The sequence below is a fragment of the Zeugodacus cucurbitae genome, chromosome X (genome assembly GCF_028554725.1).
Source record: "Zeugodacus cucurbitae isolate PBARC_wt_2022May chromosome X, idZeuCucr1.2, whole genome shotgun sequence".
Classification (NCBI taxonomy): domain Eukaryota; kingdom Metazoa; phylum Arthropoda; class Insecta; order Diptera; family Tephritidae; genus Zeugodacus; species Zeugodacus cucurbitae.
In genome coordinates, this window is record NC_071672.1 from 29,002,659 (window position 1) to 29,063,606 (window position 60,948).

At 36.7% G+C, this 60,948-nt stretch overlaps 1 protein-coding gene across 1 annotated transcript; it reads right to left on the reverse strand.

Moving 5' to 3' along the window:
- Positions 1 to 18,840: 18,840 nt before the first annotated feature.
- LOC105220512 (glutamate receptor ionotropic, kainate 2-like) lies at positions 18,841 to 60,411 on the reverse strand. Its single transcript, XM_054235377.1, has 15 exons — positions 60,216 to 60,411; positions 50,654 to 50,718; positions 50,456 to 50,578; positions 50,277 to 50,395; positions 47,588 to 48,001; positions 47,352 to 47,527; positions 47,243 to 47,296; positions 46,556 to 46,720; positions 45,872 to 46,024; positions 45,395 to 45,802; positions 45,164 to 45,268; positions 26,726 to 26,983; positions 21,285 to 21,482; positions 19,308 to 19,698; positions 18,841 to 19,242 (listed from the first exon to the last, which is right to left on the reverse strand). Exons 3-15 carry the CDS (start codon positions 50,557 to 50,559, stop codon positions 18,956 to 18,958), a joined length of 2,832 nt encoding a protein of 943 aa, XP_054091352.1. The 5' UTR covers positions 50,560 to 50,578; positions 50,654 to 50,718; positions 60,216 to 60,411; the 3' UTR covers positions 18,841 to 18,955.
- Positions 60,412 to 60,948: the final 537 nt, after the last annotated feature.

The following is a 60,948-nucleotide window of genomic DNA, read 5'->3' on the forward strand; positions in this document are numbered from 1 at the left end:
TATAGCGGGATATAGACTTCATGTTACAAATCATCCAGATGGAAAGGCGTACGGTGGAACAGCAGTATTGGTTAGAAATCGGCTAAACCACCATGCTTTAAAACCACATGCTACAGCGCAGCTACAAGCTACAACAATATCCTTAAAAAATCGGAATTGTGATTTAAATCTAACGGCTATATACTGCCCACCTCGTTTTAAAATTACAGATAGCGAATTTAAAGACTTTTTTGGAACGCTAGGTCAAAGATTTCTAGCAGGTGGAGATTATAATGCAAAACACATGTACTGGGGTTCACGTCTTATTAATCCGAAAGGACGCCAGCTGTACCAAACCATTATGAACCACAATAACATTGATATAATATCTCCTGGCAAGCCCACATACTGGCCCAGTTATCGCAACAAACTACCAGATTTAATTGATTTCGCTGTAATCAAAAATATAGATAGATCGCTTGTGACAGTTGATACATGTACAGACTTATCTTCTGACCATTCACCTGTACTAATAAAGTTGTGTGAACAACCCATATTCGTTGAGCCAAAAGTGGGTCTAACATCTCACAAAACGAACTGGTTAAAATATAAAAAATATGTGAGTAGCCACATTAATATTGATTTAAAAATAGATACAGAAAGAGATATTGATGAAAGCATAAGAAAATTTAATGATGTAATATCAAATGCAGCTGTCATAGCAACACCAAACAGAAATAAGAAACCAATTAGCCGAAGAAAAAACACTAATAATGAAATAGAAAAGCTTGTAAATGAAAAAAGGCGCGCTAGACGTGAATGGCAGTTAAATCGCTCCCCTTCTACTCAGCTTCAACCAAAATATGCTGTACGAAAACTAAAAACAGCGCTTAAACGTGAGGAAGAATACCACACTCACAATTATATAAAGAAACTGTGTCCAAACTCAAACAAACGAAATTCTCTTTGGAAAGCCCAAAAGTCAATGAAGCCTCCAGTCGACTCCAACTTGCCTATAAGAGGCTTGGGTGGAAAATGAGCACGAAGCGACGAGGATAAGGCAAATTGTTTTGCAAATCACCTAGAAAAGGTATTTCAACCTAATTGCCCAAAGAACAGCTTTAAGCTGCCAATCATCTCCAATAGCGCTCACGAGTCGCTTGGGTCTATTCAAACGTCATCTTCTGAAATTATTAAAATCATAAAAGAGCTGAATCCAAAAAAGTCGGCAGGACACGATAAAATTACTCCAAAAATGCTAATTGAGTTACAAAATATTGCTTTAACAGTGCTCTCCTTGCTCTTTAACGCTATTTTCAGTTTCGGGTACTACCCAATTTCATGGAAAAAGTCGCAGATCATCATGATAGACAAACCAGGTAAAGACTTGAGACAGCCGTCTTCATACAGACCAACCAGTCTTCTACCCTGTCTTTCTAAAATATTTGAAAAAGTGTTACTATCAAAGATGTCTCCTTTCCTCCATGAAAATAATGTAACCAACGCACCAATTCGGTTTTCGTGCAAAACATGGCACTGTAGAACAAGTACATAGAATTACTAACGAAATCAGAAGGGCGTTCGAGTATAGAGAGTACTGTTCTGCTATATTTCTAGATGTGGCTCTGGCGTTCGATAAAGTGTGGCATGACGGGCTTTTATATAAGATTAAAAAAAGCTTACCTATCGAAATGCATAAACCTTGGAGTCTTATTTAAAAAATAGAAAGTTTACTGTCAAAGTAGGAGACTTCATATCTGAAGAACGACCAATAAGAGCTGGTGTACCTCAGGGCAGTGTTTTAGGGCCAACTCTATACATAATATATACAGCTGACCTTCCAACAGCTAGTAATGTTTTGACATCAACTTTTGCGGATGACACAGCTTTAGTGAGCCGAAACAAATGCCCAATTATAGCATCAAGAGTATTAGAAGATCATTTGATTTTTGTCGAAGAATGGCTAACCAACTGGCGTATAAATGTAAATGAACAAAAGTGCAAGCATGTTACATTTTCCCTAAGACCAAAAAACGTGCCCGTCAGTTAAAATGAACAATATTTTAGTGCCCCAAGCGACTGAAGTAACATATCTTGGTATTCACTTAGATAGAAGGTTCACATGGAGAAAACACATATCGAGCAAAATAACCAGCATGAAGATAAGAGCTGCAAATTTAAATTGGCTTCTAAACAAAAAATCAAAACTTAGCCTAGACAACAAAGTTCTGTTATATAACGCGATTATAAAACCGATTTGGATGTACGGCATTCAACTGTGGGGTACGACCTATGCAACCAATATCGATATAATTCAGAGATTTCAATCAAAAATGCTTAGAACAATCACATGCTCACCATGGTACATGCGTAATGAAAATATCCATAAAGATCTTGGTATTCTCATGGTAAAGAAAGAAGTAGAGAACAGCAGGCACAAATATTTATCCAAACTCCGAGATCATCCACACCCATTGGCTAACGCTTTAGTACATTCTTGCAATCAATCACGTCTAAAAAGAAGAGCACACTGATGAGCAACGTTTCACCAAAACAACTCAATCACTTGGTTGAACTTGTCTAGTTTTAATTAGAATTAAGATTTAATAACTTATTGTTAGGCTCCAAAGAGCAGATTCAATAAATAAACAAATATTGAAAAAAAAAAGTTCGGGTGTGACCGAACATTTTATACCATAGAAATTTATTTGTTTAATGTTATTAAGCGCGTTTTCTTTTCTTTTTTCGAATGCTGCTTCTTTATATTTCAACATTATACACATGCTGCATTACCTCTTTGAATGTGTTAAATTTTTTACTTGATAAAAGAACAAAAAAATGTCACCCCATTATGCTGGTCAACTCTCACTCATAATTTGAAAACCAGAGTACATGGCAGAATAAATGCAAAAATTCTTTGAGAAAATAAAACGCTTTAAAATTACATGTAATTCGACCCATATATTCAGCGCAACGTCCACTAGAAAACAAAAATCATTATATATAGTATATGAAACACGGGTTAATTCCTGAAGTTTAAGTTTTACTTAAGTTATCGTATGTACGGACAAACGGACAGACGGATTTTAACTCGGCTCGCCATCCTGATCATTTGGATATATATAACCCTATATCTAACTCGTTCAGTTTTATGACTTACAAACAACCGTTATGTGAACAAAACTATAATACTCTCTATAGCAACTTTGTTATCCGTTGCACGGACGGACGGAAAGACAGATATTCGGATTTTCGCTCGTCTCGTCACCGTTTTCGGTAAATATCAAATTTCGAAATGTTTTTTTTTTTGTCTTATTACAGATATTTTTTTGTCCTGTTAAAAATATTATCAAAAACAAGTAAGGAAGGGCTAAGTTCGGGTGTAACCGAACATTTTATACTCTCGCAATTTATTTATTTAACTTTATTTATATTATATAATACACAATTTGACCCACATATTCGTCATAACATATATTGTATAAAGTCCATTGAAAGTTGGAAACCATAATATTAGGTTAGAAGCACCGAGGTCCTCGTGTTCGATATATGGGGCCTTAGAAACCATTGGTCCGATTTCGGCGATTTTTAGAATGGGGCTGCCACACTATTAACATAGTATTTGTGCAAAATTCTGCATCGATATCTTCACTAGTACTTACTTTATATATTGTAAAGTAAACGATTCAGATTGTCTTCAAAGTTCTGGTATATAGGAAGTAGGCATGGTTGTGAAGCGATTTGGCCTATTTTCACAACATATCATTGGGATGAAAGGAAACTATTACAAACCAAGTTTCATTGAAATCGGTTTTGAAATCCATTTTGTAAAAAAATCTGAATGCAGCTTTCATCTGCCATTTCTTATGTGAAATTTAGTGTTTCTGACGTTTTTCGTTAGTGAGTTAAACCACTTTTAGTAATTTTCAACCTAACTTTTGTATGGGAGGTGGGCGTGGTTATGATCCGATTTCTTTCACTTTTGGACTGTATTAGGAAGTGGCTAAAAAAACGACTACAGAAAGTTTGACTTATATAGCTCTATTCTTTTGCGAGATATGCCACGCCCACTTCCCCAAAAAAATTACATCCAAATATGCCCCTTCATACCAAATTTTATTTCCATAGCTTTATTTATGGTTTAGTTATGGCACTTTATGTGTTTTCGGTTTTCGCCATTTTGTGGGCGTGACAGTGGTCCGATTTTCAGATATAGGGTTATATATATCAAAATGATCAGGGTGACGAGACGAGTCAAAATCCGAATGTCTGTCTGTCCGTCCGTCCGTGCAACGGATAACTTGAGTAAAAATTTAGATATCTTGATGAAACTTGGAACACATGTTCCTTGGGATCGTGAGAGGGTTGCTGGCAATTGACAAAATCGGACCACTGCCACGCCCACAAAATGGCGCAAACACTTAAAGTGTCATAACTAAGCCATAAACAAAGTTATAAAGGTAAAATTTGGAAAAAGCATCGCACTATGAAGGGGCATATATCGGTTATTTGTATATATCTCGCAAACCAATAAAGCTATATAAACCAAACTTTCTGAAGTCGGTTCTCTTACGTTCCCCACCACACACCATGAAATTAGTTGAAATCGGATAACAACCACACCCACCTCCCAAACAAAGGTTAGGTTGAAAATTACCAAAAGTGAGTTAACTCAGTAACGAGAAACGCCAGAAACACCAAATTTCACATAAGAAATGGCAGATGGAAGCTGCACTCAGATTTTTTTACAAAATGAAAAATGGGCATCGCCCACTTATGGGTCAAAAACCATATCTCAGGAACTACTCGACCGATTTCAATGAAACTTGGTTTGTAATAGTTTCCTTACATCCCAATGATATGTTGTGAAAATAGGCCAAATCTCTTCACAACCACGCCTACTTCCTAATTACCAGAACATTGAAGACGATCTGAATCGTTTGCTTTACAATATATAAAGTAAGGACTAGTGAAGATATCGATGCAGAACTTTGCACAAATACTACCTTTGTAGCGTGGCAGCCCCATTCTAAAAATCGCCGAAATCGGACCATAGGTTTTCAAGGCCCCATATATCGATCATGAGGACCTTGGTGCTTCTAACCAAATATTAGGGTTTCCAACTTTCGATGGACTTTATACAATATATACGACGCATATGTGGGTTAAATTGTGTTTTATATAATATAAATAAAGTTAAATAAATAAATTGCGAGAGTATAAAATGTTCGGTTACACCCGAACTTAGCGCTTCCTTACTGGTTTTGTTAAAAATTTGTGAAAATAATATTTTCTTGAGGTGTCAACGGCTGAGTTTTCGGAATTTTTAAATACAAATTTCACAAAGTATTTCATAAATATGTTTCTTTGATATGCTGAATTGAACGAAATATATGTTTGTATATATTTAAAAAAATGTAATAATATGGCATATTTTTTTGGTATTTTTGTGCTGAAAGTCGGTGAGCAAATCACATAACTGACGACATATGGTAATTAAATGTCTTTCTTGCCGTCGCATATCCACAATCTATTAATTCGGCGGTGGTTGATCAGCAAGTATCTAATAAATAAATTAAATGTAATGTTGAATATAAACGATTCCAATAGCTAGATCTTAATAGAAATTTACATGACCTATAGCATAAGTTCATACTAAATTAGTTAGTACCTCAATTGCATTCTACAGCAGTTGATGTTAAATAGTCCATCATAATCAATCTTTAAAAACTGGGATTGATATCTTTTCCTGAACCTTATATACAACCCGGCCATACCAAGAAAGTATTTTATTTGTTTGTTGCTTGTTGTTAATTTAAGTTTTTTATTACTGATACCATATTTGTGTTTGGCTTTACTACTTGAGCGAACAGTATATGTCCTAAATATTCTTTTTTTAAGTGACATTTGTATTTGTAAGTTTATTTTTGCTCTTCTTGGCGACTGGAATGTACTTTTCAAATTTTTTTTTCTCACATTTTTTGAAAAAGTTAGCATATGTCTGGGAACTCCTTTGTATACAACGAACTTATCCACCTCAGTCCTGAGTCAATGCTACATACATTTATATGAAGTTGAAGAAAAACGTTTGTTCAAGACCATAAAGAATGATGAGGACTCTAAGATAATGCAGTTGCCGCCGGCTGTACACTTAAATAAACACATTATTATAGAAGAACATAAATTATATTTTACTTCAGATTACATTATTGCAACGATCAAGCTTCAAATTACATATTTTTCTTAAGCTGTTGCTGAAAATAACTATTTTCAAAATTTTCCAGTCCCTTATACCAAAAACGATCCTTTGCAATGAAGATTTCTCCAAAGTTACATTTTTATTTCTCCAAAGAACATTAGAATAACGGTTTTTGGCTGTTTAGTCAATGTCGGTTCTGTGTTTTTATATTCAACTAGCAGACCACTCGGGCTTCGCACGGGCTTAATCAAACATTTCAAAAGTTTTACGCACTCTCTTTTACGTACTCTCCGATACATATGTTTGTACTTTGCAGTTTCTTGCGTGGGTTAAAAAAAAATGAGGAAAATTCGAACATCAAATTATATTTTATTTGCAATGAGCTAAAATTTGATTATGACCTCTAGGCTTTGATGACCATTGTCTTTCTCTCTGATTTTGAAGGCGTTGGGAACGCACAGAGTTCGACTACCTATTGTGAGCTTGTATATTTCTAACATTTTTTTCTTCAAGCCCCTACACACGCAAGCAGCTGCGAGCACTCGTTACTCGACTCTCTGGCACGCGATTGCGAAACGAAGAAAATGACTTGCAAGACGATTTTCAGTTTCAGGTTAAGATTCTCCATCACGGAGTCTTTTTGTTGCCCTCACATGGGAACTATTTCCAGAAAGTTGAGATTATAGCAATAAATATAGCCTATGTTACTGGGGGTGAATGTAGCTTTCCAATGGTGAAAGAATTTTTGAAGTCGACACAGGAGTTTTTGAGTTTATTCATTACAAACATAGATACAAATCATTCCGCTTTATTAATCTATACTAATATTATAAAGCTGAAGAGTTTGTTTGTTTGTTTGTTTGAACGCGCTAATCTCCGAAACTACTGGTTCGAATTAAATAATTCTTTTTGTGTTGGATAGTCCATTTATCGAGGAAGGCTATAGGCTATATAGCATCACGCTGCGACCAATAGCGATAGAGCGAAGAAACAGTGGTAAATGTGTAAAAAACGTAGGAAATTATTTATCTTTGAGGTCTTCCGTTCCTTGCGCTACCAAAGCGGTTCAAGATACACAAAAGTTATGTATGAAAGAATTATTTCTTTTTTTATGATCTAAAAAAAGTCCGTGAGTACCGTTTTTGTGATAACTAATATAATGATGATTTTCGTTATTATATTGGACTTTATGCCGAATATATGGGTCAAATTGTGTGATATCTTAATAAAACTATAGCAATAAATTGCGAGAGTATAAAATGTTCTGTTGCACCCAAACTTAGCCTTTCCCTATTTGTTTTAGTATTGAAATATACGTGGAAGTACAAAAGTAAACAAATATTGAAAATTTGCTCGAAAGATAATATTAAAAGAATTATATTTAAGTTGACAACAACGGCGGAACAGATAATATTGATTTTGGCAACAATACGATTTCAAAATGGCATTGCGTTGGCTCTCGCATCTACTGGAATTGCTGCAACGTTACTAGAAGTTGGAAGAACGGCACATTCCGCACTGAAGCTTCCGTTAAACATGCAAATCAATGTAACACCTGTTTGCAAGGCAAGCTATGGCAAAAGTGTTGAAGAATTGTAAACTGATAGTATGAGATAAGTACAATTCTCTAGACAGAACAATGAAAGATCTGTGGAATAATAATCGTCGCTTTGGTTGCACAATGATACCGTTAGCTGGCGATTTTCGACAAATACTTCCTGTTATTCCAAAATCAACAACGGTGGATGAATTGAATGTCTCAAGTGAGATTTGTGTGTTGAATTTCTAAATTTTTTGGATTTGCTTGACATGCCGCCGCATCATTTACATCTTAAAGTTGGATTCGTCATTATTATGTAATTATGTCGAAACTGTGTAATTAAACCCTGATTGTGACGCAGCTATCGAATAATGTGATAGTTGCAAGAATTTTGAAATGGACTTACGAGGGGCAGAATGCTTGATTCCACCAATTCGTCTGAGTTCCAACGATTTGCCATTTCAGTTCAAACGTATTAGTTTCCACTGAAACTTGCATTTGCGATGTCAATCAACAAGTCACACAGACATTCGCTCTGGAAATGTGTGGCATAAATCTGGAAATGCCATGTTTTTCATACGGTCAGCTATATGTGGAGTGTTCACGAGTTGAAAAACCATCTTCTCTGTATATTTACGCTCCCGAACAGAAAACAAAAAATGTTGTTTATCGAGCTGCGTTACATTGGAAAAAAAATGTAGAAAAATCGCAAATAAATGCTTTTCAATACAAACTAAATTCAACTTTCTTTCCTTTTCAAAACAAATAATTTCACGCAGGGCAAAGCCTGACCCCACAGGCTAGTATAAAATATATACAAAATGTATAAAAGAAATATTAAAATATATATATATTAGGGTGTCCCTTATATGACGAAAAAAATTTTTTTTTTTGAAATTCAAAACGCATACCCTATATATTTTTTATCAATGTAAATATATACTCAAATATAAATTTTTATCTTTCTACGACGAGTGCAACTCGTGCCGACCAACCCCCCAAAGTTTTCTTTGCCTTAGTATATAGCCATTATTCTGAGATATAGCCTATCTATTATTTGTGTTACTGTAAAATTGATTAAAACGCTGTTAAATGAAAAAAGTGGTTAGGTTAGACGAATATTTATTAAAAGAACCTTAAAATTAGGCAGGATAACTTCTTTTTAGAGTATTTTTTTTACAATCTGGATATAAGTGCCTATGTTCTTGGACACATCGTAATAAAAATTATTTTTGCTCTTCTTCGGCTGTGATTAGCCCGTTAAAGTCTTGCATTAATTTAACGGCCCTTTCAGCAGTGTCATTTACGACTTTTAACTGGCTTACTTTTCGTAAAGCATCCTGAAAGGCAGCATTACCTTCCCAAGCAGATATATCGACGTGGAAAAAAGCTTGCATCTATTTGAAATCTTGAAAAAAAAAATTATGCTCCGCATAGAAACAAAATCATCCAGAGTTTTATCTGAAACAAAACAAAAATATATTAAATTTTAAATAACAAAAATAATATACATAAGATCTATAAAAATTAGACTTACCAAACAACGTATTAGACATTTATAGCGTCGATGGAATCTAGCGTTTTCCAATATTCGGACTTTCCTCTCTGTTTAAGTTGGCAATAATTGTCCTTTTAGTCTCATTATCAATTTTATTATCAAAAAGTGATAAACTAACAGTTTCTTCACAAAGGTACCATAAATGCTGACTAAACTTGCTTATGGAAGCTTTAGATATAGCTGCATCAACTTTTTCATATGCTTTCAATGCTTTCAAAAAGCACAAATCTTGGTTTGGTGCTTTAGTCGCCACCGAGCATTGAAGCCATGGTTTAACATACAATGTTACAATAAACAAACAAGCATCTTGCAGAGCCTTTTTATCATTAGCGTTCATACGAAGTTGAGACTGCAGTAAACATATTTTCAATGAATATATTGCTCTTGACATCCATCTTGCCTGGTGCATAGCTCCAGGAGGTCTGATTTTTATTTTACGTTCTTTATCTCCTCCCAAAAATACTACACATAGCTCTACCAATTCCCGATAGTCATCTCTTACAAAAGATTTGTCTAGTTCTGCCTTATAATACATCAACAAAGATGTAATATCAGTCTCAGCAGTATAATTCTGTATGAAATCAAGGCAGAGTTCAATATTATTAGAATCGGTGTTTTTCCAATTGTCTCTAAACTTTTTGAAGAAGGGAATGTCAGGACTATTAGTTACTTATTTCAGTTTGATTTCAAAGACAGATTTTAGGACGAGCTCATAAATATGATGGCGACAAGCAAATAGCAGCAACTCTCTCTCTAAAATCTGCTCTAGAAGAACACAAGCTCCACTGAAACGGCCGGTATTAGAAGCAGTTGTATCGCAGCATACCTATCTGTACTTTTTCAATAAGATTCCAATCGGAGAGGGCGATTGAAACGGCATTGGCTTGATCCTTACCAGAAGAACTGTCTAGTTTTGGTACTGCGAGAAGCTATTGTCAAATGAAGCAATAATTGGTAAACGTTCTTCTTTTGAACTTCGCACGTCCAACCCAGGTAAAAGTTTCCCATCCCAATGAACTGTTACTACATCAGGTATATTGTTCTGAAAGTCAGCTTTTATTGCTTCTGCTCTGGATTTTCTAGTCTGAGTACGAATTCGCTGAATTGAGGACTTGTTGATGGTGAAATCATCGCTACTTAGACCAAGTGCCTCTACGACTGCATGAAGAATGTAAACAGAGTCTCTTATGCTGAGTTGACATCGATCCAATGGCTGTTGAAGTTGATGGGACTGCCAATAACTCCCTATGTCTGACATTTCTTTCCTCTTCTCCTATCTGTCTTTGTTTAGCTCTTTCTTCTTTATCCGCTAACTTTCTGTCCACACCACCAAGACGTCCTGGTCGACCTGGCTCCCGTTGTTTCATCAGAAATAGTTTGTCTTCCTCTATTCTTATCATATCAAAAGTCTATTAGTTTCTTTACGCAGTTGGGAAATGCGTTTGTGGGAATTCTTGCCTTTTCCCAATATATGATACACTCCCTAATCACTAAATTTGCACTTTCACTGACAGTCAATTTTACTTCTCGAATATTATAAAACAATACAACGAGAACTTGATTGATGGAAATTTTGCACCACTAATTTGATGGCTAGGCAAACCGATAAGGAAAATATTTTGTTTATCATTTATCCCACATCTTTATGCATTAAACAATTGCACTCTAATGACCTGAAACATAAATACGAAATGGCAATTGCAACAGGTTGCAGCACTCAGTTGCGCGGTTCTTGTATGAACAAGTTTCAATCGCAAGTCGGCACGGGTTATCGTTGATAAAACGAGCTGATATTTTTTTTTAAATAGTATTATGCTAAAACAAAACTTTTAAGAAGGTATGCATAAAAAATTAAACACTTCGAAATTTAAGGGACACCCTAATATATATATATATATAATGTCATCATAAAATATTTATTATAAATGTATATAAAATATCAGCCAGATAAGACCAAATATCTTCCATGTTTACATCATAATCTAACTCAGACTATTACCATCATCAAAATCTAGCCCATATTCACTCTCCCAGAGCACTTGTCATATTTCATCTTTTTTGAAAGTCCTCGCAGAGGGTTCATCTTCTATCCCTGATACAGATTCTGTCCACTTTTCAGGTACTGGGCGGCAGATAACAACAGGAATATAAAATATAAATTCTAGCATTTTTACAATCATACTATACATTATTATTTGATGACCATTATAAAGGGTGATTTTTTAAGAGCTTGATAACTTTTAAAAAAAAAAAAACGCATAAAATTTGCAAAATCTCATCGGTTCTTTATTTGAAACGTTAGATTGGTTCATGACATTTACTTTTTGAAGATAATTTCATTTAAATGTTGACCGCGGCTGCGTCTTAGGTGGTCCATTCGGAAAGTCCAATTTTGGGCAACTTTTTCGAGCATTTCGGCCGGAATAGCCCGAATTTCTTCGGAAATGTTGTCTTCCAAAGCTGGAATAGTTGCTGGCTTATTTCTGTAGACTTTAGACTTGACGTAGCCCCACAAAAAATAGTCTAAAGGCGTTAAATCGCATGATCTTGGTGGCCAACTTACGGGTCCATTTCTTGAGATGAATTGTTCTCCGAAGTTTTCCCTCAAAATGGCCATAGAATCGCGAGCTGTGTGGCATGTAGCGCCATCTTGTTGAAACCACATGTCAACCAAGTTCAGTTCTTCCATTTTTGGCAACAAAAAGTTTGTTAGCATCGAACGATAGCGATCGCCATTCACCGTAACGTTGCGTCCAACAGCATCTTTGAAAAAATACGGTCCAATGATTCCACCAGCGTACAAACCACACCAAACAGTGCATTTTTCGGGATGCATGGGCAGTTCTTGAACGGCTTCTGGTTGCTCTTCACCCCAAATGCGGCAATTTTGCTTATTTACGTAGCCATTCAACCAGAAATGAGCCTCATCGCTGAACAAAATTTGTCGATAAACACATTTCGAACCGAACACTGATTTTGGTAATAAAATTCAATGATTTGCAAGCGTTGCTCGTTAGTAAGTCTATTCATGATGAAATGTCAAAGCATACTGAGCATCTTTCTCTTTGACACCATGTCTGAAATCCCACGTGATCTGTCAAATACTAATGCATGAAAATCCTAACCTCAAAAAAATCACCCGTTATTATGTCTATATAGACAGCCAGCTAATAATTCCAATTATATACAATAATCGTTTCGCATCGTTGAATTAAAAAAATATAAATCCTAAATAATGCGCTTAACAATTTATGGTATCTCATAGCTTCGGGTTGTACGATTGCTTTCTTTTGCTTAAGCCCCTCCCCTATTTTCGGTAAGTCAGCGTGCGCATTCAAACTTCAACGCATTAGCGTAAATATTGTTTCATCCTAATTATGGTATTGTTACCTTATACCAAATTGTGCACAATAATAGACTAATTCTTTTCGACTGTGGTCAAGCGTATAATGACGCGTGCAACACGAACAAGTCAGCCATATGTAGGCGGCAACATACACTGACTGTCACACTAGACTGGCATCTGCCAAGGAATGCGGAAGATATGTGAAATAGTTATAATAGAGTTGTAAGAAATACTGAGGTACAGCTTTTAAAGTACTTCAAGTTTTGTCTGAAGACAGCCAAGTAGCTGGATGAATTGCGTACTAAAGGCGACTACATTTTGGGGTCCGGAAAAATCGATCATTCTCAACACATTTGGAAATATTATGCCAAGGAGGCTGTTGTACTGAAGATGCCCTTAGGACTCAACGGCTGAATCTCTTTCAGTAATCATCATAAAAGTTGAGGACTCTCTCCTCATCACTGGGGTTAAAATCTACGTGTGGTTCAAAAATCATTGTATGGTTCACCTTAAGAGCGCTTCGTGCTTTAAATGAATTTGTACTATTATTAAGCCATTAGAACTTCGGTTGCTGGGATCGTGCTAAAACTCGCAACTATGTTACTCACGTGTCCTTGCGTCTTTTTGCAACTAGGAAGCGAGCAGCTGGTATTGAGCGCATTAGACCTATGTATGTACTTGTTTGAACTTATTCAATTTGTAATAATATGTCACATTTCTTACACGCACTCTCGAGAATTTGCTTTCGACTGAGCGTGGTTTATTTGTTCATGCTGCACGCGCTGGTACGCTTGACCACAGTTGCAATAATTACACTAAATTCTTTACAACTGAATAGAATACAACAATGAACTGTGAATGTAATTCATGGAAATCTGCACAAAATTATAAAAACATCGAAACACGGTAGCAACATAAGCATTAGGGTGAAACAGTCTTTTTTGTCGTACGTTGCCTATTTGAAAATAAGGAAGTGCTGAAAATGAAAAACTTGACTTAACTATGCTGTGAAAATTTACGTTTCAGGCTTAAAACAATTTCAAAACGATAAAATAATTCGATTTTTATTTCAAACACATACCATGTTATAAATAAATGCGCAAAACCACTGCGGTTTGAGTCTGTTAGATTTTTCAAACATTGTCCTGAGAAAATTTTTAAATTTGTTATTCTAAGAATCTATACATAGTTATTAAAGTAACTTTGAAGAGTTTTTTAGTCAGTTTTATATTTAAAACATTAACAGTTTTTGTAGATGCTATAGCAGAACTCCAGGAATGCCTCCCAAAAAAGGCGTTTCGCGGTGACCATTATATCTCTGAAGTGGTTCAACTGAAATGAAAAAAATCTAACGGATTTCGTTAAAGTTATGTATAAAAACTCTTGTAATTAATCGTAGTAATACTAAATCGATTTTTTACCATCATTTTGGCCTTAAATTGTGTATAAAAAAATTATCAATAATATAAAGAACTTCAATTAAGTACTAGAAAATGTAGTTACTTAATACTAATCGGTTCAGCCATTTCCGACAAATCTTTGTCACCGACTTTCAAAACACAGTTTTGAGAAGGACAAGGTGGTGTTAGTTAACTGGTATCGATATAAATCACGTCTTGTGACCTTGAACTGTCATCGTCTAATAAACAATACTTGTAGTTTTTGCCACACTTGGTATTGCAGATGAGAACATGCGGAACACGAACATTATCTAGGTCACAAATTACGCTATAAAACTTGGTTCTGGCAAAGTAACAGAAACGTACATATGTTGCTCTCATCCTACCAAACATAGGTTTAATATCCCACAAACTGGTGAAAAGATATGTATCAACCAACTTAACGAAGGCATTTCCATTTGGAATTTCTTGATCTTTTGTTGTTTACTATGTTTACCTTGGGTTTGGTTTGGTTAATATAGCCAAAGAGTATAAATTATTAGGATGCGGACCACGATCGCTTAAAACAAAATTTAACACGGATGCTTCTTCTCACTGTATTCCCCTGATTTCGCGGAATATATGGATTGGTGAACAAAGCAGTCATACTGTGTGCAATTTTTAACGTTTTGCAAAAGTAATTGATGTACCTTTTTTTCTTAATGGTGAGTTCGTAAACATGACTAATTTTTTTTTGTTTCTTACAAACACGTACATTGAAAAGAATTTACTAGAAAGCTTTATGTTCGTAATTTGTTCGTTTCCGTCCGAACATATTTCGTGCTGCACGCGCTTTTGCGCTTGATTAGAGTTGAAAAGAATTACACAAATTTGTTTACAAGTGAAAAGAGAGCAACAATGACTTGTCAATGTATTTAATGCTAAACTAAGAAAAAAATAGAAGCATGCTAACAACATAAGCATTAGGTTGAAACAGTGTTTATTGTGTTGCCTTTTTGAAAATATTTGAAAACAAGTAAGGAAAGGCTAAGTTCGGGTGCAACCGAACATTTTTTACTCTCGCAATTTATTGATGTAGAATAAAGATAACACAATTCGACCCATATATTCGGCATAAAGTTTAATAGAATAACGAAAATCGTCATATATAGTATATGGGAACTGAGCTAATTCCTAAACCGATTTCACTCGTTTTCACCACCAAGATACAATATATCAAAGACTATACGCCCACTTAATTTTATATTACTTATAATTAGGTATATGGGATCTGGGGGAAGTTATGACCCGATTTTAACCATTTTTGGTACAGAGACGAACTGTTATAAAAAAATTCAGACGGAATGAATTACATTAAAATATCTGAGAGATTTACCTATATTTTCGGTGAAAAATTACTTTTAGGCACTGAGTTCTTTATGTTCTATATCAGAGGCCTTGAAAAGTCATGGTCCGATTTTGACAATTTTTCCACAACTCACAGCTCAAATAAAACATTTGTGTAAAGTTTTTTCCGCTACCTTCATTTGCTCTTAATGTATATATGTATTATAAAGTGAACGAATCAGAAGAATTCCAAATTGAGTTTTATGGGAAGTAAGCGAAGTTGTGAACCGATTTCGCCCATATTCCACCCTACAAAAAACTTAGTAGAGGGTCTAGCCCATACAACTGTACATCCAATTCGTTGAGTTTTAGAAGTTACAAGCAACCGTGTGTATAAAACTATTATACTCTGACGACGCGTAGCTAAGTCAGGATAAACGATTATCTGCTGGTGTTTAGCCACACCCTTGTTATACTCTCGCAACATGTTGCACAGAGTATTATAGTTTTGTTCACATAACGGTTGTTTGTGTCACCAAGAAATAAATGAGTTAGATATGGGGTTATATATATATAAATGATCAGGGTGACGAGTGGAGTTGAAATCCGAATGTCTGTCCGTGCAACGGACAACTTGAGTAAAAATTGAGATATCTTAATGAAACTTGGAACACATATTCCTTAGCACTCTGAGGAGGTTGGTATTGAAAATGGGCGAAATCGAAACTTAACTAACGTGATCCAAGGTGTAAAAAAGTGCCCTGAAACGTCTTTCGTCGCAATACGCTGTGAAAACTATTGATGAAAGAACAAAATTATGTTCTTCAGTATTAAATAGCATATCAATATCTACAAACAAGTAAGGAAGGTTTAAGTTCGGGTGTAACCGAACATTTTATACTCTCGCAATTTATTGATGTAATTTTATAAAGATAACACAATTCGACCCATATATTCGGTATAAAGTTCAAAAGAATAACGAAAATCATCATAAATAGTATATGGGGACTGAGGTAATTCCTAAACCGATTACACTCGTTTTCACCACCAAGATACAATGTATCGAAGCAATACACTCACTTAATTTTATATTACCCATAATTAGGTATATGGGATCTGGGGGAAGTTATGACCCGATTTTTACCATTTCAGGTACAGAGAGAAACTGTTACAAGAAAAAAATTCAGAGGGAATGAATTACATAAAAATATCTGAGGGATTTACCTATATTTTCGGTGAAAAATGTAACTTGGAACACATGTTCCTTGGGACCGTGAGAGGGCTTTCGAAAATGGGCAAATCAGACCACTGCCACGCCCACAAAATGGCGAAAACCGGAAACACATAAAGTGTCATAACTAAGCCATAAATAAAGTTATAAAAATAAAATTTGAAACATAGGATCGTATTAAGGAGGGGCACATTTGGATGTATTTTTTTTGGAAAAGTGGCCGTGACCCCGCCCTCAAATAGGTTTTTTATATATAACTCGCAAACCAATAAAGCTATATAAACCAAACTTTCTGCAGTCGTTTCGTTTAGCCGTTTCCTTATACAGTCCAAAAATGAAAGAAATCGGATAATAACCACGCCCACCTCCCATACAAAGGTTAGGTTGAAATCACTAACGAGAAACGTCAGAAACACAAATTTTACAGAAGAAATGGCAGAAGGAAGCTGCACTGAGATTTTTTTACAAAATGGAAAATGGGCGTGGCATCGCCCACTTATGGGTCAAAAACCATATCTCAAGAACTACTCGACAAATTTCAATGAAATTCGGTACATAACACTTTCTTGACACCCTGATTACACATGTGAAAAATGGATGAAATCGGTTCACAACCACGACTACTTTCCTTATAACTCAAGTTTTAATTACATCTGATTCCTTCACTTTATAATGTATACATAAGGAACCAATGAAGATAGCGGAATAAAACTTTACACAAATAGTGCATATCATCTCTGGCTTGACTTGAGAAAAAATTGTCGAAAACGGACTATAACTTTTCAAGGCCCCTGTTACGAACATGTTGAACTCCGCGTCTAAGGGTAAATTTTAACCGAAAATATGGATAAATCTCTCTGACAATTTAATGTAATTCAGAGGAAATTGTTATTCTATTAAACTTTATGCCGAATTTATAGGTAAATTTGTGTGTTATCTTAACAAAATTTCTTCAATAAATTCAATAAATTTAATGTTCGGTTGCACCCGAACTTAGCCTTTCCTTACTTGTTTAATGGTGAATTTGTAAATTTGACTAAATTTGTTTCGTTCATACATACACATATTCAATAGGGACCAGGGTATTTCATGTTCGTTTCCGTTAGAGTGAGTTTTATTTTGTGCTGCACGCGCTTACACACTTGATTGCAGTTGAAAAGAATTACACTATTTTGTTTATAAGTAAAAAGAGAGCAACAATGACTTGTCATTGTATTTAGTCCTCAACTGAGAAAAAAATAGAAACACTGTAACAAGCATTAGGCAGGGCGCAGTGTTTATTGTGGTATGCTAGCGGATGAATTAGCATGTTGCCATTTTGAAAATAAGGGCGTGGCTAACAATTAGAAGGTAAGCGTTGATTTTCGATCTACATCTACTTAACCCTCCTAGTTACGCTATGAACGAGTTAGTAAGTTGTAGTTGTAATAACTTTTTAAGTAAAGTCAAACTTAACAGAATCCATCAAGTTTAAATCAATTTATTCTGTTTGTCTTGATACAAATAATGCGATAAGAACAAAGTGCTCAAATTTATCGATCAATCCTTCTTTCTTTGGATCTTCTTTGCGTTCGATGCCTAGCAGTCTTTTGGCATCACAATGCATTGGCTTCAGCTGTCATCCAATGGGACAGCTGTCGGAGAGTCAGCCTTTGAAGTTAACCTAACGAAGGAATGGAAGGACCTCATACATAAACGATTTATTTGCACGAATAGAGTCCTCTTCGAAAATTTTTCTTACTTAACGTGTGTTATTGCTGATAAAACATTCGAACGACGGAAATGAGTCGGCATTACTTTTTAGTTAAGATAATTTTTTCAGTGGAATGGATGGAATACCAAAATGTGCCGGTGCCTATGGACTACTGACTCACGCTGCCACTCTGCACTATCCTCAATCAATATTCGATTAGCACCAACAAATACAGTTTCAATTATTACTTTTTAAATCACAACAAGAACTGCGTCTGCTAATGAAACGATTGAAAGCGTTTAGAAAGGTCTATGCCGACAGGTCGTCTACTACTTCGAAGTGTACAGCCTTTCGTTCCTATTCACAGTATGAAAGGTCCACAATAATTCACACCAGATAAAATGAACGGTCGTGCGGTTCGTATGATCTCCAGCAGCCTAATTTTGATTTTTTTACCTGTTTTTGGATCATTTCGCAAAATATTTAAGCCACTTTATATCAAGAACACACCTTTAAAGGCAAAATTTTGCATTCAGTTTTACGAAAAGGCATAAATAAAAGACAAAAGTGTTTTTCAAAATATATTTATAGTTATCATAAAATTATATAAGTTTATAATACAATTTGAATATGTAAACTTACTGACTTACTATGCTTTAAAATAATTATACTTACTTACATAACTAATCAAAATAATTGTAATGCACCCCACCCCTATTTGGTATAACACTCCCTGTATCGGCTGGCACGTAAGTGGAGTCCGGTGGGAATTTCGCAGAGCTACCCTTTAGGGATTGCCGTTGTTTGGACTCATGACAATGTGTCGCATATCTCAACTCTTCTGCCATTTCAGAACACAATATTTGTGTTTCGGTCAACTGTAAAGTCTTTTTGGAGTTCCAACAAAACTCTAAAATGGCAACAACAACTGCTAAAGCTAAGCCACATAGTAAAACTACGAAAACACCGCCTTCATTGAACGAATTATGATTAGTATAAGTATTTATATGTAATTATTATCTATGCCACTTTTACCTATATTTTCTACGCCCAATGCATTTGCTTTCGACTCTTTACTTTTTTCATCCCGATTGCAAACGTCACCAGTATTTTTCCACCATTTATCATACAATATTTGTATGATTCCTTTCTCTTGTAATTCCAAAATCGCCAAAGATATGGGATCACGCCAGGTTGAACCTTTTGGTGTGGCAATTCCGTACCCTTTCGAATCGAGTAGCCCGCCAATTTGTGTTAGGTTACAGTCACGTTGTACGGCGTAATCTAGCATGGTCGACTCCATTAGAAAGGCATAATTCCCCTCAATGACACGTTTAATGCCTTCTTCATAAGTCTTTACAAACACCGACGAACGACGGGCTTCCATATATTGCCACATCTTTTGGTAAGTGTCGATTTTTGAATCCTATAAAAATAACGATATATTAATTACTTAAATTTAATTACGGACCAAGCAAGGTCAGGCATAAGAAGAAATTATTGATTCTTGAATTATCTTCGTTTATGATCCAATATAAGGTTTCTTTTGAAAAACCTAGTGGGGTTGCACTCCGGGAGTGCAGGCAGAAGTGAAAACTTGAACTTATGGCACGTTGGGCACTTTTTTTGGTGAGCATTTTTAGGTGCGCTCGCGACATGAGAAATTGTACATAAAAAATCAAGTTTATCAAGGCAATGTGGGCACTTTCTGAATGGACATGAAGTATATATGTAAATATAGAAACTATATTCGAAGGAAGTGGTTTTATTTAAATGAGTAAATATTAGTAAATAGCAAATACAAAATTTATCAATTCTCATCCATAATTTCAACAACTCTTACATCATCATTATCAGGATTTTCATCAAATTCTAAAACTGAAACAATAGGTCTATGGTAACTAAAGTATGAAATGAACAATTTTGATTTAAATCTATTTATATTGCTTGTGAATACTGCATCAATAGTAGTTTTGTATTTTGTTGTGCTAAGATTGCGATCATTTGACATCGTTAAATCAAAACGTTCATGTAAAAATTCAATTAATGATTGATTTGATTTTTGACATCTGCAAAGTATATATTGAAATCTCCACTTAAAATCATAGGATAATGATCAAATCTTCAATTAATTTTCATCATAAATAGTGCTGAAGCAGCTTTAGAATAAATTTGAATACAAGAACTCTCGTATTGCTTGTAAAGACTGTTTTGGTGAAATATAAACGGCAGCCATTATTATTGTTTGTCCATTATAATGGCATTGGGAAATACATATATCACAATACCATAGCAGCAACACAAGTCAAATGAAATATTTAAATAAATAAATTTTCCGTTTAATATTCATTTATAAAATAAATATAAAAAACTCTCAATCTCGTCTGTCTCGAGGGCACGAACGAATGCCAATGCAAAGAGCACGTATAGTATACATATATTATAAAAATGCACGCGGAGTATATCTGTGTAAAATCTCATCTGCCGCGAGAACGACTGAAAATGCTCACCCACAAAAGTGCCCAACGCGCCATAAGAAGTTTTCACTTAAAAAAAAATAATAACTCAAATTCTGGACTGTGCGCATATCACAAACTATTTTGAAGTAGATCAGAAACTGCCCATATGGTACATTGAATTTCTGCAATAAAAGTATGTGAACTGATCTAGCTGTCCCTGGCTTAATGGAAGCTGGGAGGAGTTCAGATCCAACCTAACATTCTATATTAAAGATATGTAGTTGGCTAAAAGCGAAAGTTTCAGACAATTCATACCCAAAGAAAAAGGGCAGATGATGGAAAAGTTTATTTAAAATGGAATTAGGACAGACAGAGTTAGTGACAAGGCAATATGTGTCTTTCAGTTTTAAAAGAGCGTTCATCATTGCCTCTCATCAGCGTTATCAAGGCCTTCGTGTTCGGTTACCTGAAATCGTTAGATTTTTAGAGTAATACATTATTTACATATACATTTATACAATACATTCTATCTCGCAATGAAATAAATAGCTACCCTAAAAAATGTCATTGTTGATCCTCCTTCCAAGGTTCCATATGAAATATCAGTTTGCTCAGCTAAATCCGAGGCGCCCTCGATTGGAGTTATCATACGTTCTACCGTTAGGAATGCAGCCAAATTAGCCGTATATGATGATATAATAATTAGTGTAAAGAACCACCAAATCCCACCAACAATACGAGTTGATACTGCCTATAAGTAAGATGTACGAAATTGAAGAAAAACACATATATTACATAATATTGTCATGATTTGGCAAAACTTTATATTGAACAATTAAGATTAAGAGCTGTTGTATATAGTATATGAAGGATGACAACTCCTCAACCGATTTCACTATTTTTTCACCACAAAGCTACATTATATCCAAGACTATCCTAAGAGATATACGGTATAAAGCCCATCAGATGTTAGGTATATGGGAGCTTGGTGGAAGTTATGAACTGATTTCGCCTATTATTGACACTGAGACCCATTATTAGAAGAAAAAGATGTTCTCTGAATTTCTATAAAATATCTCAGAGATTTACCTATATTTTCGTTAAATAAATTATTCATCTGAGGTTCTCATGTGATGTTACCTTCACTGTACTATTAGTGCCAAGCTTCATTCTGATATCTCCAGTGGTTCTGACTGCAATTCATTTGGGGCTCATCAGCATATCTGTGGGTTGTATCCCCAGACCAAAGATGTTTCTCTAACGTCAATTGCTTTAAACAGCCCTGAAGAGGAAAAGGTCTAGGACAGATTAAGGAAATTGCATTGCCGGCTGCTCTGAGCAGTCAAATTCGTCAATTTATTATTAATTGTTTCAATGTCCGGTTACACAGATGGTGTTAAGGAAGTTTTCCACTAAGAGTCTATTAATTGCGTTGGCACAATCTGTTACTTCAACAATTTTGACCTGTTATACTGAAAGGAACTCATTAAGTTAATGTACCGTCTGTGTGAAGATTGCCTGGTCCTGAAAATATTGTGTTTATATTTTATACATTTTTTTGATATTTTTTCGGTCGCATTGCCAATCTAGCCCGAGTGTTGTATACGGTGCGAGTATGAAACTCAATAAGTATGAGATATGTTACCATAGTGGTCTGACGACCAGCTTTAACTATAACATATTGTCCTCCTGAGAAGAACCACATTCAGCCGCTATGGTATATATACATGCTCATCTTCTTTCACATTCTGTTGGACCCCTTCGTCACTTTCCACTGATTAGTTGGTGGCCAGAAGTAAAACAACTTTTCGAAGCGAGTCACATCTACTCCTTCACTCCACTGCCTCGCAACTGGTCCTCTTGTAGCCGGGCCTTGAAACTGATGGTTCATTACAGTCCCGCCCAAGCTATCGCTTCCTTAAGGAATGCCGCTTAGCCGTTTTCTTGCTTAAAGCAATCTCTGGAGCTCGGAATCGTTTTCCTGACTCTTGTGTTTTTTTATTTGTAGGGTTAGGATTTTAACATTATGCCAAAGGTGAATAGGCCTTGCATATTGTTCGCTCCATTCTCCTACTATCCCTCCTAGGTTAGGTTAGGTTACCCCTCCTAATTCCCTTCCCACTCAAGTTTTTGAATATTTATACTACATATACAGTGATGAACAAAAGTATTGGCACAGCAAGATACTTTGACTTTAGCACTGTTTTTTACCACTTATATACAGTCGCTCTCAGCTTATTTCGTGTAAGCAACAATTTTGATAATACTGATATGAAATTAATATTTTTTGCTCTGAACTAAATTAACGAATGATGCAATTATATTGATAATTTAGTTTTAAATACAAAACATGTAAACAAATTTACGAAAGTATGAAAATTCAATATTTTATTAAACAAAAACCAAAAACACTCATAATTCATGGGTCACAGCTTATTTCGTGTGTCGATTTTCGTTCATGTGATACATGCAAATAACGGATGCAGAAAACTAACGGTAAATCAAAGAGTGAACTATGAATACTTAAAGTGCCTTGGAGACGATCAAATAATTGCGTCAAACACTTTAAGTGTGTTGGTGTCGTCGGCTCTCGTCGGCTACACGTACGCTACACCGACCTGTTGTCGGCTCTGTTTGATGAAAATCAAAAATTTAAATAAAAAAAAAATAAAATAAATAAATAAAATAAAATTAAATTAAATTAAATTAAATAAAATAAAATAAAAGAAAAAAATAAAATAAAATAAAATTAAATAAAATAAAATAAATAAATAATTTAAAATAAATAAATTAAATTCAATTAAATTAAATTAAATAAATAAAATTAAATTAAATTAAATTAAAAAAATAAAATAAATAAATAAAATAAAATAAAATAAAATAAAATAAAATAAAATAAAATAAATAAATAAATAAATAAAATAAAATAAAATAAAATAAAATAAAATAATAAAATAAATTAAAATAATAAAATAAAATAAAGTAAAATCAAATATAATAAAATAAACTAAATAATATAAAATAATACAAAAATTGAGAAATTTTTTTTCATAAGAATTGCAGCACATGCCAATAATAGATCTTCATCATCCGACGATGACATGATGACCGTTCGTTACGAGCTCAAAACTAAACTGATGTTTGACGTGTTAATTTGAACGATTGCGAGCAACACATGATTGAACATCACTAACACATATGCACTGTTTGACGCAATTATTTGATCGTCTCCAGGGCACTTTAGAAGCAGTTTATGTTCTAAAAACAATGCAGATCAGTTGCAATTACGCGGTATATCAACATGGGTCCACGCACTTCAATTGAAAAACGCGAATTAGTTATTAAACATTTTCAAAGTGGAAAAACGCAAAAACAAATTGCTGAAATGGTTGATTTAAGTTCACCTACAGTTCAATATATAATTCAGCGCTTTGTTCGTGAAAATCGCGTGCATAACAATGGTCGAAAGGCTCCTAATAAAATTTTTAATGAAACGGATGAGAGGTGGATTTTAAAAAAATTAAAAAAGTACCAATGTTAAGTGCTCCAGCGGTGACCAAAGATGTTGAAATGTTTCTCGGCAAAAAATGTCATCCAGAACTGTGCGCAGAATATTAAGGGATTCCAATTTTCATGGGCGAACAGCACGGAATAAGCCTTTTATAAATAAGAAAAATAAGAAAGCCCGTTTACAGTTCGCAAAAGACCATTTAAACAAGGACAATGCTTTTTGGAATACGGTTATTTTCGCGGATGAGAGCAAGTTTAATCTTTTTGCGTCAGATGGTAAAGCATACGTATGGCGGAAACCAAATACTGAGCTCCAAACAAAAAATTTACGCGCAACAGTAAAACATGGTGGCGGTCATGTAATGGTTTGGGGTGTATGTCATCTGCAGGCGTTGGTAGATTGGAGTTTATAGACTCCACTATGAATAAAGAAGTGTACCTAGACTTACTGAAGCAAAATTTCCTTCAAAGTGCAGAAGACCTGGGTTTACGTGACACTTTTCGCTTCTACCAGGACAACGACCCTAAACATAAATCTGGTCTTGTACAAACTTGGCTCATTTGGAATTGTCCACACCTCGTCCAAACACCTGCACAGTCACCAGATTTGAACGTTATTGAAAATGTATGGCACATTCTGGAAATTAATATTAGAAAACGCCACATTTCTAGCGTCCAAACTCTAAAAGCGGCTTTGAAGGAAGAGTGGGGTAAAATATCGCCAAATTATACAAAAAAATTGGTGGAATCAATGCAAAACCGCATGAAAGCTGTAATCGAGCAAAAAGGCTTTTCCACAAAATATTGAAATTTTATTTTTGTTTACTTTTTAGTAAGAATTTTTATATCACACGAAATAATCTGTGACCCATGAATTATGAGTGTTTTTGGTTTTTGTTTAATAAAATATTGAATTTGAATACTTTCGTAAATTTGTTTACATGTTTTGTATTTAAAACTAAATTATCAATATAATTGCATCATTCGTTCATTTAGTTCAGAGCAAAAAATATTAATTTCATATCAGTATTATCAAAATTGTTGCTTACACGAAATAAGCTGTGAGCCACTGTAATAAGTTTTAAATACAAAAAAAAAATCCTTAGTTAGGGCGAGTAATTATCAATTATATTTCCTTTAATTCATTTAATTATCTCTCATATTTACTTAATGGTAGTTATAAAACAAAAAAAAGTACTCATTTTAGCGAAACAAAAGTATTGGCACACTCTATAAAATTATGCTATTTCGTTTAATTTTTATTAATTATGGCAACTCTTTTTTATAGTACCGTTATGTATACACAACCACATGTGTTGTTGTAAGAAATCAAATTTAAAAAATCAGTGTGCTTTTATTTTGTAGTTAAAATTTGATTGACTTTTATTAAAATGGGTTGCAAAAAATGTGAAACCAACGTATCTCAGCGAAAAATAATATTATATTTGCATAATCAGGGTAAATCGTAAGCTGAGATTGGTGAAATGATGGACAGAAGCCGATATACTATACGGAGTATTATTCAACGTTTCAGAGGTGCTGCATCTTTGCAAAGCGAAAAACGAACAGGCCGGCCCAAGGCTTTAAGTGATCGCGAACGTAGCCAAATAGACACGAAGGTAAAAAAGAACCCCAGAATATCATCCACACAAATCGCTGCGGAAGTTAAGGAAGAGATGGGAAAAGATATCCATCCAATAACGGTCCGGAGGACACTGCATGAAGCTGATTACAGTTCTCGCGTAGCTAGACGTAAACCTCTCATTTCGAAAGCGAACCAAACGAAGCGTTTAGCTTATGCGAAGGAGTACATAAGCAAGCCAAGGGACTTTTGGGACAGTGTACTCTTCTCAGATGAGAGTAAATTCAATATATTTCAATCTGATGGTCGACAAACTGTATGGAGAAAGCCTAACACCGAATTGCAAAAAAAGAACATTGCTGCTACTGTTAAACATGGCGGTGGAGGGGTGATTGTGTGGGGTTGCATGTCCTGAATATTGGAGCAGAAACAACACAAAAATTGGTTTCATCAATGCCAAACCGGCTGGAAGCAGTCATTAAGCAAAAGGGCTTGGTCATAAAATATTCATTTTTTATATAATTTACTACTTTGTTCTTGTTTTCTTTATATTTGTATGGAGTGTGCCAATACTTTTGTTTCGCTAAAATGAGTACTTTTTTTTGTTTTATAACTACCATTAAGTAAATATAAGAGATAATTAAATGAATTAAATGAAATATAATTGATAATTACTCGCCCTAACTAAGGATTGTTTTTTGTATTTGAAACTTATTATATAAGTGGTAAAAACCAGTACTAAAGACAAAGTATCTTGCTGTGCCAATACTTTTGTTCATCACTGTAGATTTAGACATACAAATGTTGGTATATTTCAAGTGTACTTACATCATCAGTTACAACATTCAAATGTAAACAATAACAAAATTCGAATTACCTTATTGTGAACTTGAAACACTTACCTTGGGATTTAAACCGGATCCTTGTCGTAGAAACGTACCGGTTATAAACCAAAAACTGTTTGAGACGGAGAATTGATTTTCAACAATATCAGATTCTTTCACGTAAGGATGTGGATTATTCCATTCATATGGCGAAAATCGCGCCATCACAAATAGAGTAAGTGAAACAAGAACATATGCAGCAAGCACGTATAACCATATTTCCATTGCCAATGGATTCATGAATGAAAAGAGTCGTGTTGGCTGGCTGGTTGGAACCTAAAAAATTTTGAATTCTATTATAACAAATATATGTATGTAGCGATATACATATATAGTACTAGCTGACCCCGCAAGCGTTGCCTTGCGTGAAATTATTAGTTTTGAAAAGAAAAGAATGTTTAATTGATATTGAGTTGAAAAGTATTTATTTGCGAAAAAAATTTTATGCAACGAAGACATTTTTGGAATTTTACAATTTTCATAATTTAAATCAAATACAATTATCAAAAAATTATAATATAACTTAAAAAAATGTCTTAACAAAGCAACAATGATAACCTTCAAAATATTTTTAGTATGTTTTTTTTATTTATGTTGTCAACTGAAATAAAATTATGTTATTACAATCTTTCTAGCATTTCTTCCATATTTGTTTACTTTTTAACCTCCCCTGTACTCCCTGGATATTTGAAGACTAAAATTAACCAAATCGGTTCTGCTATTCTCGACTTTCAGCGAGATTAACGAGCAACAAATAATTTATATGTACATACGTACTTACAAATTATTTATTTCCCTAGATATCCATGAACATTTCAAGACTAAAACTAGCCAAATCGGTTCAGTAGTTCTCGACTAACAGCAACTGATTTTTATTTATATACAGTGGAACTTCTCTAACTCGAATCATCATAATGCACAAAAAAAACTTCGAGTTAGAGAGACTTCGAGTTATAGAAATTTTTATTAAAACATACATTTTTCAAAAAGTTGTTAAATATAGTTTTATACACAGTTTTATTTATTTACTTCGCAAAATTTTTATATATGTACATACATTTTTATGTAGCCATGGGGGATGGGGTCATATGTAGAAGTTCACGCAAGTGAGGAAAGTTTCTGATTGCCATTCACTTGGGAGTGGCCAGGAACGATTCTTTTACATATGACTCAAGCAGCTCACGACTTCCGGTTTTAGAACAAGGGGATGCCAACAGACAAGAGAAACCCCCCGTTTGATGACGACCCCTGCAAACGTACTAAGGATCATGATTTGAGGGCATGCACCTGGAATGTCCGGACCCTTAATTGGGAAGGTGCCTCTGCCCAGCTGGTTGATGTCCTCAAACAACTAAAGGCCGACATCACCGCCATCCAAGAATTGCGATGGACGGGACAAGAACGGACGAAGGTGGGTCCTTGTTACATCTACTACAGCGGCCATATAAAGGAGCGCAAATTTGGTTTTGGATTTGTGGTGGGAGAGAGACTCCGTCGCCAAGTCCTGGCATTCACCCCGGTGGATGAACGTCTTGCCACAATCCGCATCAAAGCGAGGTTCTTCAACATATCGCTGATTTGCGCCCACGCCACAACGGAAGAGAAGGACGATATGACCAAAGATGCTTTCCATGAGCGCCTAGAACGTTCCTATGAGCGCTGCCCCCGCCACGATGTCAAAATCGTGCTTGGCGATTTTAACGCCAGGGTGGGTAAAGAAGGTGTCTTTGGCACAACAGTCGGAAAATGCAGCCTCCATGACGAAACATCGCCAAACGGCCTGAGGCTGATCGACTTCGCTGGGGAAATATGGTTGTCTCAGTACCAGATTCCAGCACAAGAAAATTCATCAAGCAACATGGCTGTCCCCTGATCGAAACACGCGCAATCAAATCGATCACGTTGTGATAGACGGAAGACATGTCTCCAGTGTTTTAGACGTGCGTACGCTCCGAGGACCAAACATTGACTCGGACCATTATCTAGTAGCAGCAAAGATACGCACTCGCCTCTGTGCAGCAAAGAATGCCCGTCAACAAACACAAGGAAGGTTCGACGTCGAAAAGCTGCAATCACAACCATCAGCCGAACGATTTTCTACTCGACTTGCACTACTGCTCTCTAAGAGCACTCATCAGCATCTCGATAGAAGGGAGTTGTGGAACGGCATCTCAAACTCATTGTATACCGCTGCAGCCGAAACAATTGGTCTCCGGCATCGCCAAAAAACCAGTTGGTACGATGAAAGTTGTCGTTCCACAGTGGAGAGAAAACAGACTGCCAACCTCGCAACGTTGCGAAAAACCACAACACGTTCGGGGTGGGATAGATATCGAGAACTGAAGAGGGAAGCGAGACGCATTTGCATACGTAAAAAGAAAGAGGCCGAAATGCGTGAGTATGAAAAGCTTGAAAAGCTGGCCGACATGGGTAATGCTCGAAAATTTTATGAAAAGATCAGGCGATTTACAGAAGGTTTCAAGACCGGAGCATTATCATGTGGGGACCGATGAGTTAATCTTGTAACGGATGTCCAGAGCATACTGGGATTATGGAGGGAACACTTCTCCGACCTGCTGAATGGCAGTGAAAGAACAACACCAGGAGATGGCGAACCGGATTCCCCAATCGATGACGATGGAATAGATGTTCCATTACCCGACCATGAAGAAATTCGAATAGCAATTACCCGCTTGAAGAACAACAAAGCGGCGGGGGCCGATGGATTACCGGCCGAGCTATTCAAATACGGCGGCGAAGAGCTGATAAGGTGCATGCATCAGCTTCTTTGTAGAATATGGTCGGAAGAAAGCATGCCCGACGATTGGAATCTCAGTGTGCTCTGCCCAATCCATAAAAAGGCAGACCCCTCAATCTGCGCCTATTATCGTGGTATAAGTCTCCTCAATGTCGCATATACGGTTTTGTCGAGCGTATTGTGTGAAAGTCTAAAGCCCACTGTCAACGAACTGATGGACCTTATCAGTGTGGCTTTAGACCTGGAAAATCGACAATGGACCAGATATTCACCATGCGCCAAATCTTGGAAAAGACCCGAGAGAGAAGAATCGATACTCACAACTTTTCTTCGATTTTAAAGCTGCTTTCGATAGCACGAAAAGGAGCTGCCTTTATGCCGCGATGTCTGAATTTGGTATCCCTGCAAAACTAATACGGCTCCGTCAGGATCGGTAAGGACCTCTCCGAGCCGTTCGATACCAAACGAGGCTTCAGACAGGGTGACTCGCTATCGTGCGACTTCTTCAATCTATTACTGGAAAAAATAATACGAGCTGCAGAGCTAAATAGAGAAGGTACAATCTTCTACAAGAGTGTACAGCTGCTGGCGTATGCCGATGATATTTATATCGCCGTTTGTTCTGCTTTTTCCAGACTAGATAAAGAAGCGAAGCGTATGGGTCTGGTGGTGAATGAGGACAATACGAAATATCTCCTATCATCAAACAGTCAGCGCTCTCGCGTCTTGGCTCCCACGTCACTGTTGTCAGTCATACCTTTGAAGTAGTAGATAGTTTCGTCTACCTGGGAACCAGCGTTAACAACACTAACAATGTCAGCCTTGAAATCCAACGCAGAATCACTCTTGCCAACTTTGTTACTTTGGACTGAGTAGGCAATTGCAAAGTAAAGTACTCTCTCGACGAACAAAAATCAAACTCTACAGGTCGCTCATTATTCCCGTCCTGATGTATGGCGCCGAAGCGTGCATGATGACAACATCCGATGAGACGACTCTTGGGGTTTTCGAGAGAAAGGTTTTGCGTAAGATTTATGGTCCTCTGAACATTGGCAACGGCGAATACCGCAGACGATGGAACAATGAGCTGTACGAGATATATGACGACATTGACATAGTTCAGCGAATAAAAAGACAGCGGCTACGCTGGCTAGGTCATGTTGTACGAATGGATGAAAACACTCCAGCTCTGAATGTGTTCGATGCAGTACCCTCTGGAGGAAGCCGCGGAAGAGGACGACCTCCACTTCGGTGGAAAGACCAAGTGCAAAGTGACCTGGCTTCAATTGGTGTTTCCAGTTGTCGCTAATAAGCAAAAAGGAAGAACGAGTGGCGCGCTCTGGTGGATTCGGCTATAATCGCTTAAGCGGTTTCTAAGCCAAATATATATATATATATACATACGTTAAAATATGTATTCCGTAATTTCGTTTGTTACAGTTTGCTATTGTTTGGCTCTTGACGTCTATATCCCATGCCTTTGTTAGATGATTTATGCAATCCATAAGTGTAATATCATATTTTTTGTTCGCATCCGTACAATATAGAGGGACTCTTTTAAAATTCTGTCTCGCTAGTAAAATTTTAAATTTTGTATTATGCCCTGACCAAAAAGTTCGATTTACGGAAGGAAATTTGTATGAAATTTGACTTCTATTGCCGCTTCAAGAGTTCGAGTTATGGAGAACTTCGAGTTATAGAAATTCGAGTTAGGTAAGGAAATTTGTATACAATTTAGCTTCTAAACGCTATTGCCAATTCAAGAGTTCGAATTATGGAGATCTTCGAGTTATAGAAGTTCGAGCTATGGAAGTTCCACTGTATATAGATAAATGTAAAACCGCTGCACCGATTTCGTGCAAACTTCACATAAACCATCTACTACATAGTCCGAACAAAGCCTAAACATTTTGTTTGGATCGGTAAGCCCGTTCTTAAGTTATAAAATTACAAATGCCTTTGATTTTTATATATTAGAATATATACAGAGAGAGAGAATTATTTACACATCGGACGCTTTTCTACAAGTTTCACACAAAAAGCTTTCGCTTGTTGTTGTTTTTGTCGCAGGGTAACAAAATGCTATGTTGTTGTAAACCTTGATCTATTCCTGAGCGAATGTAGTCGGTTTCGGAAAAATAGCTAGAAATATGGCAGAGAAATAAGCAAATGAACTGAAGACTCGCAGTAGTCAAAAGTATTTACACACATTTTTTTTGCGTCAAAAGTATTTACACACGGCGATTTAGCCTTTATCCTTCTATTTGGTTTAAACAAGAGTAGTAATTGGATTCTATTGCATTCATAACAACCTGACTCAGCCTTAAAATATAAAAATTGGTAAATAAAATGTCGAAAACAAAGGAATTATCGATTATAACTAGATTGGAGACTGTAACTAAGTTTACTCGGGTTTCGGTTTCGGAATTAGTAAAAATTTATAGAATTTAAAGGAATACTGTTTATAATGTTATTAAAAAGAAGGACACGAAATATTACAAGGGCAATTTAAAGATAACTGGGCGGAAACCTGTGATAACTCAAAGAGAATGCAGAAGATTAGTAGGAACTGTCATACAAAATCCCATAATTAGTCCTGTTAATATTGCAGCAGCATCGAATCAGCGTATTGCATGAACAGTCAATGATGCTACACTGTTAAGGACATTTAAAAATAGTAACATACATAAATACCTACGTTGTGCATAAAGTTGACCACTTCCGAAACCATGAAAGCTTTATTTCCGAAACCAAAAAAGCGATATGCCTCTCATTTGCCATTGATTCCATCCTAAAGCCTGTCGTGGGCAGATAGGGCTAATTTTTAGTTACAGGGCTTCTTTAGTAAACGCTGTATGCACTTACCACGTGAAAAGAAGAATAATGCAGTTTAGACGCTAAATAGAGTCGGGAGAGACATTATAATTTTTTGAAATTCTTTTGGAAATTTTGCTTACTTCTGTTTTGAAGATTTGGTACTAATTTAGGGACCCTAAATCATCCGGATATATCAGAATTCACATGACGATGTCATTGTAGTGGTTAGTCGGCCTTTTCCAACTATTGACTACATTTTACAACAGGACAATGCTCCATTTCATAAAGGATCTTTACCTACAAAAGTTTTAAATGAAGCAAATCAAGTTGACCTCCGCACAGCCCTCACCAAAACTTTAGTGAAAATGTTTGGTCTTTCGTTAAATATCAGAGGACAATTGATAAAATAACCGAGAACGCCGAAATTACTGACATTTGGTCTAAATTAACTGTTAACTTAGCGCACAATTGTTGTTGCGGCGGCAAATCACGAATATATTAAAAACAGCAAAGTTAGGCAATAAGACACGATGCGATGCGTTGCGTTGCGTCGCGTTAAGTAATGAGCAATGAGTTTTAATATCTGTCAATAAATTTACAATACCAAAAAAATATATGGCTTAAAAATATATATACTTATTCGTGGTCTCTCCTCGGCAGCCTTTAAGAAAGTGAGGCCGGAAGAAACCATTCAGAGTTGCCTCACGAATGTGATTATTTTACATCATAAGGCTCAATACATTTAATAACATCGTTTAAGGCTAAGTACTATGTTTGTCAGCAACAAACATCGTTTTAAGGCTAAGTACTATGTTTATCAGCAACATCCCGCCCCCCGTGAACCGAAGGAGCATCAGCGAGTTGAGGGTCACCAGAAACATCAAGAACTGCTAACTTTGAGGCGGGTCTTTATAGGTTGCCCGTTGATGTCTTGATAAGCGCTGACCTAACTTGTCCGTCTGATGCCGGAAATGTTTCCAATACGATTCCACGTCTCCAATCCCTCAAATTTTCATTGATATCGCAGATCATAACGACATCTCCGACTTGAATCGGATTAACTCTTTTGTGCCACTTAGTACGACGCGTAAGAGTTGGTAGGTATTCTAATAGCCATCTGCGCCAAAATGTTTGTTTTAGCTGTTGTAAAATTCGCCATTGGTTTTGCAAACTCACTCCGTCAGATTCAGTAGGAGTTTGTACGTAGTTTGGGCATCCCAACAAAAAATGATTAGGAGTTAACGGGTCATCATCTTAACTTTCAATTGATAAATGTGTAAGTGGACGAGAATTTATTAAATTTTCAGCTTCGATAAGTAAGCTTTGCAAAGTCTCAATTTGAGGAGCTTTTTCCTTCAATGTAAATGCCAACACACGTTTAACGCTTTGAACCATGCGCTCCCATGCCCCACCTGCTGATGGATTCCTGGGTTGATTAAACACCCACCCAATACCACGTCGAGTACATTCACGTTCTACATCATTAGAAACTTGCAACCATTCGACCTTGCTTGCTCCGATGAAATTTGTCCCTCTGTCGCTTCTTATACGGACGGGTATACCTCTGCGGTTGACAAAATTGCGCAGACATAAAATTACAGAATCAATTGACAAATCTCTAGCCACCTCTAAATTTATCGCTCGAATCGTCAAACAGGTGCATAAGGCTACCCACCTCTTTTCTCGTCTTCTTCCAATGGACACTATTATTGGCCCAAAATAGTCAAGACCGGTATTCTAGAAAGCTCTAACGTATGGTGATAAACGATCAACTGGTAATTGGCCCATGAGAGGAGGCCTTGGCGTAACTGCTGAATTTTTGCAGAATTGACATTCACTTTTCACAGATTTAAGAAGGCTCCGAACGTTTGGGATCCAATATTTAGCTCGGATTGCGCAGTTTTGATGATAAAATGTTTCATGAAAATGACGAACTACGAGTTGTGACAGTGGATGATTCTTTGGTAAAATTACTGGATTTCTCGTGCAAATGGGTAGATATATCGTCAATGATGGGTGTTAGTGCAAATAATGAACTTTGTTTTGGAAGCTGCTTACAATTCCTTAATAGCAAAAATTCATCCGCGAAGACGGCTTCTTGAACTAATCGAATTAAGAGTTCTTCTGTTTTTTTGATGGACTTAACTGTTACATTTAACGGTGGTAGCTGAATTTCAATATTTCTCTTTAACGAAGCGTGAAATCTTAAAACTGCAAATCGAACCCAACTCATAATTTTAAGAAATTTGTAAAAATTAGAATATTTGGTGAACGGTATAACATTTTCAGGAGTGCATATAGTGTAGAGTTGTTTCGTTCTCTTCTCGATGTCATTTTCATTTGTAGAAAGATCTGGGAGTACCGGCCAATTTCCTTCACTCTGCTTTAAAAACTGTGGCATATTTATCCACTTCGAATCTCCAACTAGTCCTGCGTACAACTGAGGTCGTGTTGCATTGTCAGCTGAATTTAGCGAACCAGGTACCCATCTCCATTGCGATACTTCAGATTCATGTAGAATCTCAGAAATCCGATTGCTTACGAATTGTTTATATTGACGGGCTTCGGAATGAATCTACTGAATAACAGTCTTAGAATCCGACCAGTAATTTATTGACGCAATGTTTATAGGGTGACTTTCAATAATTGTTTTACGTAGACGTGTTCCGAGTACTGCAGCCTGTAATTCCAACCTAGGAATTGACATTGGTTTCAGAGGACTGCAACGAGATTTGGCCGCTACGAAAGCCACTGTTATTTGGTTATAACATCTAATACGAAAGTATGCGACGGCAGAATACGCTAATTCACTAGCATCTACGAATATGTGCAACTGAATTTCGGAAGATGAATCTTTAAAAAATGGGCTGTAACATCTGGGTATTCTGAAATCCCTTATATTTTCAAGTGATTTGTACCACTCGTACCATTTTTCGTATATATTATATATTCGTATTGTATCATGCCAACGCAGATTAAGCTGCCATAATCTTTGCAGCAAAATTTTGGGAACCAAAGTAACATTTGCAAGGAACCCAAATGGATCAAATATCGACATCGTTAAACCCAATAGTTCTGCTTTTGTTGGTCGTCGATTGCCATTTAAAACTGGCGTTGGTATTGTAGCGAATAATAAATTAAAGAAGAAAACATCTCGCTTAGCATCCCAATGCATCCCTAATACTTTATTATTTGTTGATTTTGATCCACACATATTCTTTGAAATACACTCAGGCTCGGAGTTTCTGTTAATGGTTTGTAATAATTTTGTGGAGTTCGAAACGAAACCTCTGAGAACGAATCCTGCTTTACTGTGAAAAAATCTCGCCATAAAAATCGTTGTGAATTTACATCTTCTTCGCGTATGTTTATGCGATGAAACATCTCTTTTATATCACCACAAATAGCAATATTCCCTTCACGAAATTTTAATAAAATCGACTGCAATGGTTTCGGTTGATAACTATCAGGACCTTTCATAAGCATGGAATTCAAAGAAATATTGTTTACTGTCGCTGCTGCATCGAACACCAATCTTGGTTTATTGCCTTTGTTTACATTGTGAACCGCAAAATGGGGTAAATACCATGTTCGCTCGTTTAATATATCAGCTTCTTCTGAAGTAAGTTTTTTGGCATAACCCTTTTTTACGTAGTCGTTTATCCTTTCTATATACCAATTTTTGTAATTAATATCACTTATCATTTTGCGTTCTACAATTTGAAGTCGTTTTAATGCTGCGTCATAATTCACTGGAAGAGATATGTTATCGCTTTTCCATAAGAGACCTGTCTCGTATCTATCTCCCACAAACTTCGTTGTGCTGTGCAAGATCTTTTCGGCTCGAATGTCTGCAGTAGATTTTATAGAAGGCAATATTGTACCAACGCTTTCTAATTCGAAATAATCGGCGATTTGTTTTTGTAATTCGTCGTAACCATTGTCAATATGTACATGAAAACATGCTGCCGGATCAGAATTATTTTCATCTGAACCAAACAAAATCCAGCCTAGCTTAGTCTCATGAATAGTAAAGCCTTCACTAAAGTTAACTACTTTCAATGGTCGAACTAAGTTTATATGGGGCATTCCAATTAAAATTTTTGGCATTGCATCGAAGTAACTTTCGATTGGTATATTCCGTAACTCCTTATTTTGTTTTTTAATTGTTTCTACATTTAATGTTTGAGAGGGTAAAATTAACTTTTTTGTTGTTCGGACGCCATTGATGTAAAATCTTTTATGTTTATTAAGTGAACCTGATATTTCTAAGTTCACAAGTTTTGAGACACCACTGGTAGTTTGGTCATCAAACCACTTGAGTCGAAGCAATTCCTTTCTACCCTTAAGGCCAATTTTATTTGCAACTTCTTCTTCTATTAATGTAACTCTAGCTCCATCGTCTATGAAGGCTATTACGTTAATGCTATCCTTCGGGCCATGTAAATTAATTGGTAAAAATTTTAATAAAGTTTTATTTTTATTTGTGTTTTCTACACCTATTTTTTTTTCTCAATGGTAACTCTTCATTTTCGAACGGCTGACAAGTGCTGACAGTAGCAACAGCAGGTTCAGCAGAAACGGAGTTGCCAATGTTGGCATCTTGAACGACTTGATTATGGAGTAATTTATTATGATATTTCTGGCATGATGTTATACCGCAAATACGACGTCGTGTACAATTATAAACATTGTGACCTGGAGAAAGACAACTAAAGCACAAACGATTTGTTTTTACAATGTCCCATCGTTTGTCATTATTAGCGTCTTTAAATTTCATGCATTGGTACAATGGATGATTGTCTTTGCAAAATATACATTTCAATTTTTCTTCAGATATGGATAGCACCGATTTCGGTGATCTATTATATTTTCGCGATAGTTGTTCGGAACTGACGTGTGGTGTGTTCAGTTCTGTTGCCATTACAACGTATGTTGACATTTGTTGTAACCACGAACTAAATTCACAAATTGTTGGGTATGGTTTATTTATGGCAAATGTATGACGTGCCCATTCTTCTCGTTTATAAAGCGGTAGTTTACTTACCAAATCATCCAACAGTGTTGGGTTTGAAAGATGAGGTGCAGCACTGGCGTTCTCCAAAAATGCGACTAAATTTGTTACCATTGAACTAAAATCAAAGATGACATGATACGAAACTCTTTATTCTGAGAGAGCGCTGTAAAAATCCACATTTTTTATAACATTTGACAATGATCCCACTATGTAAAAAAATAAATTGGGCATTTTAGAAATAACTTTTGGGTATTTTAACTTTTAGATATTATTTTTAAATGATCTGTTCCTATTAGACCTATATCATATATATACTAACTTCAATATACTTATGTACTAATTATAAATAATTAAGAATAAAAAATTAATTTTATATAAAATCATGCAACAAAATATATTAATTTATTAACATAAAATATATTAAATATAATGATGTCATTTGATATATTAGATGTCATTTGTAACAAATAATAGCAAAAAAAATAGTTTCACACAATTTAATATTATCAGTGTATTTCCCTAAAATTGTATTTCGCACTGATTTTGTCATATACTTTTACCGGTATTACTTCTGGCAAAGGCGGGATCTTTTCTGTCAAAAATTCCTTCAACTCGCATTGCTACCAACTTAAAATGAGAGATCAGGGAATTCGGTTTGAGGAAAAATGAGAGAGTTTCGTATCATGTCATCTTTGCTAAAATTGGTGATTTCATGAATTTTCCCACTTGTGATTGATGGAAACGTCCTGATTTTAGCGAGTTGGCTGCGTATCAGTAGTTCAGGTCGTCCATAATGAAACTGCAACGAAGATATTACTGCATTCACGCTTGAAGGGTGAATTAATAGCGATTCAACTTTTGAACGGGCGTCTCCTTTAAGAGCTTTTTGTAAGCGAAGTAAATTCTCTACATTAGTGTATGCAAACATATTCGTTGTTTCTTTAAAGGCGACGATAAACATTGGCCACTCCTCGGGTGAGCCAGAAAACTGTGGCAAATCTTGTAATTTGCGAATAAAATGTTGGTTACTTGTTGGCATACATGTTGTATGTGTATTATTATTCTGCAAAGGTGACGTATAAGTGTTGTTTAAAGATGTGGCGGCTGTAGATTTAATATCGGCAAAATTTACATTCGGCGTAAAGTTACCCGCGGTGACATTGAAATAAGGCGTAAATGATTGCATATAGCAGGGCACATGCTGGTTGGCTGATGTAGGGTTGTAGTTGGAATTTGTATAAGCATTAGAACGGGTGAAAAATGCGTCGGTAGCGTTGACGTTAAAATTTGGTGGGGCAAGAACGGCGGCGTTTGCAAAGTTCATGTGTGACAATAAGTAGGCAGAAGTATCGGCCGTATTTGTATAGGCATACATTGGCTTAACAGGTGCGTCAGAACTGACTTGAAAAGAGTCGGCAAGTGACTCAGCAATCTTGGTATCGACGGCGGCAGTTGTCGATGCGAGTGTTTGTTTCAGGGATAACCTCTCCTTTTCTGAAGCTTCCAAAGATAGTTGTAGCTGACGAATTTGTTTTTGTAAATCTGCAACTGCGTTGTCTGGCATGACCATTACGCTATCTCCATCGTTGTCGCTAGAAGAATCTTCATTTGAAATCGGCATTTTCGATGGATTCGCGTTATGTGTTTTTTGACTTCTTAAATTGTAGCGTGGCATGCAATAATTCAAAATGGCGTTATTCACGATGGCACACGTGGAAGAAATATTAAAATAATGTTGCGGCGGCAAATCACGAATATATTAAAAACAGCAAAGTTAGGCAATAAGACACGATGCGATGCGTTGCGTTGCGTCGCGTTAAGTAATGAGCAATGAGTTTTAATATCTGTCAATAAATTTACAATACCAAAAAAATATATGGCTTAAAAATATATATACTTATTCGTGGTCTCTCTTCGGCAGCCTTTAAGAAAGTGAGGCCGGAAGAAACCATTCAGAGTTGCCTCACGAATGTGATTATTTTACATCATAAGGCTCAATACATTTAATAACATCGTTTAAGGTTAAGTACTATGTTTGTCAGCAACAAACATCGTTTTAAGGCTAAGTAATATGTTTATCAGCAACAATTGTGTTGAATCATTTCGGACCATAAGGCAGGCTGTTATTGATGCCAAAGGCGGTGTAACCAATTATGAATTTATCGCCTTAGAATAGCAACTTAGACTAAACATTAAAATTAAAAAAATTATCATTAAATAAGAACAGGGTAATAGAGTTCAAGTTGTGTGTAAATACTTTTGACGCAAAAAAAAAATGTGTGTAAATACTTTTGACTACTGCGAGTCTTCAGTTCATTTGCTTATTTCTCAGCCATATTTCTTGCTATTCTTGCCAAACCGACTTCATTCGCTCAGGAATAGATCAAGGTTTACATATACATTTGTATATTGAGTGAGTTAGATGTGTTTATTAAGTGCTCCTGGGATTGTGTTAATTAAACCTGGTTTATGTGCAATAACAACCACCATATTTACCTTGAAGTCTTCGGGACACTGGAAGTTTCAAGTGGAACCTATATATTATAGTCAGAGATAAGTACAAATTGTTATTTGATATAAATTCAATTGCACTTGCCTGCCCATTTTTTCGCGGCAAATTAGTGGATAAATAAATTAATATTATTTCCCCTATAAAAAACAGCTATCAAATAAAACGCGCACTCAAATTGTTCTGCCGTTTGTTTTGATCGAACAGCTGTTCCCCTTTTCATTTTCGTTTTCCTTTTGGTTTGGGTATTGCCAACCATTGAAATTTCGTGTAGGTTTTTTCAGTGACAGCGACTGAACATACTTTCAGACAGGAATACCCAACTATTTTCCCGCCATAATATGGCCTTAGAAAATAGCATTGGGTGTACACCGGAGAATCCTTTCCGAAGGAACTCCAAAGTTTTGGGAACGCCTCCTATTGGCAAGAATGAGGGATCCACCGTTGCTGGATCAACAAAAATGTGTGAAAAGACCGATCGTGCAAACCTTGGGATTTCTGATGATTTTCAGAAGAGTGAAAATGTTAATGTTTTCAACAAACTGGGCACAAAAATCAAGGAGCTGGAAAATATGATGTCTGGACAGAGACACATAAATCAGGCAATGCGCGATCTTGTAAGCTGCATAAATAGCTTGTACGACAAATCTGAAAATCCCGAGAATTCATCTAAAAGAGTGATGGTAGGGAAAGCATCGCAGGTTTCCCCTATTTATAAAGATGTGAGCACCCCAAAAAGACTACGGGAGAAAACAGGAGTCCTACCGCCCACAAAAAAGCCAAAAAAGGCTAATGAAAATGTGCAGGCGACCTACAGTGAGGTCACAAAAGCAAGCCGCATAGATACTCCAGGAAGTAAACCCATATGCGATAAATGGGTGGAAGTGACAAAAAAGAAGAAACCAATCGAGAAGAAAATCAAATCTAAACCAGATGCAATCATATTAACAAAAAGGATGGTGCGTCGTATGCTGAGATTCTCCGAAAGATAAAAGGGGACAGCGGCCTCGATGAATTAGGTTCTAACGTAACCTACATTCGTAAAACATTAAAAGGAGACCTACTAATTGAATTAAAAAATCAATCAGAAAAGAAAGCTGAGACTTTCCAAAGTGCCCTAGAGGGGGTGATTGGGGAAATGGCCGTAATACAGCCAAAAACCCATAATGTCACAATTATGTGCAAAGACCTCGATGAGATCACGACCCCGGAAGAAATTTGTGATACACTAAATAAGGAATGCGGATTCAAAAACATTGATAAAACAAATGTTAAAAGTATGCGGAAAACCCGAAGCGGTACTCAAATTGCTATCATTTGCCTACGTGCTCAAGATGCCAAGACTGCCCTAAAGCTAGGCAAAGTAAAAATCGGATGGTCAATATGCCGTATCCGCGAATATACACCTATTCCCCGCTGTTTTCGATGTTTTCAGCTGGGTCATATGGCACGCAACTGTAGTAACCCAGCCGACAGGTCCGGCCTTTGTACACGTTGCGGAACCGAAGGACATGTTGCAAAGGTATGCACTAACACCCCGAGCTGCATGCTTTGCAAGGGGGAACATTCAGCCTTGAGCACGACTTGTCCCAAGTATCAGGAGATGTTGAAGTCACTTAAGAAATGAGGATCTTACAGTTAAATTTAAATCACTGCGCTGCAGCACAAGAATTGCTGAAACAAACTGTAGTAGAAAAGAATATTGACGTCGCCATACTAAGTGAGCAATATTCTCAGCGTTCGGAAAGCACCTGGATAACAGACGCGTCTGGCAAGGCAGCAATATGGTCCTGCAAAGGACAACCTTTTATGTCCTGTGCCAGAGTATCCCCACATGGTTTCACATGGGCGAATTTATATGGTATATACATCGCAAGCTGCTACGCTCGTCCCAGTGCTTCGATCGCAGAATTCGAGAACTTCCTTCTGGAGCTGACTCTAGAAACCAGGGGCAAATCGCCTATACTAATAGCGGGCGACTTTAATGCATGGTCGACTGCTTGGGGAAGCAAAAGCACAAATCATCGTGGGCGTCTAGTACTATAATTTCTAAGCCAAACAAACCTGAGTATCATGAATACCGGCACGCAAAATACCTTTCAGAAAGGGAAAAAAGGTTCCATAATTGATCTTATGTTTGCGAATGACGCACTGTGCAGGCGCATTAAATGGAGAGTTGAAGACATATATACAAATAGCGATCACATGGCTATTATGACAGAAGTCTCGTTACCCGGAGAGACGGAGCACCTCAGTAGGAACAGGTGTAACAAAAGAGGCTGGAAGCAAAAAGAGTTTGATTCAGATCTTTATGTGACTGCCTGGCGCGCAGCAAATGTTCCCTGCGAAGACGCAGCCCACCTTGTATCCGCAGTTAGAAAAGAACTGGTTGCTGCATGCGACGCTACTATGCGCCGGACAACACATCACACCAAACGAAGGCCAGTATATTGGTGGAATGAAGAAATAGCCACGATCAGAAAGCTTTGCCACTCATCTAGACGTCGCCTACAGCGCAACCAGGGTGGCGAAAACGAAAACAGTCTCAAAGAGGTATTTAAAAGACATAAGAAACTCCTGAAGACAGCCATTATCAGCAGCAAAAGAAAGTGTTTTGAAGAGCTTTGTGAAAAATTTGTATGTCAAAATTTAATAATAAGTCGCAGCCAACTAGAAGCGCATCGTTTATGAGGAAAATCGTCGAAGTATTATTTCCGGTGCATGAACCGATCTCCTATGCTGAACAACGAAAATGTGCTACTGGGTCACCGCTCTTTGTCTCAGAAAAAGAATTATTGGACATATCCAAAAAAATCAAAACCAACAAAGCGCCTGGAATAGATGGTATACCCAACATAGCTCTAAAGGAAGCAATAACTGCAAAACCCACCCTATTCGTTGAAATGTACAACGCATGCATAAAAGAAGGGGTATTCCCCGACCCCTGGAAAGTTCAGCGCTTGGTATTACTCCCAAAACCAAAGAAACCACCAGAAGAACCTTCATCGTATCGACCTCTGTGTATGCTCGACACACTGGGAAAAGTGTACGAAAGCATAATAAGAAACCGCTTGGAGATTGCAATCCAGGAAGCCGGCGGGTTATCAAAAAGACAATACGGCTTCACAAAACGGAGATCCACTATCGACGCACTAAACGAAGTCGTTAACACTGCAAAGGATGCAGTTAGTGGTAAAAGATGGAAAGGTGGAGCCAAAAAATATTGCGCTCTCATCACCCTGGATGTGAAGAATGCATTCAATTCAGCGAAATGGACAAACATAATCAAAGCTCTACATGAAATGCGCGTCCCTCAATACCTAATAAAAATAATAATGAGTTATTTCGAAAACAGAAGGCTGATATTCGACACAGACGAAGGCACAAAGAGCTACTCTATTTCGAGTGGAGTACCACAAGGATCGGTCTTAGGCCCCCTCTTATGGAACCTTATGTATGACGGGGTGCTGCGAAGACACCAACCAAAAACTGTGAAATTAATAGCATATGCCGATGACCTCGTAGTGGTAGCAGTGGCAAAGCATCTTGATGACCTACGAAGCAAATGCAATGAATGCATTAATGGTCTACGGCAATGGTTTTCTTCCAAGAGTTTGGAACTAGCAGAGCATAAAACTGAAGTCTTGCTCATAAGCACACGGAAAATTGAAGAAAGAATGACTCTCACTATAGGGGATTGTGAGATTACTTCACAACCACAGTTAAAGTATACTAGACTCCAGACTTAAATTCAAGGAGCACTTGGCGCATACGGCAAACAAAGCAAATAAAATATACAACGCTCTATCTAGAATGATGGCGAATAGAGGCTGCATCCGATCCAGTCGACGACTTTTAATTGCAAAGGCGATGATCTCCGTAATTTTGTATGCGGCTCCGATATGGACTCAGGCATTAGACATTAAAGCGTACTTTAGACCAATTAACGCAGTACATAGACTGTCGGCAATCCGAGTAATTAGTGCTTTCCGAACCATATCCAGCGATGCTGCTGAAGTTTTAGCCAGCATGCCGCCTATTGACATCCAGGGTGATGAACTAGCTCGGCTGTATAAACTAGCACCCCCCTCTGAGACTAAAAAGATAGAAGAGAGAAAAATTAGCATCACAAAGTGGCAGCAACGGTGGGAAACCTCAGCCAAAGGACGGTGGACCCATAGACTAATACCGGACATCCATTCGTGGATACATAGGGAACATGGGGACCTGGATTTGCACCTGACCCAAATATTAAGTGGTCACGGGTGCTTCAGAAGCTACCTGTACAAATTCCGTTGCGACGTTAGTCCGTATTGTCCAATATGTGCAGAATCTGTAGAAGACTCTGAACATGTATTTTTTCATTGTCCACGCTTTTCTAACATAAGGGAAAAGGTGGAAACAACCTTAGGTGGTAGCTTAACGGTGGAAAATTTGACTGCACTTATGTGTCAGTCCTCCAAAAAATGGAAAGCTGTTAGCGAAGCGGCAGCTTTAATCATGACAGAACTGAGACATATTCAACAGATTAGGCGTCAGTCAGACCGCGCTATAGAGGAGACTTAAAAGTCTTGTCACTCCCACGAAGTAATACCTTATCCGGTGGTCCCGTGGGAGGGTCCTGTGTTGGGAGTAGGTTAGGTTTAGCGGATTAAAGTTCCGCACTCCGGCTTTCGATGCTTCCCCCTACTATAAAAAAAAAAAAAAAAAAAAAAAAAAAAGATCAAGGTTTACAACAACGTAGCATTTTGTTACCCTGCGACAACAACAACAACAAGCGAAAGCTTTTTGTGTGAAACTTGTAAAAAAACGTCGGATGTGTAAATAATTTTGACTACTTCTGTATATAAGAAAATGTTTACATTGTGGAATGTAATAACTTACCCAAAACGCTTCAGTTCAGTAAGGAAAACCAACAGAAACCCTAAATTTAATGGTAAAGCTGGTATCGGGGTATAGCTTTTCAACGCCCCAAATATCTAATATATGGCCCCCAGTGTTTGTGCAAATTTTTTTACTGAAAATATCGGTTAATTTCTCAGATATTGTACAGGAATTCTAAGGGGTTATGTTTCTTATAATTATGTGGCTCTGGGTCCCAAGCCCCCATATACCTCATATACGGATTTTCAAACTTCCGATGGACTATTGAACTATATAGTAACAAAACCCCAAAAACCAATATAGCGGAAGATTTTTTAGAGAATTCGTTGAATTCGATAGAAATTCACGTAAATTTTTAAAGTTATGGAAAGTAATCGTATGTCCTGTCAAAATTGGTTCAAATTTATAAAGAAAATAGTATTAATAGTAATAATAAAATAAGTATTACTATTTTTATTAAATATTCCTTACCTTAAATAAGATTCCAATTCCCAAATTCATAAAAGGCTTTGTAAAATCGATCACGCTCTCTCGTACGTAGTTAATAGTCATTGAAGCAACGGCCAGGTCGGCGCGCTAAAGTAAAAAAAAACACAAAAATCATAAAAGCATTGGCTATGACTATTAATATAAATGTTTGTTACTTAAGAATCGTTTATTTTACAAAATACAAAATGTTAGTAGATTAGTTCTTTTGTTTACCTTCTCCATTAGCTCACGCACTATGCCATTCCAAACTTTTGTATCCGGGTTGAATACGCCATACATATTATCGGGCACCAGCTCAATCTTATATTGAAATCCCACTTGTGTGGCGATGGCCTTTAATAGATCGATACAAAATCCCTCGAAACGATCATTCCCCGATTGAGTGATGTCACTTTTCACCATCACATAAGGCTTCTCCTGTCGTGTCATCACAATTAACGTTGTATTGCTTGTATGCGTGTCGTAGAAAGCGGTTGCATCGGTAATATTAACCCCCACATCGGGTTTCCAAAACCCGACTTTTTGTATTTTTTCACGCTTTAGTTTAAGTAAATCAATTTGAAATATATTACGACGTCCCTTAGCAAAATGCACACGGCCTGTCAAGCCATTCATGGAAGCCTGGATACAACGTTATATATTACATATTATTTTCCAGCTCATAAAGAATTAAGAAGAAGTGATAGGTACCGAATTTATATAGTTATATAGCGACAGCCCATCCCTCCACGGCATATCGCTTTTACAGGAAATATTATGCCATGTTAATAAATGACTTCTATCCAGCTCCATAAGACCAGCAGCGACGGAATACACGGAATCGAACATCAATGCAGATTGTGTCTGGACAAAGACAAAGATATTACGAAATACACAGCTATTTCAGTTCCATATTTAAATGAGAAAACAAGAACTTAAGCGGGAATCACTGTATACAATTTGATAAAGAGAATCCCAGACGCACATTTCATGAATGTCTATGGGAACACGGCCGTAACGCCGCCTATAATAATTGAGATGGACCTTTTCAAGACCCCATACACCTAATATGAGGAGATCAGTGTCCGTGAGAGATTATATACCTCAAAAATATCAGTTATACTATGTTAGTGAAATTATGTGTAGACCACCTTTGCCTTATATTAATGTGATCTGGTGCTAAAAATTAGTTCCCTCAGTGTAATACCTGGACAAAATTACGTTAGCGGTAATAGTCATTCCTAAATATGAGAAGTTCAACAAATTCGGCGCTATTTGGAAGGACTTAAACTTGTCCACAGTCCCCGTATTCCAAACAGTAAATTCGGAACCTCATGTGAACTCTGCTCCACATGAGTATGTAGTTTATTCAGCAATAATTTTAAATATTCCTACCTGTATATATGGTTGATCATTAATATAGTCCAATCCACTATGAGGTAATTTCTGCATTTGTTCAATAACTTCCTTATAACGTTGACTCTCCACGTCCACCAATCGAAAGGCTGTAATGTTAACGCCATTGTATTTGAAGTCTTCCAGGTCGAAAATTTCTAAATCCTAATAATAAGGTAATTCAATAATTCAAAAGAATTTTTAACAAGCAATTGTTATATTTGATATATGTATATATTATAGTCCTGCAATAAAATCAACTATCGTCTATTAAATTCGTACTTAAGTGATTTAAATATAATTTTGGAATCATAGAGATACAATAAAAATATAAATAAATAGCCTAAATTAAGTACCAGGAGCCGACAAAGCCCTGAACTTACTACAATTCTACAGATATCTGTCAGTTCTATATCCGCTATTTGGCGTGCTTGTGCGAAAAAGTGGGATCCGATAAATCTCTTTCTTGATCTCGTAAAAGCGGGAAATTCCAGAAGAAAGTGATGAGATAATTCCACCTCGATATCCCGATAAACTACAAACTGTCTTTAGTAATAGCATCCGTGGCATAAGAAGGAAAACAGTTCCAAGTTTTGCAATTATTTTCTACGGACGGATTCGGACGACTTTGGCACCTGACACTGCTGCCAGGGCTCTTAGTAATAAAAAAAATATTTTCATACTTACAAATGTTGTAAACATATAATGATAGCGATGGTCATTCATCTGTAGTTGCAAAATCTGAAATTATTTTGTTAGGGTGTATAGATCTCTAATGAGTTTACTAAAACCTTACTGCTCGAAAGAAGGCATTTATATTTGTAGGATTTGTGTCTACAATAATTTTATAAATATCCTTCTTTCGTATCGCTCGCAAAACTTGACGATACGTATTAGGCGAGGTCTGACGAATATACAGTTCTGTTCGTATATCTGCGGTTACATGCACCAGATCTTGGTGATTGAAGATACCTATGAGTATACGTAATAGCACGCTGCAATTGTACGCAATATTTCACGTATGGTACTTACGCAAGTCGTCTTCATAGATTATAGCAGTTTTCGTCCAATTTAGAAAAATCATCAAGTCACGATGAGCCAAATTCATGAGTCGCTGGGAAGGGTATAGATTAATAGAGAATTCCTTAGTGCTAGCGTCCAACTCAATACGAGACTCGATGTGTGGAATACCGAACGTTTCACATATCGATTGCACGTGCGCTGAAAGTAAGGGATCTGACGGCCCAAAAATGACCTGCACTCCTGATTCCAATTGTCGACAAATTTTCTTCGTTGTGCGAAAGGAATCATCTCGTGGCGCATACTCAATATCGTAAATAAGCTGTGTATTTGATAATAGCAATTTGTCCTTATTCACACGATACACCGCATATTTAAATGCATATTCAATGCTACTATCACGTTGATCTTCTGTAAATATAGCACCTGTATAAAATACACAATAAACAGTTTAATGTAAAATAGTGTCTCGAATTTCCGATCAGCAGCAGATATATCATTAACATCACACAAAGAAAATTTGTTTTGTGTTTTTGTACAGAAATTACTCGACCAATGTCATCGAAATTCGATCTCTGACAATCCCAATGCTACAGTTAGAAAATTAACGAAATCAGTTCACAACCACGCCCACTTTCCTTATACTACCATTTTGATATCCATCTGATTCGTTCACTCTACAATATATAAAAAAGCACTAGTTAAGATATCGGAACAAAACTTCTCGTCTTTCATCGTCTAAAAATATGGCATCGTCCGTCTAAAAATCGGCGAAATCGGACTATAACTTTTTATGGCTTCAAGGACTTCACCGGTTTGGCTAATTTTTTACCGAAAATATTGGTAAATCTTTCGGATATTCTAAAGAAATTCAAAGGAGATGTGTTTCTTATAATAGTGTGTCTTTGTGGCAAATGGGCAAAATCAGCTTAATACTTCTTCTATTATTGATTACAAAATAAAGAAAGTAAGATTGTTTATTTTTTCCATAATTTTGCCCATCTATTGGGAATCAATCACAACTTTTTTGCACCTCCTTTTACCTTAAGCGCCGCCTTAATCCTTGCTGGCATTAACGTTGTCATCATACCACGTCTTCAAAAGGTCGGAATCTTCATAATCGTCCACAGGTTTTCGATCGGTCTGTTCCTAGGCCTCTTTTAATAGCTGGCGATGACTTAAAGCGATCCAGCAGACAATACCCTCGGATGAGCCGGTCATGGGTTTTTGTCTTTTTATTTTTGAGCAAAAAAACCCATCTCCTAAATTTTTTTTATGAAATCTGCTGACGCAATGTTCGACATTTGCCTGGAACTTTGATTCTGCTGTCGTTATCCTGATGAAACACGACAATACTCTGACCGCTTCTGGACATTGGTCCCATTGCTGATAGTACAGGTTCGAATTAAGTTTGGCGGTAGGGCGTAGTTCAAAATCAATAACTCTCTGCCAAATCCACAAAACACAGATCAAAGCCTTCCTGACTGTCAATTCTTGCTCTGAGCCGTCTCAACGCGATGCCACTACGACCGTTTTCGCTACTCTAAGAATTACTTCGATTTTTTTGCGATTCATCCATGATTCTCATATAGAAATTCTATCGATGAACTCGTGAGACAGTCATACTTCGAGCTTCAACGCAAAATACAAATTACTAAACTCATCTCTTTGAAAATAACGGATCTCTTTTTACTAGACCTACTATTTCCGAATACTGCTCTCAAAGCTCCTAAATATCAGGCATACGGAGGCTAGAGGAGGCATTGATGCGGGGTTAATTTAGAGTTATTGCATACACGGATAGACAGATACTCTTTTACTTCAACTCGTCCAACGCCCATAAATAGAATAACATAATTGAACTGGTGAATGCTGTTTTAGTTACCTGCGTTTATCTATAATATATGTTTAATATAATATATAACCGATCTGGTTCATTTTATTCTTGAAATATTCGTGGAAGGCCAGAAAAGTATTAGAAAGTGAGTAAATATGGAAAAATTTCGAGGAAGATAATAATAAGATAATTTTATTAGAGTTGACAACAAAAATATAAAAAAAGAAAACAAAAAATAATAATATGTTGAAGATTGTCATTATAACGGGAATAGGGACAACTTGGCACCTGTTAGTAATCAGACAAACGACACATTCGGCCTTGAAATTACTTCTAAATTGCAAATCAACGAAGCACCAGTCTGCAAAATCGCCAAAAAAACGCTATAACAAAGATTTTCCAGATATTCAAGAAGTCGCTGAAGGCACTTCACAGATTTACGCGACAACGAAAAGATTTTTGGTGAAGCCATGATTCTGTTGGCAGGTTATTCTTGGATCAACTGTTGCTGACGAACTAATCGCAAGTCTAAAATCATCTAATTGTGGCGACACATAAAGAATCGCCAATTAGGAACTAACAAACGAATGTTTTTGCAACAATCTCAAACTGTGATTGTATGGAAATGGAATTGTTTAATTATAATTTGCTGATTTATTACATACTAAACTTTAACAAATTATGATGATTTACGCTTAATACAGATTTACAATAATGTCTATTTTCAAATTTACCGGCTATAACGTTTTCGTTTTTATGCGTAAGAATTTTTTCACTATATTGAAAAATTTACTAATTTAATGTATACTTTTGCCACAAAAACAAGTGGCCGGGCCTGCTAGTACATATATATAAGTAACTCACCTAAAGGGATTACTGCTGGTAATGCTGCTGCACAAAAAAAGTTGCTTAAATAGTAGATTAGAAGAATGTGTGAAAGAGCGCACTTGTAGCGCGTGCGTGAAAATTCGTATCCTGCAAAACTAAGAAGAATGGAAAATAAAATTAATTTTTAATTAATATTTTAAGTTGCTTAATTGTACCTAAAGTTTATCAGCAACATGTTCGTTTTTATTATGAGGTTTGGCATAGTAATGTATATCACATGACATTTTGTTGGTTCTTGCAAATATGCCATAATAATCATCAAGTATGTAAAAATGTGCCTAAAAGTAAATATTTTTTAATATTAGTTATGTAATAACTTATTATGTACTTCTAAAACACAATTAATAGCTTACGGTAATATGACAACGGTATTAGTAGAAAAGATCGACGTCAGCCAAGCGATGTATCGTATTAGTTACTAGAAAGAAAGGATATAAAATAGGTGAGGTCTTAGTTCTGTGATTTCTTAGAAAAAAGCTTTTGTTCAGTTTCCAAGATGGTGTAAAAAGAATTTAGACTCCCTTCTCCGATGGGATGCCACAATTGCAAGACAATGTCAGTCGCTATACCAGGGCTCTATGAGAAATGAAATCAATAGTCAACATTTTTCAAAAATATGGAGCCAAGATTAATGACTTTTTCGTGCCTGAATTCGCGGAACCTATATGCCTCTGTGCAGCAAAGAACGCCCGTCAACAAACACAAGGAAGGTTCGACGTCGAAAAGCTGCAATCACAACCGACAGCCGAACGATTTTCTACTCGACTTGCACTCCTGCTCTCTGAGAGCACTCATCAGCATCTCGATATAAGGGAGCTGTGGAACGGCATCTCAAACTCATTGCATACCGCTGCAGCCGAAACAATTGGTCTCCGGCAACGCCAAAAAACCAGTTGGTACGATGAGAATTGTCGTTCCGCAGTGGAGAGAAAACAGACTGCCTACCTCGCAACGTTGCGATCGACCACAACACGTTCGGGGTGGGATAGATATCGAGAACTGAAGAGGGAAGCGAGACGCATTTGCAGACGTAAAAAGAAAGAGGCCGAAATGCGTGAGTATGAAAAGCTTGAAAAGCTGGCCGACATGGGTAATGCTCGAAAATTTTATGAAAAGATGAGGCGATTAACAGAAGGTTTCAAGACCGGAGCATTATCATGTAGGGACCGAGAAGGTAATCTGGTAACGGATGTCCAGAGCACACTGGGATTATGGAGGGAACACTTCTCCGACCTGCTCAATGGCAGTGAAAGTACAACACCAGGAGATGGTGAACCCGATTCCCCAATCGATGACGATGGAATAGATGTTCCATTACCCGACCATGAAGATATTCGAATAGCAATTACCCGCTTGAAGAACAACAAAGCGGCGGGGGCCGATGGATTACTGACCGAGCTATTCAAATACGGCGGCGAAGAACTGATAAGGTGCATGCATCAGCTTCTTTGTAGAATATGGTCGGGAGAAAGTGCGACTTCTTCAATCTATTGCTGGAAAAAAAAAATACGAGCTGCAGAACTAAATAGAGAGGGTACAATCTTCTACAAGAGTGTACAGCTCCTGGCGTATGCCGATGATATTGATATCATCGGAAGCAACAACCGCGCCGTTTGTTCTTCGTTTTCCGGCTAGATAAAGAAGCGAAGCGTATGGGTCTGGTGGTGAATGAGGACAAGACGAAATATCTCCTGTCATCAAACAAACAGTCAGCGCACTCGCCTCTTGGCTCCCACGTCACTGTTGACAGTCATAACTTTGAAGTTGTAGATAATTTCGTTTATCTGGGAACCAGCATTAACAACACCAACAATGTCAGCCTTGAAATCCAACGCAGAATCACTCTTGCCAACAGGTGCTACTTTGGACTGAGTAGGCAATTGAAAAGTAAAGTCCTCTCTCTACGAACCAAAATCAAACTCTATAAGTCGCTCATTATTCCCGTCCTGATGTATGGCGCTGAAGCGTGGACGATGACAACATCCGATGAGACGACTCTTGGGGTTTTCGAGAGAAAGGTTTTGCGCAAGATTTATGGTCCTCTAAACATTGGCAACGGCGAATACCGCAGACGATGGAACGATGAGCTGTACGATTTATACGACGACATTGACATAGTTCAGCGAATAAAAAGACAGCGGCTACGCTGGCTAGGTCATGTTGTACGGATGGAAGAAAACACTCCAGCTCTGAAAGTATTCGATGCAGTACCCGCTGGAGGAAGCCGCGGAAGAGGACGACCTCCACTCCGCTGGAAAGACCAAGTGCAAAGTGACCTGGCTTCACTTGGTGTTTCCAGTTGGCGCCAAAAAGCAAAAAGGAGGAATGAGTGGCGCGCTCTGGTGGATTCGGCTATAATCGCTTAAAGCGGTTCCTACGCCAAATATATATATATATATATATATATATATATATATATATATTTAGGAATCATTTGGTGCGCGCATTATCTCGCATCGTGGGCATGTGGCATGGCCTACAAGATCGTGCGATTTAATACGGCTGGTCTTTTTGTGTGGTGTTATGTGAAGTCGCTTATCTATGCAGTTGAGTCTGCGACGATTCACGCCTTGGAAGCGAATATTGGTCGCGTTACTGCTAAAATACGGCCCGATTCCTGTAAAACGCGGTTGAAAATTGAGCCTCACATCTGGAATTTATTCGATTCAACCACGATGCGGTATTAGCTGATATACAGTGATCCCCGCTTAAGTGCCTTTCCCGCTTAAGTGACCATATTTTGCGGGATCGTTGTTTTTTCTCTAAATATACATTTAAAATTCCCCACTTAAGAGCATCCGCTTAAGTGCCTTTCCCGCTTAAGTGACTGTAAAATTTAGGCCATAAATACAAAATTGTTTGCTATTTTTCTCTTTTAAATGCCTTTTAATATTTTTGACATTGAATGCGCTGAGTATTGTCAAAAGGAAAACATATACATAGTTTTGTAATATATTTTTTCCATATTTATTGTTATTAATAAGTATTTTTGTTATTAATAATAAATAAATATGACTTTCATTCTAAAAGAAAAATATTGGATCGAGGTATTTGAGAAAAAACTTGGTAATTACCTAGAGACACTTAAACGGGATTCTTTTAAATTCCTTTCCAGCTTAAGTGCTCTTAAAATCTTGCATGGTAAGAAGGGGGGCATCATAATGTGTAAGCTTTCAAGATCATAACGTGTAAGCTTTCAAAGAGTACGGACGTGTTTAATGCGCTCCGTGAAAACTTTCTTAATAAATTACTAATAAAAGCAAAATAAAAAAATTAAACAACCAATAACTTGTGTATTCGAAATTTGAAATCAAAACACAAAACATAAACAAAACAAATTAGTTTAAAATAACAAACAACATATAAAAGTGAACAAAACAAACAAATAAAAAGCAAACATGAGCGCTAGCGCTGCGCAGTCTCAACAGCAAGGTCGTAGGCATTCTCTGAACGCCTACTTCAGCTTTGTTGAGCCTGCAAAATCTGCTCTCTCCAATAAACAATCAAACGGTGAGAAAGATGAGTCATCGAAGCGCTCAGCCGATCAGCAGAAGGGATCAGCAGAAGCAGAAAAAAACAGCAAGTGCGCAACAACAAATCAGCAGGCAACATCAACCAAGCAGGTATCAGCAAACGAGCGGACAACAATGGAAAAAACAATGCAAGGTGAGCATGTACCGAAGAGTAAAGTACAATCTGTACAGACTGGCATTGACCGCTACGTCAACATAAAAAGGAAATCAAGTCCTATCAAGACAGCGGTTAATGCCAAAAAGTTTCAACCCGCCACGCTTAATACAAATAAGCCTGGAAATTTAAATGGCAACAGATTTGCCATACTAAGCAATGGTTTAGACGACGATGCGAAGGGTGCCACCACAGTCGCGAATGCCAAGCCGCCGCCAATATATTTACGTGAGCGTAGCTCAAATGCACTTGTTAATAAACTCAGTGAAATTGTAGGTACCAACAATTTTCATATCGTGCCTTTGAAAAAAGGCAAGATAGATGAAACAAAAATACAATCCTACACTGAGAAAAGTTTTATGGATATAGTGAAATTTTTGTCAAATAACAACAAGAATTATTATTCTTATCAACTGAAGAGCTCTAAAGGCCTAGTTGTTGTTGTAAAAGGCATTGAGTCTTCGGTAGAATCTAATGATATCAAAGAAGCCCTTGAAGAATGCGGCTTTGGAATTAAAAATGTGGTAAATATCTTCAATAGAAATAAAGTACCTCAACCAATGTTTAAAATTGAATTGTTGCCAAACTCTAATCCAATAAAAAAGAATGAAACACACCCAATATACAATTTAACATATTTACTCCATCGTAGAATTACCGTTGAAGAACCTCATAAAAGAAATGGTCCGGTACAATGCATAACTGCCAAGAGTATGGGCATACCAAATCATATTGCACTCTACGCAGTGTTTGTGTGGTATGTGGTGATTTGCACCTAACATCAAAATGCACTCTTAAAAAAGAGGATACAAATAACAAATGCAGTAACTGTGGAGGAAATCATACTGCTAACTACAGGGGCTGCCCCGTATATAAAGACTTGAAATCAAAATTGTCACTGGGAATTCAAGCTCGTCGTAACCAAATGTTGAATATCCCTCGTAACGAAAATGTAGTAGACCAGACCAGAGACCAGAGTTCGAAACCTGGTAATTCTAAGGATATCCTTGTCCAGGGAAGCTATGCAAATGTGGTAAAAGGCAACGCTGTGCAAATGCAACAACCGCAAAATCCACCAAGTGGAGGTATTGAAAATATGATTCTAAATCTGACTCAATGTATGACACAATTCATGTCTACCATGCAAAACATGATCCAAGATTTGATCAAATCTCAAAATCAAATTTTACAAACCTTATTATCTAAAAAATGAGTATACTAAATATTTGTATATGGAATGCCAACGGTGTAAACCAACACAAACTGGAGTTAATACGATTTCTGACTGAAAAAAGCATAGATGTTATGCTGCTATCAGAAACTCATTTAACAAATAAAAACAATTTCTTTATAGCGGGATATAGACTTCATGTTACAAATCATCCAGATGGAAAGGCGCACGGTGGAACAGCAGTATTGGTTAGAAATCGGCTAAACCACCATGCTTTAAAACCACATGCTACAGCGCAGCTACAAGCTACAACAATATCATTGAAAAATCGAGGTTCTGACCTCCATCTGACGGCTGTATACTGTCCACCTCGTTTTAGAATTACAGACTGCGAATTTAAAGATTTTTTTGGAACGCTAGGTCCAAGATTTCTAGCAGGTGGTGATTATAATGCAAAACACATGTACTGGGGCTCACGTCTTATTAATCCGAAAGGACGACAGCTGTACTACACTATTATAAATAAGCACAATAACCTTGATATAATATCTCCTGGTAAGCCGACATACTGGCCCAGTGATAGAAACAAAATACCAGACTTAATAGATTTTGCTGTAGTCAAAAATATAGATAGATCGCTAATAACAGTAGATACATGTATTGACTTATGTTCTGATCATTGTCCTGTACTTAAAAAGTTATGCGAACAGCCCATGATAGTTGAGCCAAAAGTATCTCTAACATCTTTTAAAACTAACTGGTTGAAATATAGAAAATATATCAGTAGCCACATTAATATCGATTTAAAAATAAGTACAGGAAGAGATATTGATGAAAGCGTAATGGAATTCAACAATGTAATAACTAATGCAGCTGTCTTGGCAACACCTAAAAGAAAAGTTAAGGTTTTTAGAAACATGTCTAATAATGAAATAGAAAAGCTTGTAAATGAGAAAAGGCAAGCGAGACGTGAATGGCAGTTAAGTCGTTCCCCTTCAACTCTGCGTCAACTGAAATCGGCTGCACGTAAGTTAAAAAAAGCACTTAAACGCGATACAATACTGAAAATTATATAAAGCACCTGTGTCCAAATTCTAGCAAGAAAAACTCCCTTTGGAAAGCCCAAAAGTATTTTAAGCCTCCAGTAGATTCCAAGATGCCTATAAGACAGTCGAATGGTAATTGGGCGCGCAGTAATGAGGAAAAGGCAAATTGCTTTGCAAATCACCTAGAAAAGGTATTTCAACCCAATGGCCCAAAAAACAACTTTAAGTTGCCAACTTTGCTCAATATTGCAAACGAGTCAAGCGTGTCTATTAGGACGTCTACTTATGAAATTATCAAGATCCTGAAAGACCTAAATCCGAAAAAGTTTTCAGGACACGATAATATTACTCCAAAAATGTTAATTGAGTTGCCAAATATTGCTATATCAGTGCTCTCTTTGCTCTTTAATGCAATTCTTGGTTTCGGGTACTATCCAATTTCGTGGAAAAAGTCGCAGATCATCATGATAGATAAACCTGGAAAAGACTTAACACAACCATCTTCCTACACACCAATAAGTCTCTTACCATGTCTTTCCAAAATATTCGAAAAAGTTTTACTATCAAAAATGTCTCCTTTCCTCCACGAAAATAATATAATACCAACCCATCAATTCGGGTTTCGTGCTAAACATGGCACAGTAGAGCAAGTGAATAGAATTACAAACGAAATCAGGAAAGCATTCGAGCTCAGAGAGTACTGTTCAGCTATTTTTCTCGATGTAGCTCAGGCGTTCGATAAGGTCTGGCATGAAGGCCTTTTATGGAAAATCAAAAACGTTTTACCTTACGAATTGCATAAAACATTGGAGTCATATTTAAGAAATAGGAAATTTACAGTTAAAGTAGCAGATTTTATATAAGAAGAACGAGCAATAAGGGCCGGTGTACCTCAGGGCAATGTATTAGGCCCCACTCTGTACATAATATATACAGCAGACATTCCAATAGCTAATAACGTATTGACATCCACTTTTGCGGATGACACAGCCATAGTAAGCCGAAACAAATGCCCCATTAGAGCATCAAGAGTATTAGAGGAGCACTTAACTTGTGTCGAAGAATGGCTAGCCAACTGGCGTATAAAAATTAATGAGCAAAAATGCAAGCATGTTACATTTTCTCTAAGACCAGAAACATGTCGGACAGTTAAAATAAACAATGTATTAGTACCCCAAGCGAATGAAGTAACTTATTTTGGGATTCACCTGGATCGAAGGCTTACGTGGCGGAAACATATAGCGAGTAAATTAACTTGCATGAAGTTAAGAGCAGCAAATTTAAATTGGCTTCTAAACAAAAATTCTAAACTTAGCCTAGACAACAAAGTCCTGTTATACAATGCAATCATAAAACCAATTTGGATGTATGGTATTTAACTGTGGGGTACGACCTGTGCAACCAACATTGATATAATTCAGAGATTCCAATCTAAAATGCTTAGAACAATAACGGGTTCACCATGGTACATGCGTAATAAAAATATCCATAAGGATCTTGATATTCCTATGGTAAAGAAGGAAATAGAGGACAGCAGAAAGAAATATATTTCTAAACTTCGTGAACATCCAAACCCATTGGCAAATGCCTTGGTACATTCCAATCAAACTCGTTTAACAAGAAGAGATCTACCTGCCTACTAAAGAGCAACGTTCTGCCAAAAAGCTCAAACACATTCTTGAGCTTACTTAGTTGTAAATAGATTTAAGATTTTAATACTTATTGTTAGGCTTTAAACAAAGCAGATTCAATAAATAAAGAAATATTGAAAAAAAAGAAGGGGCACTTAAGCGGGGATTACTGTATACGGAATAAAGCCTACCGTACGTTTAAAAACTCTAATTTTACTAATATTAGATATATGGGAGCTAGGGAATGTTATGACACGATTTCACCCATTTTTGGCACAGTGGCATACTATTAGAAGAAAATGATTCCCTCTAAATAAAATGAAATTATCTGATAGATTTTTCGATAAAAAATTATTCTTAACAAGTAAGGAAGGGCTAAGTTCGGGTGTAACCGAACATTTTATACTCTCGCAATTTATTTATTTAACTTTATTTATATTATATAATACACAATTTGACCCACATATTCGTCATATATATTGTATAAAGTCAATTGAAAGTTGGAAACCATAATATTAGGTTAGAAGCACCGAGGTCCTCGTGTTCGATATATGGGGCCTTAAAAACCTATGGTCCGATTTTGGCGATTTTTAGAATGGGGCTGCCACACTATTAACATAGTATTTGTGCAAAGTTCTGCACCGAGATCTTCACTAGTACTTACTCTATATACTGTAAAGTTAACGATTCAGATCGTCTTCAAAGTTCTGGTAGATAGGAAGTAGGTGTGGTTGTGAAACGATTTGGCCTATTTTCACAACATATCATTGGGATGTAAGGAAACTATTACAAACCAAGTTTCATTGAAATCGGTCGAGTAGTTCCTGAGATATGGTTTTTGACCCATAAGTGGGCGACGCCACGCCCATTTTCCATTTTGTAAAAAAACCTGAGTGCAGCTTTCAGCTGCCATTACTTATGTGAAATTTAGTGTTTGTGACGTTTTTTGTTAATGAATTAACCCACCATTAGTAATTTTCAACCTAACATTTGTATGGGAGGTGGGCGTGGTTATGATCCAATTTCTTTCATTTCTGGACTGTATAAGGAAATGGCTAAAAAAAACGACTGTAGAAAGTTTGGTTTATATAGCTCTATTGGTTTGCGAGATATGTACAAAAAACTTAGTAGGGGCGGGGCCACGCCCACTTCCCAAAAAAATTACATCCAAATATGCCCCTTCATAGTCCGATCCTTCATACCAAATTTTATTTCCATAGCTTTATTTATGGCTTAGTTATGGCACTTTATGTGTTTTCGGTTTTCGCCATTTTGTGGGCGTGGCAGTGGTCCGATTTTGCTCATTTTCGAACCTTCCTATGGTGCCAAGAAATAACTGTGCCAAGTTTCATCAAGATATCTTAATTTTTACTCAAGTTACAGCTTGCACAGACGGACGGACGGACAGACAGACATTCGGATTTGAACTCCACTCTTCACCCTGATCACTTTGGTATATATAACCCTATATCTAACTCGTTTAGTTTTGGGTGTTACAAATAACCGTTATGTGAACAAAACTATAATACTCTCTTTAGCAACATTTGTTGCGAGAGTATAAAAAAACGGAGTTCTTCTTGTTTGATATCTGGAGCCTTGAAAAGATATAGGCACATTTCGACAATTCATTTAAATCGGTCGAGTAGTTTCTTCGACGGAGAGCCGAATGGTCGGACAAACACACATCCGGATTTCAACACGTCTCGCCATTTTTATCAATATTATTATTTTATTATGGTCGAAGAACATTAGCTGCGGCGAATACCGCAGACGATGGAACAATGAACTCTATGAGTTATTCGACGGCATTGACATAGTTCAGAGTATAAACAGACAGCGGCTACGCTGGCTAGGTCATGTTGTCCGAATGGACGAAAACACTCCAGCTTTGAAAGTGTCAAAGCAGTACGCATTGGTAGAAGCAAAGGAAGAGGAGACCTCCTCCGTTGAAAAGACCAGGTGGAGAAGTGCCTAACTGCACTTGCTATCACCAATTGGCGCCAAAGAGCGAGAAGGAAGAACGAATGGCTCGGCTATAACCGCGATAGCGGTGTCAACGCCAGTTAAGAAGAAGAAGTTATAACACTTTATAGCTTTTCGTTTAACGACACTAATGTGGTTTGGGAGCCGTCCGATTTCGCACAGCAACAGTACCAAGCTTTTTATGGTGCACGGATGGACGGACAGAGAACATACATTCGGCTTTCAACTCTACTCGTCATCCTGTTCACTTTGTTGTATATAACTCTATGACTGACCCGTATAGCTAACAAAACTGATAAACTGTGTGCAGCATCTTTGACATCTTTGATATAACAATTTATATAGGACATGTGTGTATATATGTTTAGCTTTCATGTGCATAAAGTAATTAAATTACCAGTCTTTTCATTTTCGGTTTATCGGTTACATGGCTTTTAAACTCCAAATTGAGCAGTTTTTACGCAATTATTATACATGTATACATTTAACACTTGATTTGCTTATTGATGAGTATGTTATGTCTGAAAATGTTGAAATACTGTCGTAGGGGTTTATTATTATCAAATGTATAAATTAAAATACCCTCAATGAGATTACTTTATAACACACGAGTGTCTTCAGCAATAAGGGATGGAAAAGCGTTGCCATACTGCTTTTGTAGAAGTCACTGCATTTATTTATAGTGTAAACAAGCTGTGAGTTGGTTCATTCTTAAGCGTATAAAAGTTAAGATCCTTATTTTTATATTCATATCAGCGTTAAAAACAATGAATTTATCTCAGGAACTACTCGACCGATTTGATAATCAACGCGAAGAACTCAGTGTCTTATGGTAATTTTTCTCCGAAAATATCGGTAAATCTCTCAGATATCTCAACTTAAGGGTAAGGTTTGACAACTATTTTTCCATTTTTTTTCTGAATCATCAACATTTCAAGAATATTGTGTTAAAGTATTAGGTCATTCGGAAAAAAACTAACGAAGTTACAGCAGGTTGAATAACGGTAGCTCTAACTTAGGTTTGCGCGCCTTCCAGCTACCTGCTCTGTGTATACAAAACTTTGAATCGATTTTCCCAAATATGTCATTTTTAAAATCGGTGGCCAGCCTATAGAAAAAACTACTGCATC

Excerpts from the sequence above, each read along its gene's own strand:
- LOC105220512 (XM_054235377.1), bottom strand. The coding sequence starts at position 50,559 with ATGATTATTATGGCATATTTGCAAGAACCAACAAAATGTCATGTGATA. Across the intron at positions 46,721-47,242 it reads ATTATATGTTTACAACATTT|GATTTAGAAATTTTCGACCT; the intron begins GTAAGTATGAAA and ends CCTTATTATTAG. Across the intron at positions 26,984-45,163 it reads GAATTGGAATCTTATTTAAG|GTTCCAACCAGCCAGCCAAC; the intron begins GTAAGGAATATT and ends AAAATTTTTTAG.